Source organism: Delphinus delphis, chromosome 8, assembly GCF_949987515.2.
Source record: "Delphinus delphis chromosome 8, mDelDel1.2, whole genome shotgun sequence".
Taxonomy (NCBI): Eukaryota; Metazoa; Chordata; class Mammalia; order Artiodactyla; family Delphinidae; genus Delphinus; species Delphinus delphis.
Genome location: NC_082690.1, coordinates 107,214,007 through 107,283,891, shown reverse-complemented (window position 1 = coordinate 107,283,891; position 69,885 = coordinate 107,214,007). Strand labels below are relative to the sequence as shown.

Here is a 69,885-nt window from a genome sequence, read left to right as displayed (position 1 = left end):
CGTGGCCCCCGCGTAGAGACACGTAACGAGACACTGCCAGACAGGCCATCCCCGCCGTGGCTTCCAGGGAGGAGCCCTGCTCTTCCCTCCCGCGTCCTCCAGGTCTTGGCCAGGACCCCAAAGGCCATTCTGGAGCCTCACCCAGGGGTTGCAGGGGAGGGGTGCACCGGCCGGGGGTCGCGTGAGCAGCGTGTGTGCAATCACGTGTGTGGTCACATGTGCGTGAGGGGCTCTTTTCCCCTCCTCCTGTCACTAACTGGTCTGAGGCCGGGGAGGGGCCGCGTTGCAGATCCACTAGTGAGCTCAGAGTGAAATGCAACCCTGGAGCCCATCCTGACCCACGGCGGACATCGTGGAAGAAAAGCATGCGGTCCTCCCCGCGTGGGCGCTCACGTCAGGCAGAGCGTAAGGCACTGCCTAGAAACCAGGGGTCGCACGTGGGGGGCCAGTCCTAAACCCAACTCCAGGGCTCTGTCAAGGCACGCCACGCTGTAACAGGCCCCCCCGCCCTGCCCCACCTGTAGCTGGTGGATGACCCTCGCCAGAGCCCGGTGCTCCAGCCATCACTCACGGTTCTCGGTTCCCTTCGCCCAAGACACACACCACTGCTTGGGTCCCCAGGCAGCAGGGCCCTTCAGGTTCCCCCACTGATGTTTACTCTCAGGTTTCATCATCTCAACTAATGAAGTCATTCTTCATACTCCTGCTGGGCAGGCGTTGGATTCAAACATCTCAGTCCATTAATCAGCAGTATTGCACTACGGTCAGGTCCTGAGAGCAGGCTGAGAGCCACCACTTTCCCGGTTATCTTTCGGTGCGGGCGTAAGTTACGTGCACAGCTCCCACTACTCCTCCGAGGAACGCTGATGGGCCAGTCTCAGTAGAGAGAAGCACGCCGACACTACCGTCTTTTAATGGGGCACCCATCATTAGTGGCATTCAAAGGGCACTCCAGCTGAACAGATTCCTTACAAATTCCCCGTTTCTGGTGGACGTACGTACACACGTACCTATGAGTATTACGTGCTTTGAAGTCTCAAGGAAATGTTTAAAACTGGCTCTGTCACGTAATAGTACCGGTCTTTAGCTGCTAGGTTATGTAGAGATACAACAATTAAGATGCTTCATCACTGTGTTTCATATTTTACAGAACACTTGGACATGGTGAGTAATCTTTCTAACAGCTGCTAGAGAGCATGTATAATGATACCCATTTTTCAGAAGGGGAAATGGAGACTCAGAGAGGCCAGGTGGCTTGTCCATGTGCACAGCCAGCAGAAGGCAGAGCCAGGACCAGGCCAAGGTCTTCTGACTGGCACCTCCCACCGCCAGCGATGTCTGAAGTATGGAAGATGCAGAAGGGCACCAATGCTAGGGCTGCTCTGGCCAGTGGGGCAGCCCGCACAGCACCACGCTCCCCGGAGCACTCCCACCCGCGAGTCCAGGGGCCTCTCTGAACGGCATCGGATTGTAGGCCTCCCCAGCTCCTCTCCTGGCTGGGTGAGCTCCTTGGGGCTCACAGGAGAGGGCGTCTCCGAGTTGCAGGTGTCTCTAGGGATTCCCTGGGTGGGAGGGGCCTGAGAGCAGGGGTCAGCGGGCAGAATCCTGTCGGACTTCTCGAGAGCAGCTGCAAGACCGATTCTGTCCGACCCAAGCCCAGCTGCCCAGAACAGCCACCTCCCGTGTCTTCTATTATTTATACCCCAGTCCATCACGGTACAAGCACTAGGTGACATCTGTCATGCACTCACCAAATGCCGGGCATCACGCGGCCCAGGCACCGGAGGCAGGGCCTGAACCTGCTCCCATGGTGCAGATGAGTGAACCGGGGGTCAGAGGTGAAGCCCTTGGCCATGGGCACTCAGCTGGAAGGCACGAAAGCACTCCGACCTCCGGAGCTGCCTCAGGGCTCGACTCCGCCCCTCTCGCTGGAGCCAGGGATTGGCCTGGAAGAAAGGCGCCACTACCTAACCGAGCTCACCGGGACAGGGCTATTCTCAGGCTTACCTGGTGACTGATAATCTGCAAGGGTGGTCACCGGGCGGCCTCCAGCACTGGTGACCTCCCCGAGGCGGTGTCCCCTCCCCTTCCCTACTCACTGCTAAGGGCTACACTGAGTTGGACCAGGAACAGGTCGGCCTGAGGCCCAAGGACGAGAAGGAAGGTCGGTCACTGACTCCAGCACTAAGCTGGACGCTCGCCTGCCTACTCCGGCTTCTCCGATCTCACGGCCGCACCGGGCAAAGCCCAGTGGACGTGAGCTGCAGCCAGGAGGTGGACTGACCAGGGTAAGAAGGGGGCAGGTCCTCAGCAGAGCCCCCCGGGTGGGTGACCGAGCACCGGGCACCAGGTCTTTCTCACGAGCAGGCAGCACTCAACTGCACTTTCCTACACACACATACAGACACACACAGACACACACACTCACACACTCCCTGGGACAGGCCTCCGCTTCGCTGGGTCGTGCCTTCACTGAGAGGCCTGGGATTCAGCCATTCATGCAGCAGACAAAGCCCAGGACACCCCCAGCCAGGGCTCACCTGCCTGGGTGTCTCACTGCTACTTTTAAATGCATCTACAAATTAAGAGCTGTGAATTTGGCCCTGGGCAAAATGAGGCAGAAACTGGATGAAGGAAATTCCTAGTGAGGGAAAAGAAATGAGTTTTTCTAGGGAAAACTGAAAACCGGCCGCGCTCTGAAATGACAGACAGGCGGCAGTGCAGACACCCCATTTCCACAGAAAGAAGTTTGATCGCCCAAGAAAGGGACAGTTCTTTGAGCTGCTCCACAATCGTTTGTCCGCTAAGAGGGCAGAAACCTCAGGTGAACCTGCCCCTTTGGTAAGTTACTTTTGCCCTCGGGTCCTTTCTGAACTCTGAGGTGCGGTGACCCTGGGCAGGGTCGGGGAAGAGAGGACACTGGACGACTAGGCCCTCGCTTACTGGGGTACATCTGACTTAACCTGAGCCGTGCATGGGTTTCTGCTGCCATCACGTGTCCCCCGAAATCAGGGACGACGCGGGCTCTGCCGACATCTTGATTACAGACACGCTGGCGAAAAGACGACGATCACGTCATTTTCTTTACGGCCCAGCGTTTGCGGCCTCCCCCCAGGCCTGATCTGGAAACACCTCCTAAGAACTAGGCCTCTGGGGTGATCGGCTGCTTGTCCTACCCAGCTCCGCCCCAAGCTACCCCACGGGCTGGAGGCCCGGCACCGGCGCCTGGCGTCCTGCAGGCCCGGACCTTCCCTGCAAAGCTCAGAGCTCGAGAGGATGACCGTGAACGGCCGGAGAGGCGCCAGGGCACGGCCGACACCCACAACGAGCACGGCCTTGCCCTGCAGCGGGCGGCCCGCCGTGCGGAGCCCTTTGGAAACCTAGACACACGAGCAGCGTCCGCCTCGTTTCAGAGCACCTGGTGTTTTCCATGAAGTCACAGAGCTGGGAAGCCAAACGAGCCACAGCCCAGCCCCGTGGCCTCTTGAGGGGTTCTTGGTAGGAGCCCAGGGTCAGACCTGAGGGAGGACAGTAACAAAAGGGGTGCACAGTCACGGAGGCCTGGGCCCCGGGAAGCTGGGCGCAGACTTAGTCATGAACCGTTCACTGGACCAGGGGTTACTGGTTACCTCAGTGTGCCAGGCACCGGGCCGGGCCCCAGGATTCCTCACTGAACAAGAAAACATTCAAGGTCTCTCCTCCTCTGAAGGGCTCCATTCTCAAGGGGGAATGGATAAGAAACAGTAAACAAGGCGAGCCCGAAGGGTGCGGGCGCTGCAAAGGGACGAAGATGTCCCAACGAGTCAGCGACCATGGGCAGGACGGAGGTGACCCTCCCCAAGGAGTGGCATCTGAACCACCTGAAGGAGTAAAAGGAGCCAGCTGGGCGGAAACGCAGGAGCAGAGCATCCCGGGCACCAGGACCAGCGGACCAGCAAGCACGAAGCCCAGGCACTGGCAAGCGCTCTCCACGCTGAAGGAACCGGCCAGACCAGAGGCAGCGCTGACGGCGGAAGGGTCCCGGAGGGCTCCCGCGTGCCGAGGGGAAGGGCTGGGGTGCGTCCGAGTGGTTGAGCAAAGGCTTGGTGTGAACTTTCATTCCATGAAGGTGACCCAGCAGCTATGCAGTCAGGTGGGTCACAGTGACACAGGGAAGCCCACGAGCCGGCCCATGTGGGGTCCCGGGGGCCTCTGCTCCAGAGACAGCGGGTAGATGATGGCACCTGACACAAAACAAAGGGGCTTGACCTAGGAAGCCCAGGCATCTGTTCTTTGTCAGCACTCCCAGGGGAGCAGAAGGTCAGGTGGGTTTGGCTTTCATTCTCCGGCTGTTGGGAGGAGTATCAGAGCAGTGAGTGGATGCCTGCGGGGGACCCACTGGCCTCCGTCCAGGGCGCACGGCATCGGCTCAAGCCCCCAGGAGCCCCTCCGATCGCCTCGCTCTTTTCGGTTCATCCAGAATGGCCTTCACTTCCCGGAGGCAGCGACGGCGCTCCAGGTCCCCTGGGGGTTCAGGCTGCTTGCAGGGGAGCGCTGGCTGCTTCTCAGGTGATGCCCTCCGGCCTCCGGCTGCCCTGGCCTGGCCTGGCCAGTGGCACCAGCTCCTCACTGGCTCTCCACAGTATTATCCTGAGAGCCTCTCGGTTTTAAAATAAATCTATCTGAGTTGTTAAAAAATGACCTCTGCCCAGCCGGTCCCAGAGCAAAGACTTTTCAAAACTGACTCGATAATAGAAGCTGCTTAATGACACTTTGATCACGTCAGCGCCGTCACGGAGGCTTTACCATTTCACGGCAGCAACTGAAACGTTCAGGCAGTGTCAGTGACTGAAATCGTGGATAAGGCGGTGGACACTAGGGAGGGTGGTCGTGAAGCTCGCTGTCGCGTGTCTCCTCGTACACGGGTTCGTGAAGGGGCTCTTCTGGTCAGGCTGCGGCACTTTATCCTTCAAGTCTGTTTCTCACGCTCTCATTTCCCACTCTGGACGCCAGGACCACTCAGCCGAAGTGTATCGGGGATGGATACCTCCCGCTGAAAACTGGGTGCCTTCCCACCTGCTCAGATGTGTCGAAAGGGCTGCTGAAGCCGAGGCAGCCCCCTGCCCCCGCCCAGTTCCAGCCCCATCTGCTTGGCCGAGTCACGTCACTTCCTGATCTGGGAAACCAGCTTCCCACATCCATCCGCCGTTCCTGCAGGCCAGGCCCGGGACCGCAGACACACAGGGGCTCGCGGTGCTCAGAGCCGGGAACCAGGGCCAGGCTCAGGCCTTGTGCAGATCTGTTAACGCCTCGGGCCACTCTCCCTGTCTTTGGAACGACCGACCTTTGGAGGCGCTATAAAGGTAGAAACCAAGAAGAGAGCGGTCTGGAAATAAGTGCTATTTTAGACGCAAGACAGGGGCTCCTCAAGAAGACCCTACGGCCACTGGGAGGCAGAGGCCCGGCGGGCGTGCTGGAGGGAGGCTCGGGCGGGAAGGGTCCAGAACCCCAGCGCCGGCCCCCTGAGCGCCTCCGGCCCACAGCCAGCCACTGTTCGACGGCCGAACTGCATTTGTAAACACGATGCAAAGGCGACTTGAGTCCTCACTTCCCCGACGCCGGTCAACTCGGGCTGACGATAAAATAACAGTGCATCTCGGGGTGTCAGTTAACCCTCCATTTTTGTTTTAATCCTCATGTTCCCGTATGGATTGGATTTAAGAGGCAGGATAGAGAGTAACAGTCCAAGAGAGGGCGTGTGTGTGCGTGTGTGTGTGTCTGTGTTCTAAATCGGGGCAACAGATTCCTGCGTGTTCCACCCGGGAACCCGGTGGTTGCTTAGCAACATAACGATCTCCGCAACCAGGAGATCCAGTGAATGATATCCGCCTGATTAACTGAGAGTCAATCAAACCGCTGAGAAGGAGGGCAGGGAGGACCGGCCCCGGGCAGGCCTCCACTCAGCTCCTCAAACACGCTGGTTCTTTTCCACGGCGACGTTCCGCAGGGCCGTGGGTGGCCCCAAGTATGGGGCCAGATCTGACAACCCCCTTTATTAGCTGCCAGGCTCTCCTCTCTCGGTGTAGACTTGACGCAAAGCACGGCCTCCCCCCACCAGGAACGCTGATTTGTCCTTCCTGAGCTGCAGAAGACAAAGGCAGCCCGGGAAGCCGAGTCTGGGTGTCAGCAATGGACTGGCTCTCAGGGGCTCCAAGCAGAGGCTAACGTCGTTCTCCTTCTTAACACCTTCCTGGACGTTTCTCTCTATATTCACACCATCCCCAGCCAAGGCAGGCACAGGTGTGAGCTTCCCATCCTAAACGCTAAAGTGATGCCCCTCTTGACGTTCTCTTCCGGGCAGCTCTGTGCACTGCCCACTCTACTCCGTGGCCAGAAAAGGAGCAGCGCGGGCAGACTCCCAGCCAGCATCTGTGCCATTGCTTTAATTTCATCCATCGAAAAAAGCTGCTTTTTTTTAACTGTAATTAATTTTGCAGTGTTGTCTCAACCCATTCCATTTTGTCATTTGCATTTGCTCCCATGATGGGTGGTAACAGAAGAGGGTCGTGCTGAACAGAAGTAAGTGCTGTGTGCAGAAACCTCTTCTCTCTGGTGTGTTCTCCTGTCCCTCGTTCTCGCTGCCCACCCATCTGTTTGCTTCTGACGACACACACAGCTGCCTGCAGAGCCTTCCTTTAAAAACAACATCCCAACTACCTGGGACTCGCTGGGGTGTTCCCACAGGAGGGTGGTGCTGACACCCACCCTCTGGCTCAGAGCGGCCCCGTTAAAGGCTGCCTGGGTTTAAAGCAGCTGCTGTCACTCTGGGGGATTAACTTGCCTCTGCTGCACAAAGCCGGTGAACAAGGTCACTTCCCAACTGTCCCGCCCCAGTCGACCCAGTCAGGGTCACAGGCCCGGCGCCACGCAAAGTCACCTTAGAGCAAGTGCCGCGTGCTCCTGTGAGATGCTGGCCCGCTTCACAAAACCCCTCCCCTGAAGGTCCTAATTAAACAACGCAAATCCCCTCTGGGTGGGGCTGCTCTACCATCTCAGCTTAGCTGTGGTATCAGAGTGGTTCAAATGAGCCTTCCCCAGACAGGTGTGCCCACAGCCGTGGGGCCTCCGGAGTGGGAACCGGGGAGCATCTTTCAGCCCTACTTGAGCACCGGAGTTTGCAGGTTTCTTAAATGCCCGCCGTGCGCACGGCCCACCTCTCTCTCCAGGACCGAGGTCTGGGGGCCAGAGGGGTGGCTCCCCGCTCCCTGCGGGTGACGCCCTGGACCGTTTCTTGATTTTGAGTAGCGAGCCTGGCAGTAGTGGAGGAGGCATCCTCAGGGTCTCGCCTGGGGCTGCCTTTACCTGCTGGTGCCCAGTGCACCAGTACAACCAGTAACCAAGGCCCCTGGAAATTCTCAACAGGGGCCCCCTACGTGTAACAGACCCGGGCCTGGAGCCCCTGGCCCTCCAGGAAGCCGTATCTGAACGCCCTGTGCGGGTGCGGGCCCAGCCGCGTACACCCCCTGCCCCTGGAAATGCTCCTCCTCGGGACGAGATCGAAGCCTGAGTCGGCACAGGTCCCCCCCCACCCCCGACCTGCTGCTGCTTCCTCACACGGAGATGCCGTACTCGACGTAGCACTGAGTGGGGAAGTGTCACGAGGCTGAGAGGCACCCGGTTACCAACTGGCAGTTTCACGCAAATACACACCCGCGGCAGAGAAAGCAAAGAGCAGCAGGAGGCCAGTCCAGAGCGCGGACAGACTGGGCCCCGCGGCTGCGGCTCATTCCCGCCCGCTAATAAAGCCCCTCTCCCGACCCCGACCCTTTCACGCTGACACGGCGGCGTCCATGAGCGCCCCCAGGGAGCCGCAGGGCTTCCCCCTTCCTGAAACAGGGCCAGCCTGCGAGGTGCCCCTCCCTGCACTTGTCCTTCTAAGCCAAAAACCCTCAGGCCTGGCAGGCAGTTAAGAGGGAGGGTCTCTCCTCAAGGGTGCCCCCCCTCTGCTTGCTGAAATTGAGGCAAAAGATGCCACATCCTCAGGCGGTACTGGTGTGGCACAGACACGCCCCGGCCAGGGAGCAGGACTTGGTTCGGGCCCGTCTCCAGGTCTCCCTGCCCCCCCCACCCCCAACCTGCCAGGCTCCGGTGAGTGGCCGCCCCGTGTGCTCTGGTGCCTTCCGCTCGTGTCCCCCCGCCCCGCCCCCGGCATGGCAAAGCGTTTGCTCACTGCCAGCGCACCTGCAGTCGGACGCTCTGCTGTGGTTTGGGTGTCTCCCGCCCCCTCCTCGGGACGTTGTGAGCGGACCTGTGATGGTTTTCTCTGTTGCTGCCGTTTCAGAGGCCCAGAGGTCATGAGCACTGTCTCAGGTACGCGGAGCACGACGGTCACCTTCACGGTTCGCCCTGGGACCTCCCAGCCCATCACCCTGCAGAGCCGGCCCCCAGACTATGAGAGCAGGACCTCAGGACCAAGACGTGCCCCCAGCCCCGTGGTCTCGCCCACAGAGCTGAACAAAGAGATCCTGCCTGCGCCCCTGTCCGCTGCCGCTGCGGCTCCCTCTCCCACCCTCTCGGATGTCTTCGGCCTCCCGAGCCAGCCCCCTCCCGGGGACCTGTTTGGCTTGAACCCAGCGGGACGCAGCAGGTCGCCATCCCCCTCCATACTGCAACAGCCAATCTCCAATAAGCCTTTTACAACTAAACCTGTCCACCTGTGGACTAAACCAGACGTGGCGGACTGGCTGGAAAGCCTCAACCTGGGTGAGCATAAAGAGGCCTTCATGGACAACGAGATCGACGGCAGCCACCTGCCAAACCTCCAGAAGGAAGACCTCATAGATCTGGGCGTGACGCGAGTCGGGCACCGGATGAACATCGAAAGGGCTTTGAAACAGCTGCTGGACAGATAAGGGTGGCTGCTTCTCACCTTTACAGACCCCTTGTTATAAATAGAGATGGGCTTGCACTGACGTGTGTGACGGTGAGCGCCAAGCCCGCCCCGCGGGCTGGTCTCCTGCTACCCAGAGAAATGCTGTGTCCCTGGCGTGGCTGAGCAGAGGCCTTCAACACCCCCCCGCCCCGGGCTCTCTGTGTGGGCTCCCTGGGCTGTTTCTGTCAAAGAGGGGACCAGGGGAGGGAGGGCTTCTAATCTAAGGTGGAAAGATGCGCGGCTTGCCTCCTGCACGCAGGTGACCTGACCTCACGAGGCCCAGGAGATGCCCACCGCCGCCCGCGCGCCCCTTGCTCCTGCAGGCAGACACCACTGCACTCTAGACACATACCTCCCGCGGCCTCCTCTGCCGTCCGGCAGCTCCGCCCGGGCCCGGGCGCGAGGCCTTCCTCAGCCTGCGGCCCCTCAAGGGCACTCAAGCCCACGTGCTCCTTTCTTTCCCGGACTTGGCTCGCAGCGAGACGCCCGCGGATGTGCGTAGCCGGTGCCCCTTTGGAAGGCAGAGAAGCTTCCTTCCCGTGGATCCTTCACCCTGTCTCCTCCGACATGCACCCGGGGTTCTCTGGCCACGAGGTTCTTGGCAGTGGTGGGTGGTCCGAATGGGATCGTGCCCAGCTTTGCTTAGCTTTCTTTCTTTCTTTCTGCAAATCTGTTAGCATAATTCCAAAGTGGCCAAACAGATGTCACATGGAGTTAGTCAAAGCACAAAGTCACGATTCCAAGGAGGAGGGAGACCTGGCCGTGGGAAGCAGCCAGCGTGCAGCTGCTGTGCCCAGAGTGTCCGCAAGAGGGGAGCAGCTCCCCAGGAGCGGGGGAAGGGGCTTCTCTGCCTTTGGGCATTTTTTAAAATCGAAAGCGTGTTGAATTCTACGAAGATCAGAGCAGGCGAGCAACCACTTTGACACGCAGGATAACAGGGCTCACGGTGGGCATGTGCCGTGGCCACCCCCAGTTCTGAGCCCGGCCGAGGGGAAGCATCGCGGCTGAGACAGCCCCTTTGTCCCCCCCCCGAGGCCAAGGAAGAGGGTACTTAGGGGCTTCTCCCCTTTTCCTCTGAGCGTCCAGGAATCCCACCAGCTTGTCTTAACAGTACAGCAGGTTTTCTGAAAACCCAGCGGGCATGGCGCATAGACAGAACCCGGGGTGAGGGTGCAATGCAGATGAAGGAAGGAGGGCAGAGCAAAGAGGTCTCGTGGGCTGCCAGTCAGGCCTCTGGCAAGGCTTTCTTGGGCCCTGCCGCATTCTTTCCCCTGGAGCCCCTCCCCTGTAACAGTACCTCTAATTTCCAAGGGAGGTCGCCACCGGCACGCGAGCCACAGGACACCCAGTCAGGGGTCAGCATGCTCTCCCACGTATGGAAGAAGCTCGAATGTCAGGTTTTTGGCTTTTATTATGATTTCAGAACTAGCCTAGCCCATCTCTAATTATACAAACATGATTTTTTTCCTTTTTCCTTTATGCTCACAGTCAAGTGTCTGATGAGGCCTGGAACAGCTCTAGAATGAATGCGTAAAATTAGCGATCTAAAATCTCTTTCTTTACTGCAAGTTTCAATAGTTGTACAGATAGTTTATAAGCACAATATTTTAAGAAAAAAAAGTGGCTGGTCTACTAGGCAGCCTTTGTGCCACTTCAGTGCTAGAAAGTTAAAGAAAAAAAAACTTTTGTGATTTAATAATACTATTTCTGTGGAATAATTATAAAAGTATGACCTTTTTAAATCAACCTTATTTGGATGCATCTGAACCAGCAGAGCTGTGTTATATTTTCTATCTTTGCTAGAACTTCGTCATCGAAGGACAATTATTTCTTCAAAAGTGGTTGTGTTTCACAATGCAGCAGTTTCTCCAAACACAAACACACTCACCACACACCCCGTCTTTCCAGCCACGTGCCCCTGAATTGGAAAGTGAGTTTTGGACCTTCTGTTCCAAAACCTTCTGCAGGTCCATCTTTGTATCTGAATGATCCATTCCAACTTGAAATCAATTGAGTATTAAGGCGCTTTACTTCCGTGTACTTTCAATTTTTCCATCATGAGATGAACAAATCTTACCCTAGAGAAATTTCAAGCCAAGATACTACAGGTGGCCTGCTGAGAATGCCCGATAGTTCAGAAAATGTAAAATGGTGGTTTGGCCATTATCTGTCTTCCATTTGGTGATACTGCAAAACCCACTAAGTACACCACCTCACCGTGGCTCTTCTCTCCTTTGCCTACTGTTGGTATTACCTCTCTGCTCGGTGCCAGGCAAAATGCTAGACAGACAGGACGAGAGTAAAGGAGGCCGCGGGTAGACGGTAACCAACGGCAACTTGGGGGCGTTGGGGTTACTGAACTTCGGTAACCAGGAGGTGAGAGCTGGCTGCTACTCCCTTCCTTAAAGAGACTTCAAGTCACGTGCAACTGACCGGAAGCAAGCAGACTTGAGAGACAAAAGAGCTGGTGACATTGGTTGTTTCACACTGTCTTACTGTAGAGAAGTAACAGGCCCCATCAGAACCTGCCCTGACCGACAAAATATACACATTATTGCCAAGATGAATCAGTCTCTAGCTCCATTCGCCAGGTCTGCTACAGAAAGCAATAGTTCCTCATTTAAGCCACCGCCCACTGTTCTCCCCCTTGGGACACGTCAGGACCAGGCCCTACCCTGTGCCCCTCTTTAATGGTGAAACAGATGTTAAACTGCTCATATAAAGATCATGTTAATACTATTCCAGGTTTTAAAAAGATCCACTTTTGTTATATACTGTAATTTAAATAAATTGCATTTACATGCCTAGTTTCTGTAATATTGTGTATACAAAACCAAAATTGCTCAAGATGTAAATTATGTATACGTGCCAAGATACCTTCTCCAGGGTGTCTGTGCACATTTTAAGTAAATCCATATAATATAAAACTGACTCAATGTGACTGTTGATTTGCTGAACTTTACATACCACAAAGTGAATTATTTGTGGTACTTTAGTTAATAAAACGGTGATTTTTTTTTTTTCCCCTGAGTTACTGAACAAGCAAGCATTACCCAGGGTGATCTGGCAATGACTTTTTGCGTGTGGGCCACAAATATTGATTTTTTTCCCATTAACAATTTTTTTGTTTGTTTTTTTTAGAAGCTAATCCTTTTCACACTACAGTTTGTGTAACGTGTTCGCATTATCTGTGTTTCTGTTACTTTTGTGCTTTTATTCTTTTTAGACCTTATTAAAAACAAAAAGGAAAAACGAGCTCCTGTAATTTGCACTTTCTCCCAATCCTTAAATCTCTTGTATGGCAACCAAAATTACTGTTAAAAAAAAAATAAATATACTATTGCACTAAGGTTGTGGTTCTGATTGCAAAACAGTGAAAACTTTCTGAATCAAACAAAAAGTTGCCAAGCTTACAATCCAGCCACTTGACCTCTGTGAAGCTGACCAGACGGTAGCTTTCCTCAAAGAGTGAAGATGCTCCTTTCGGTGAGCTAATCTGCCTCGGTTCCACTTCCTTAAAGCTTTCTCGGTGTATGGGTGGAAACGAGTATTCTTTCAGAACTGGGAAGTGTCACGGCGGGCGGACATCTGCGAATGCTGGCGCTCCTGTCTGTTTGGGACGGAAGCAGAGGGGCCCGGAGGGCGAGCCCGATACAAGCCTTCCCCCCAAGGGCACAAGCGGCGGCGGTCTTCCTGCCGTGGGGTCTGCACAACCAGCCAGGCAGCCCCACCGGCTGACACAGAGCCACAACGTTTCGGTGAACGAGGCAAGAGAATGCGTCTTCTGGCCAAGAACTGAGCCCGGAAGACACGGGCTATCCCTTCTGCTGGAGGGAAGCGTATTTTCGACTTCAATACTGAACCTCTTCCGCCTCACAGCAGTGAAAAGTCACTGTCTTTAGTTCCTGAACAGTTCCTTCTGTTCTGGCACATTCTCTTCTTGAACGGCAGCCACTCTGTTTCTATGTTCCTGAAAACATCTCAGCCTCGTACCTTTTGTAGTTTACCCTCCCTGAAGTCCCCCTGCTCCACCATCCAATGGTTCTTCCCAGACCCTAGCCACCACCCCCATCTTCACTGTCCAGTGGTTTCTTCCAGACCACTTCTTCCTGATGAATGTATCTGTTCGTCTTGTTAAGAAAAAAACAGACATTGGAAGACTTTTTCTTTTATCTGTACTTTATTTGATGCATTTTAATAACCAGTGAACTGGAATGTCTTCTGTATTTGTAGATATCCACGTACACACGCAAGTAGGTGACAGTTCCACAGTGGCTGGGTGACCACAGCGGCTGCATGCATACGGGCCTGCCCGTGCTTTGTGGGGAGGCGGGTAGCTTCCAGGCTTGTTTCTCAGACTTCAGCAGATCTGATCACTTCAATTTATAATCCACGCTGTATCAGTGGTTTGTTTCTTTATTGTTCCTGTAACGTGTCTCTACATTTCACAGTCTTTCCCGTGTTATGTTTAAAATCACAACAGTCGCTGTCCGTTGCTTCTACTCTGGAACTCTGTGTCTATAGCAATTCTGAAACTTTAATATAAGCCTTCAAATAAATACAGAAACAAAAAAAAAGGAAAAAAAGTAAAGTGTGTGCCTTGGGTGTTTTGAACCTGATCTGCATAAAACCATATTGTACTCAAATGCTGTATATTTAACGAAAGGGTAAATATACCTTCACTGTATTAATGTAGCTGATAAAATAGTTACAGTGCCTTGGTTTCTGAACTGAGAAGCCCATATCAATGCACAACGAAAAGTAAAGAACAATTCGAGAAATGAAATGTTGAGAAGACCTAGACATGATTCTGGAGCCTTCCTCATCATAAGACTGTGGGATATACACAGTCATTTAAGTTAAAAAATAAAAAGAAAATTGAAATAAGATTGTGTTATCAATTAATTTTCCATTGAAAGTGCTCTCTAGGGCTTCCCTGGTGGCGCAGCGGTTGAGAGTCCGCCTGCCGATGCAGGGGACACGGGTTCGTGCCCCAGTCCGGGAGGATCCCACGTGCCGCGGAGCGGCTGGGCCCGTGAGCCATGGCCACTGAGCCTGCGCGTCCGGAGCCTGTGCTCCTCAACGGGAGAGGCCGCAACAGTGAGAGGCCCACGTACCGCAAAAAAAAAAAAGTGCTCTCTACTATATCACTTACGGTATTCTCATTTAGTTGAAATACAAAACATGGTTGAGAACTTCCAGGGAAAAGAAAATGACATTTTTACCAAGAGTCCTGGGCTTTCAGACCTACTTCCCCAAGTGTTGTGTCGCCCCCGAGTGGTACTTGTTGGTAATGCTTATCCAATCAGCAGTACCGATGGGATCCATCAGATGGGATCCATCATCTTCCACGTTTTGTGAAAAATAAAATGTTTGTTTTTGGTGATCAAGGCCACTCATCACAAAAGAATTACTTCCATTTTTCGTAAGCTATAGGCGTGGCAACACAAGTCTGTTTGTTTTTTTAAAAGAAAGACAATGTGAGAAGTACATCAGTCTAGTTCTCAAGGCCATCGTCTGCATTCGCTCAAAGTTAAAACGTTACGCTGCCCTGCACAGCCTTTGTCACTGTGCAAGCTGGGTGTGAGATGTAGGAAGAACGGCGGCCCTGCCTGGGGCTAGATTAATCACAGCAACAGTGAGGCCCGAGGGGCGGTGCCGCCCATCTTCCAGGGCCCCTCGGCAAGCCAGCCGGACCCTTCCGGAGGCAGGGCAGACGCCACATGTTGTGTCCACGGCACGCCTCTGGGTTCTTCCGCCAGGGGCCTGTGCCTCTTCACCTCCCAAGACTATCAGTGGTGCTGCTGTTCACCGGGCCAAAGGCAACCAGATACCCAGGCTTTTTCATTTCAGTCAACAAACGTAGCCACCATGGGAGAATCTGAACGGGGTGGCTGGGGAGACACGGCCCGGTTTCCCAGGGGGCGCTACTGCACATGCTGTTGCGGCCTCTGATGGAGGCACGTCCCAGCCCAAGAGCCAAAGGGGTGAGACACCGACCACGGCCGCGGGGCAAGACGGACAGGCAGGCCAGCCCTGGGCCCTGCGTGAGATGGCGCCCCGGGAAACAGCCGGGTGAGCAGGACTGAGGTCAGAGACATCTGATCACTCGCCTGCACCTGGTGGCCGGCACACCTGTTCTGACGCTCCCACACCTCAAGCCATCCTGCCACTGCCCACTCAGTCTTCCTTGCCAAGGAACTTAAACGGAATTAGATGTGTTCTTCAAACCCCAGAACACAGAGAGCAGGAAGGGAACACAGCCCTTAAAGCTCCAGGGACGAGACCACAGCACAAGGCAGAAATCCATTATTTCTGTGCACAGTCCCGAGAGGGAGTACAGGCTGGAAACAATAGTAAATCTCTCCGTGCCAGGCACCATTCAGAGCACTGCACCCCGAGCGTCTAACAGAGCTGTGAGGCAGGAACGAACAGCCCCATTTTACAGATAAAGAGACAAAGTCTTGCCAAGGTCCACAGCGAGCGCAGGACCAGGACGTGCTGTAGAGCTTCCACAGCTACGCCCACTTGTAGGGAAGAACCCCAAGGAGCGCTGTTTGTGTCAGGATCCACCACTGGTGACAAGGACACATCACTCTGCCCCCCTCCAAGTGCATTTGCGAAGAGCCAGGGGTCCAGGAGGCTGGGCAAGCTGGGGGCTCCTCCCAGCTGAAACCCCTCAAGGTTGTGAGAAAGGGAGATTTAATTCAGAGGCAACCGGGATGCCTCACTTCCCTTGGCTAGAATCAGGGAAGCCTGGACCTCAGGATCCCAGGTTTTTACAGAGCAAAGACATGATATTTGTAAAATGACCCCCAGCTCTGAGCCACGTGACACGTGGCATCTGCTTTTATTCCCATCAGAATTCCAACTCAAAGCTGATTATCTCCTTTACCGACGAGGAAACAGAGGCCCAGAGAGAGCAGACGCCACCTCCTGCGGGGTACGGCAGCTGGAGACCGTGAGTCCTACCGAGGGAGCGGCCCCGGCCCATCCTCCCATTAGATTCTTCCTGCCCCGGCCCTGAGCTACCCCCATTCCTCCCAGTGCGTTCTCCTGTGGCCTAAGTCAGCCCAAGCCCGCCTCTATTGCCTGCAGCTGCAGCTTCCTGGCTGACACAGCACCTGACCCCGATGCCAGTGTGTTTTCTCCCATACCCAGCAGCCTCCTTTTGCAGTGAGAACTGGGGCAGCCCCTTCCTCTCCCTTCACAACCCCCCTCAGTGGCAGAGACAAAGGCCAATTGAAAAGGAGTCACCGGGCTGCACAATGGGTTTGAAAATGAGTCTACCAGGCCCACACAGCTTTGAAGCTTCATAAAGCCAAAAGCAGGGAGCCGCGGCTTCCTGCCTTGGCCTTGGAGCCTGCCATCTGGGCAAGCTAAAAATAAAGGCTCCTTTTTCAAGCAAGAGTTTATAAATGTGACCACAAAGGCCCTGATGAAGACATCAAGGCCCTGGAGAAAACCACATGGCCTGAAACGTTTAGCACCCCACAGGCTCGCCAGGAAAGCCCAGCTCTCCCTCTCCCACACAGGCACCAGTGACCAGCTTGTTTCTGGCAGCAACCAGGAGGACGAAGTGGAGAGTGTGGGGGCTCTTTATGGGGGCAGTGAAGGAGACCATAAAAGGAGAAGACTGGGTATAACACAAAGTACAGCAGTGGCAACACAGAAACAGAAACGGCCACGCCGCTCCCAGCCCCGCCATCCAGCCGCGCGCCCCCAGCGTCCCAGTGACCTGGGCCCGCCCGCCTCTCCAAGCCTTTCCTCCTTGCTCACCTTTTGCTCCAGCTGCATTCCCACCTTTAGGCCTCCTCCGTGCCTGAACCTGGAACGTTCTTCCCCCTCTCTGCGTGGCCTGAACCACCGGACTGCGAGTAGAATCGCCCCAACCACGCGCTCACATCTCCCCATTTTCTCTTTTCACGGCGCTCATTACTACCTCAGATTGGCTTATTAATTTGCTTACTGATTATCTGCCCCCCACAAACACACACACACACTTCTGGAAGATAAGCCCCACGAAGACAGGAGCTCTGCCTACCTCATGCCCTGCTGTCTCCCTGCAAAGGCAATGTCTGCACAGGCCTTCTTCCAGAGGCCCCTAGTTGCCGCTCAAGCCTCGGGCCCACCGCAGCCATCCTGCAGCCACTCTGGCTCCGGAAGCTTCCATCTGGTCCTCAGAGACCTGGTAAAGACAGAGACTTCCCTAGTGCCTCCACTCCTCCCGAGCGCTGCCTGCCCCTGTACTGACTCTTCTTGACCCCTGGGCCGGAAAGTTACTGCGAATCCTCCCCCTGGCCCACCCATGTTTCTGCAGCCTGCGTCCTAACCGTCTGCGGCCCCGCCACCCCGTGAAACCAGGCAGCTCCTCTATCTAGAGCTAATATGCCCCCCAGGTCCTGCCCCAGTAGCGGCTGCTGGGGCAGAAATCAGAGCCGTTCCCAGGTGGAGGGGGTGGCAGCTCCTCCCCAGGGAGGCGGCGGGTCACCAGGTGGGGAGAGACACTTCCCAAATCCCTCACCAGCGGCTAAGCAGACGGCGCTGGGCCGGTACCCGGGCTCAATCTCCTCCTGCCCTCTCCCTCTCCCGCCACGGGCCTGCCACACGGGATGGGCCGCACCAGGCAGGTAGAAAGCACCAGCACCATGGGGGAACTCGTATGGCTGGGGGGACGGAATCCCCCAGGGCCAGGGCTGGGAGCACAGTGATTCTCCCAGAACCGGGGGTGTGGCTAACTTACCTCAATTCCCAGCTTCTGGAGGAAGGCGCCCGTTCTGCCGTCCGCTGGCGGAGAACTGCTCCGCGGACCACAAAGGCGCCCGGGGTTGCGGGGCCTGCGCCCTCCCTGGGGGGCCCCAGGTAGCCCCGGGAGCCGCTGCCAGGCTCCGGGTGGAAATGGGCCGGAAAACGGAGTGCAGAGAGGTCACAGGGGCCGGCCGGGCATCGAGGGGCCTCGCGCGCCATCTCGACGGCCTCCTCCACCCCGCCCGCCCTGGGCACGGCCTATGTCGGAACCGCCTCCAGCCCAGGACGCCTGTGCCACCCCAGCCGCCGTCCCCAGGGCCTGCACCGGTGCCCCAGGACCCCAGCGGCCGCAGCGGAGCCAGTGGGCCCAGCAGGCCCGTAGCCTGGCCTCGAGGTCCTGCGCTCCTGCCTTGAGCGGACGCTTGAGCAGAGTGCAGAGAACGCTGGGCGGGCCACGTGCCCCCTGTTAACCAATCACGACTGGCAAAAAAAGGACCGCAGGGCACGTGCCCCCGTGAGCCAATCACGACTGGCCAAAAAGGACAGCGGGGCACGTGCCCCATGGGGACCAATCATGAACGGCAAAGTGTGAATCCATGATTAGCCCACCTGAAGTAGGCCGGGCAGCTTCTGACCAATCCGGAGGCCAGGAGGCGGGCCATGGACGAGGCGGCCCCGCCCACCCGGAACCTCGGCTCTGGAGACTCGGGCGTCTTGGCCTTCCTAGCCACAGCGGGGCCTGGGAGCTACAGGTGCTCTCCAGGAGCCAGCCCTGGGGGAAGCGGGGAGAGCCGCTGCGGAGGAAACCGAGAGCTCCACCCTGGCTCCCTTTCCTCGGCGAGGCCCATGTTCCCCCGCCCCCACCTGTCCCCACGCCCACTCTCAGCTGCCAGGCCAGGGAGACTCCACTGTCGCGGGGCTCAGACAGCCGTGCGACCCCCGCTTTTCCATTAGGAGGAGCACACTGTTGAAGGTCATTGTCTTGATAGATTTGTCGTTTTGAGTTTCAGGGCCTCACAACCACAGTGGGTGTATATGGAGAAAGAATTACTGCAGTCCTGCCGCCAGACTTTCAGCACCTAGGCGAACATATCGCCTTCCCTCTCTTCAACACCCATCCCCTCACCTTTCTCCAATCACGATGCGATTGCACTATATTGCTTTCCCTTCCCCCAAGGCTTGTTACAGGGTTGCAGTGCCCCCAGCTCTTCGTGGTAATGGCGGTGAGATATTCTTCCCTGAAGAATAAACTTGCCCGCAACCCTCCAGCTGTGCAGCGTCGGGGTACAGCTGAAGAGCCACAGCGTCCTATTTGGCTGTGTGGCACTGAGTGCATGCCCCCGCCCCCCACTCTCCCAGGGGCGGTGGCCCTGCAGTTTGCCGAGCCTGCATGGGGACACCTCTGAGGGCAGCCCATCCGGCCACACCGAACACCCCGAGGCCGCCTCCATCCTCCTGAGCAGAGGGGCCGGTGGTTTTGCCCTGGGTGACCCCCCCCAACCATGGTTTACTCTCCAGGGTGGGACCTCCTCATCTGGGAACGGCCGCCCGGTTCCCACCTGTACCAACCACCAATGAACCAAGCAACCTCTGGGCTTCTTAGTGTTTCCATCTGAAATATGGGCTGACAATCCCTGTGGCCCCAGGACCTTTGTGGGGGCAGATGAGGTCCTGCATGGGAAATTCTTTGGCAATGCAAAAGGGAATACACACACACAGGCTAAACTATTTATTTAACCAGGAGGTAAATATACATGTGGTACAAAACTCAAATCAGGAAAAGGCATGTCTCCCTGCCCCACTGGGCTCCCCAGACCCGGGGCCCCACCCCAAAGCCTATTAAAGATCCCTTGTGATTCTTTCCTGGCCGGGTGCATACCTCTGCAAGCATGTGCGTATGAATCATTTAAAAAACCCAAATATACCTCATTCTACACACTGCTGGGTACTAGTCTTACTCTTTTTAAAATTATTATGAAATATATTGGACACGCCAAAAGGATGGGGAAAAAGGAGCACCCAGGTCCCCACCCAAATGAAGACAACAAACACCACAGGTAGCTGTGGTGTTTGGTGTCCAAGCCCCTTGCACCCTCCCTCCAGAGTCTTCCTCCTTTCCTCCCACCCGGAGGTAACCACTGCCCTGAGCTTGGCGTTTATCATTTCTATGGATGTGTTTATATGTTTATTGCTTGTGTGTGTCCATAAACAATGTGTAGTATTATCGTGCACATTCGAAAGCCTTATGTAATTGGTCTCTACTTCATGCATGATAAACCCACAATCCTTATAAAGAAAGAGAATGGTGCCCGGCACTCATTCACCACGCAGTTGTGTCCGCTGCCATCGTCAGCGATAGTACCCTGATTACTGGCATTCATGAACTCTGCAGCTGTTCCAATACGACTTTTGAGATTCATCTGAGATGACAGATGCATCTCTAAATCATTTGTGTTCACAGTTGAGTAGTATTTTATTATATGCATATATCAAAATTTATTTATCCATTCATTTGTTGATCCATCTTATAGAGTATTTCCTTTTTTTTGGCTATAAAAACAATACTTTTGGGGCTTCCCTGGTAGTGCAGTGGTTAAGAATCCGCCTGCCAATGCAGGGGACACAGGTTCAAGCCCTGGTCTGGGAAGATCCCACATTCCGCAGGGCAACTAAGCCCGTGAGCCACAACTACTGAGCCTGCGCTCTACAGCCCGCGAGCCACAACTACTGAGCCCACGTGCCACATCTATTGAAGCCTGCGCACCTAAAGCCCGTGCTCCGCAACAAGAGAAGCCACTGCAATGAGAAGCCCGCGCACCGCAACAAAGAGTAGCCCCTGCTTGCCGCAACAAGAGAAAGCCTGCATGCAGCAACGAAGACCCAGTGCAGCCAAAAATAAAATTAAATTAAAAATTAAGAAAAAAATCTTCATCACCCCAAAAGGAAATCCCATGCCCATTAGCAGTCACTCCCCACTCCTCGTCGTCCCCCAGCCCCCGGCAACCACTAGTCTGCTTTCTGTCTATGGATTTATTGAGGCTGTCTTTTATCTCTACGTCACCAATTCTTATGCAAAAAAGCAAGAATATATAGTCAGTCAGCCCTCCATATTTATGGGTTCTGTATCCTCAGATTCAACCAACCACAGATTGAAAGTATGTGTGGGAAAAAAAATTCCAGAAAGTTCCAAAATGCAAAGCTTGAATTTTCCATGCACCCAGCAACTATGTACATAGTACTGACATTGTATTAGGTATTATATGTAATCTACAGAGATTTAAAGTATATGGGAGAATGTGCATGGATTATTTGCAAATACTACGCCACTTTACATAAGGGACTGGAGCATCCACAGATTTTGGTGTCCGTGGGGGTCCCCGAAGCACCCTCCCCCGTCCCCGGGATACTGCGGGACAACTATAGTGGGAAACAAATCACTGCTTTGCTCAGAGAAGGCAACCAAGCTGTACGGAGTTATTGGCACCATCTAGTGGTCAGTTTGAGGAAATGTCTTGCTAAACCTCCTCCCCTTCTCTATTCTATCCCCGCCCCTTACAGGATCCTGCCCAAGCTTGCCCTTTCCAGCTCCTTCCAACAGTCATTAATCTCCTTTAGGCAAAATCTCCACCAAATACCACACAACCTCTTCCCCCACCCAGAAATGAGGACTAGACAAACAAGTGATGCCAGTATCTCTCTTTGCCAGTGGGCAGATTTTCACAAACGCGGCCACCCTCTCCTTGAGGCAATGTCCCCTTACGGACCCAAGCCCTACTCACGTCCGCTGTTCCAGCAGCACACCTTGCTGGACCTAGAGCCTCATCTCCTGCGCCATGCGCCTGGCAACGCCCCTAGGCTCTAGGTGCAGGCACTGACGAATCGATGACCTCGTGGTAACCTGGGTGTCAGGGCTAGCTTTCTGTGCTGTGTGCCTGCTCCCTCTTCTGTTTCACCCCTAAACATGTTCTTTACCTTCTTACAAGCTGGACTCTGCATTAACAAGATGCTTGTTAAAATTTATCTAACACTCTTGGTGTTTTATGGCAAGAGGGTTTTCATAATGTCTAGTCCCAAATATTTCCAGCATTGAAAGTCCTTGTTTGAATTTCCCATGAGCTTGTAGAGAATCATTTGTGTATTTTTAAGAAAGGAAGCAAACAAAGGAGAAAAAGAAGAAAAAAGGGAGCCATTCACTGGAAGTAAATTAAACACAAGCAACAACAAAAAATGTTTTCACTTACTAGATTGTCAGAGGTTTAAAATTTTTACAATACTCACATTCGGCAAAAATACGAAGAAACATGCTCTCTAGCGTAAGCTACAGCAAACCTATTTACAGGGAAATTTCCTACTCATTAACCCAGTGAATCAATCGGGAATTGTGTTTGCACTTACAACGGATACTGAAAATAACAATGGTGTAAATAGAATAAAAGTTTTATCACACACACACACACACACACACACACACACCCCCACACACACCCACACACACACACCCACACACACACCCACACCCACACACACACACACCCACACACCCACACACACACACACCCCCCCCCCCCGACCACCTGAGCTGTGAGTTGAGTTTTACTCAGGTTCTTACTGAACGGAACCTGAACTGGAGACCACCTCTGATACCTCTGACGATCTGCTCTGAGAGGAAGTGGGAGGGGCCCATCTGTATATGGCCGGCTAGGACCATGCACGGCCAAGCATACACCTCAACAGAAGGTCACTGTTGGGACTTCCCTGGCGGTCCAGTGGTTAGGACCCAGCATTTTCACTGCCAGGGGTCCAGGTTCGATCCCTGGTCGGGAAACTAATATCCCTCAAGCCACGTGGTGCAGCCAAAAAACATTTTTTAAATAAAAATTAAAAAACAAAAGGTCATGGCTACTCACGAGCAACAGGTATGCATCTCATTTAACGATGTGTGTGTGTGTGTGTGTGTGTGTTTTCTGTGTATGGGAAGATGCAAGAATCTGGGTTCATTACAATTCTTCTGAGGTCTCTATCTACCTAAGGGGCCTGTCTTTCCGAAGTACAGACAGCTTCGTGCTGTCCTTCGTCCTCAATCCCTCTCAGGGTGCACTGTCCGTCAGCAGCTGCAGTGACTAATGATTTAGTCCTTGTAGAACTGGATGGTGGGCATCATTCTTTATTTTAGTTTATTCCTCTGCCTCATTAAAAAAAAAAGTACTGAAGCGGCAAGACTAGTGTGGCCACTCCATGACGCCATCGTGAACCCAAGCTCTGCTTCTGCTCCGCCATCCTCAGAGCGGACCTTCAAAATGCCTCATAGTCCAAAACAGCTGGCAGAGGCCAGCCATCACACCCATATTCCAGACGACAGAAAGGAGATACAGGGGAATGGGGACTGGCTGTGAATGAGCACGGGATCAGGGCCTCACCTACGAGGGACACTGGCCAAGGGGAACGACTCTGGTTTGAAGCCACTTCTCAACACTCACACCACAGCAGCTTGGGTCACTCGTTCAATCACTACATCAGCTGCGGATCATCGATCCAGCACCTTCTGGGAACCTGGTATCAGCCTCGTGGGGGAGGAGAGGGAAAACAGGGACCCTGCTCTTCAAAAACAGCCTAAGGACGGGAGATTAGCTCCCCGTGGCTGCTGTCACGAATGACCCCGAACCTACTGGCCCAGAACAACAGAAGTCCATCACCCTACAGCTCCGTAGGTCAGCATCCAGCAGGCGTCTCTCTGGGCTAAGATCAAGGTGAGGGCGGGGCTCGTGGCTGCAGGAGGCTCCCAGGATGAACCCGTTCCCTCGCCTTTTCCGGCTTCTAGAGGCGTCCCCAGTCCTTGGCTCGTGGCCCCTCCCTCCACCTCCCAAGTCAGCACCGGCGGGTCGAGTCCTTTTACAGGCCATCGCTCTGATCCCCCTTCTGTCTCCCTCCTCCACTCTTAAGGACCCTTGGGATTACATGGCACCCATCGGATAACCCCAAACCAAGGCCAGCTGATTAGAGACCTTACTTGCCCTTTGCCATGTAGTGTGACACAGTCACAGGCTCCCGGGACTGGCACGTGGACATCTTTGGGAGGTCACTATTCTGTCCACCTGAGGGTTATCAGGCCTACAGAAAATGTTCACACGCATCTCCTCACACAGCCCACTCAGGAGGTGGTGTTTCCATTTCTTTGTTTTTTTTCTTTACGTTATTTATTTATTTTTCGCCGCGTTAGGTCTTTGTTGCTGCACACGGGCCTTTCTTTAGTCGCGGTGAGCGGGGGCTACACTTTGTTGCGGTGCGCGGGCTTCTCATTGCGGTGGCTTCTGTTGGAGCACGGGCTCTAGGCCTGCAGGCTTCAGTAGTTGTGGCACGCAGGCTCAGTAGTTGTGGCACGCGGGCTTAGCTGCTCCGCGGCATGTGGGATCTTCCCAGACCAGGGCTCAAACCCGTGTCCCCTGCATTGGCAGGCGGATTCTTAACCACTGTGCCACCAGGGAAGCCCGGTGTTTCCGTTTCTAATAGGAGGTTTAATCAACAGAGAAAATACTGACATTTAATCTAGAGACGGCAGATGTTAGTGGGAAATCTCTACAGCTCACAAATGACAACTGAACTGTTTCAGATGGTTCTGAACATCACTGAAGAAGCAATATTATAACTCTGATTGTGGGCAGGAAAAAGGAAGCTTCTCAGCCAACCTATTTCTATTTGCTACGTTCCCTTCCATTTGTCATTTTCACAATCACAGATGCAGAGTTTGTCTTCCCAGGGTAGAACAGACAGGTCAGAAGAAATATCCAAAGGGATATTGGGAGAAAAAAAAAAAAAACACAACAGAATTTAAAACCTGGGTCTGAGAGGATAAGATTAGGGTCTCCTAATGTTTCAGGAAAAACAAATTCCTAAAACATATTGTTATGTCTTACTGGTAAGATGCATACACTCTACCCATCAGATCCTGAAGGTGTATCCTGGCAAAACACTCCAAATTCAAGCATGGAGAATGAGCCCTGAAGACCCTGTCTGGGAGGAAAGAAGACATTGTTTTTAATCCCTTTTTCAGATGAAGAAATCAGAGCGTAAAGTCAAGCAGGTGCACGCCCCACGCGGCACGTCCAGGGCGCAGAGCATCAGAACAGGCCTTCCTTTCCCGAGAGGCCCCACCTGCCCGCCAGGCTCTGCGGTCAGCAGGACACACACAGACACGTCACACGGACACGGCCAAGAGGTGGTCACAGGCGGAGACAGGCTGGGCAGACGCTGGGCCAGCGGGGCCTTCCTGCCCCTGCCTTTGTCACGTTCTGCCCTCACCCCATCGTGGGGAAACCTCCCTGCCCCGTTTCTTCAGGAACAGCGTCCCCCGCAGGCGGCTGCAGGCAGGGCGGCCCGACTCCCAGCACTGGGGCCTCCCATCCGACCCCACACATTGCCGTGGGGGGAGGGGCCTCTCAGGCTTGGGTTCCGCGAGCAAAGCTGGCCCAGGGGGCAATGGTGCTACCTCCAGGCTTGAAGGGGCTCAATGGGGCAACTCAGCACCACGAGAAGGTTCCACAGGGGGGTCTGGTGGGAAGGAAATGAGCCCAGGAACTCAGGCTCCCAGCTCCCAGGTGACCCAGGTCAGCTCCCACCAGACCTGGGGAGTCAGGAACACGATGGGGGGCAGCCAGGGCCGACTTCCAAATTCCTGAATTTTCAGAGAGCGCCACTGTAACAGTCCTCCAGCCTTAGCTTGAAAACAAAAGGTCACCACCTCACCTGCCTGAGGGTCTAGGCAGCCCACCAGGCCAAGGTCCTCAAGAGGGGGCTGGGGAGAGCACATCTTCCAGAAGCTTCGAAGCTCTCGTCCGCCAGACGAGCCGCCTGCAAGGGGAGCCCTGCCTACTGCCCTGGAAACCGGGGAGCCGGGTTAGCACACAGCACACCCCAGCCCTCACCGTCGGAGGCTCCAAAGCAGGAACCTGCACAACTGGGAGCGGACCACCACTGAGCGGGGCGGCCTGGACGGGTCAGTCCTGACGCTTCGCTGCTGCCGCCCACGACCTCCGGGGCTTCTCGGCTGACCTGGAGGCTGCAACCCCTCTCCCCCCACCACCCAAGCCTGCCCTTCCTCCGCTCAGCACCACTGTCTCCTGGACACGGACTGCTGCGCCCCAGAGGAAGATGATACCTTTGGCTACACTGCAATCACCTGGCGATGCCTTCTGGAAACCGTAGCTCAAGTGAGTCTTAAACAGCATTTCCCGTCTCGCTTGGGGTCCTTGCGCAAATCTCGAGAGTTAAAACACTTCATCTCCTAAAAAATACCTTTTAAGGAGCATGCTTCTTCAAAAGGGAAGCTGGTTGGCCCAGAGCTGAGAAATACAAGGCTTTACCTCGCCGGGTGGTGACAGCAAGGCCGTCCCCCACTGTAGAATGAAGTGAATCAGCAGCAAGTGGATCAAAAAAAGTTTATTTTGAATGTTTAATTTAAAAAAATCATACCTATGAGGTGTGCTACAGAAATTCAGATACAAGAATTGCATATAAAACCCGACCTAATCGTGGTAAAGCAAATGCACTTCAGGAAAGAAAACGTGTACCTCTTGGTCACTGGCATCCCAACACCAGAGACATTTCCACGTGGTCCCCCGGGAGGACACTGCCGCGGCCACGTGCGGGAGCCGGGTGGGCCTCGCGGTCCCTCCTGGGGGAAGGGCTCCCCGCAGCAGCCACGGCAGCGTCTCGGGCCACAGCACTCCCTCTTGTTCTCAGCCAAGTCAATCCATCAGATTTTGCTGTCACTTAACATGATATTTTGGCAAAAAGAGCACGGCCTCCTTGATGGGAAGCATTTCTGCGGTTCACCATGGGGAAGGGACCTGCCTTCCCCCAGCAGCGGCTGTCTCCCCACAGGGCGGACACAGGCCAGCTGCCCGGGGCTGGGGACAGCGGGACGACAGTCTTTAAGGGACTGGTGACACTGAAGCGGGGGCGGGAGCAGGGGCCCAGCAGCCCTCCTGGAGGCCAGGCGTCGGGGGGAGGCAAGAGAACGAGGACAAGAGGAGGGAGCCGCGGAGAAAGGGGGGGTCTTTGCTGAAACCCAGCAAAGACTGTGGGATTTCACAGCGCAAGGGGCTTTTCCGACCGAGCCGACAGCTCCCGTACTTTCTAGCGACTGCCCCACAATTCTAACTTCCTATCAGGCCCTCCCTCTTCCTCCAAAACCCTGGGCAGGGACTCCTGCCCCCACCTCGTTGGAGTGGAGGGCGAGAGGCGGGCAGGGACAACACGCACTCAGGACCAAAGGTCCCCGAAGTGGCTCCAGGCAACAGTTGATTTGGCAAAAAAAAAAAAAAAAAAAAAAACTTAAATGCATAAAAACAATCACCGAGTCCTCCAAGGAGCATGATTACAATATATTAGCAAGTTCTGTGGCGTAAACATTTTCAAAAGCATCAGCAAAGTATTAAATATAAAAGCAGTGCACACTCCCCTCGGCACCCTGAAGAAAACACCAGAAGGCGGGCGTGGCCACAGACGGCGAGGGCGTGGCCAGCTACCTACTGCCGCAGCTCCACGTAGTTGGCGGGGAAGAGCCCATACCTGCCCTTGCACAGCCCGCGCCACCAGCCATCGTCAATCATCTCGATGTTGGTGATGATGTCGTCGGGGTCGAAGGAGATCTCATCATCGCCCGCTAGGGAGGAGGGCACAGAGAGAGGGCAGTGGTCACACTCGGCGTTCCCTGCTCAGCCACCAGAGGAAAAGCCTCCAGCAGTCCCTCGAGCTGGCGGTCTCCCACTGAGGCTCCATGGGGGTGCAGGGTTCTGGGGGTGCAGGGTCCTGGGGGTGGAGGGTTCACTGTCTCCCCTACTCTGTGAAGGGGGCTTTGCACGCACAGGGGCGCACACAAGAGACAGGGCAGAGCCCTTCGAACAAAACCCTAACCCAGAGCAGATGAAGTGTGGCTGAGGGAGATACAGGAATTCCTTGGACTGTATCTGCAACTTTTCTATAACCTTGAAATTGTTCCAAAATAAATTCTTTTTAAAAATCGTAAATAACGCTCTGAGAGTCAGACTTTGAAGAGACGAACGACTGGAAGCCCCGCCACCACCATTTCCAGCCCTCGGGGCGGTGTCTCACCAGCCTGGTAGTCGTAGAGGGCGATGGCTGTGATTCCAAGATCGTTCTCATATTCACCGTAGGTACCCTCCTCTAGAATAAACCAGAACAGGGTCTGAGAGGGAAGCAGAGCTCACTCTCACTCCCGTCAGACGCCCCTTCCTCAGGTCCGGGTGGAGGAGCCCGTCAGGAGAGGACGCTGCAGGGGTGCCGAGCGTGGATCGGGAGGGTGCGCCGTGGGCCGTCGGGCTCCTGCTCCCAAGGGGAGGAACCGGCTCCGAGGAGCGAATCCACGTGTAACGATCTCGATAGAGGCACTGGCAGTTCTCAGGGTGTCATTTTTTACATTTTAAAGATTGAGCACTACTTTTAGGAAAGGTCATATCATGAACAAATGAATGCAAGCAGCAGACGGCTGATCACACCTCGCGCTGTGCTCAGGGAAGGTGAGAGCCCTGCCCTGGTGTAGATTCTGATACTGATTCTCATGTCACTCCAAGTGGGAGGACGGGCTTGTGTTAAATCTGTCCAAACACATTAAAGGAAGCCTCATCTCTAGAAATCAAAGACCACTTTGAGTGTTCATCCATCCATAAGATGTTCAGAGCGCGCAGAAATCTCCCTCTTCAGAGACCTCAACGTACTCTGGCTTCCTGGAAGACCTCACGAGCTTCTACTCTGATACAACAGCAGCAAGAGCCCCTTCCTCCAAGCCCACCCCTCTCAGCGCCCTCAGCACAAGCAAGGATCTCCTGGAACCCCCCGGGAGGCCAGGCCAAGCCCCCTGGGGTCTGGGGCCCACAGCAGGACAGGAGCCCCGCAAGCATGGCAGAGGTGGGGCAGGTCGGCCAGCAGGGGAACAGAAGCAGAGGGGGTGGAATGCAGGAGACCCGTGTACCTGCTTGGTAGTGGCCCGGGGCCTCCGTGCTTTCGTAGACGGCCTCCGGGTCATAGGCCTCCCGGTACTCGGTGGCCTCCGTGCTGTACACCGGCTCAGGCTCACCGGTGTGGCTCGGCTCGGCCTGGAACGGAGCCGCGGCCTGCGGAGAGTCGAGGAGACAGTTCCCGTGGCCCGTGCCGGGTCACGGCCACACGGCCAAGAGAGACACGCGGACCACTCTCGGCCCCGGCTGAGACGAGACAGACACAGGGACGGGGAGGCGTCACCTGCTCACACCCCGCGGATGCCTGGGCCCTAATGGGTCCCGCAGTGCCGAGGGCCAGGCTCCCCTTCACAAGCCCGTCCTCACACCCCCGATACCCTGAGTCCTGCCGTCACCAAAGACCTGCCAGCTGCGAGAGCCCCACTTTCCTGGGGCAGGTCTGGCCCGTTTCCTCTTTGGGTCCCAGCCCTCCCGGGCCTCTGCCGGCAGCTCCACGGCATCACCCCATCCCACTGGCTAGGGCAGCTGAGCCTGCGGGTGGCGGGTTCCATCCTCACCGAACCCTCCGTGGAGGTGAGGCAAGGAAGTGACCAACAAGTCCCATGCAAGAGGACATCAAGAGCGCTCTGCTGACAGCCACCTGCGCCACGACCCCAGTTCCCAAACATCCACCACCGACAGCGGCTTCAACCAGCGTTTCCGACCAGGGTCCACCTGAGGGCACCCTCGCGGGTCAGAAAAGGAAGGTGCCCACGGAGAGCCCCAGGAGAGCCGGTGGTCAGGCCTCGGCTTCCCACAGAGGGTGACAGAGGGGTGCGGCAGGCCGGAAGCGCTCCTCCAGAGGCCACAGGGCAGGGCTCCACCTGGGCCGGGCACCGGGCGCCACTCCAGGGCTAAACAAGGGGGTGATGGACTCCTACTGGCAATTGCCCCTGGACGTGAAGGGAACAGACCGGAGGGTGAGGGGCCAGACGGTGCTGCAGGGTCACGCGGAGCCGCTCAGTGGTCAGGGGGTCACCCCGAGCAGGTCACTGCACACAGCCGCCAGCAACGCCCTAACCTCCTATCTTCCCGCAGCAGCCCCCCCACCCGTCACGTGGTTGGGCAGGGCTCCCTGCCCCACCCAGGACAACGTGTCATTCCAGCCTTCTTAAGGGACCAACCGCTAGTGACGGGCCCAGCAGTGGGCCCCGACGGGCGGATGCACAGGGGCCCCCTTTGCACGGGATTACAGATTCTAAGACCGCACCCGCCATACCTGCCACACCCGCCAGGCAGAGGGGTGAGCCTACGGACCACCCTGAGGCCCAGGCCCGCCCACGGTGCTCCCGCACCCTCAGCCCCTTTAGGCCCCAGCCGAGTTGAGCCAGTTTCAGTCCCTGTGACTCAGTGAGTTCTAAGTGGTGACGTCCAGGTGAAAGGGACAGCGGGACAGAGGGGACTCGGGCTGGGCCGGGTGTGGGTGTGGACGGCAGGGGCCGAGCTGCTCTGGAAGGGGGGCCCGCAGAGCCTGTGGAGACCCGGCCGTGGGCAGGGGGGCAGGTGGCTCAGTGACACAGGGGTCAAAGGAGCAGGTCCTGGGGACTGAAGACTGAGGAGGAAGGGCCAAGGACAGAGCCTCCGGAGAACACGGTGCTCGAGAGAGACCAAGGGAGGAGGGCCGCGGGGCGGCGGCCAGGCGGGGACGAGGGTCCTGGAAGGGGGTGTGGTCCGGGTCGAGGGCAGCAGGGAGTGGGTGAGGGAAAGACCCGGGCACCGGCTGACCCTTGGAGGCTGACTCAGGAGAGCACAGCGGGGCCGGCGGGCGGGTGAGAAGGCCGGTGGGTAAGCCGAGGCAGCGAGTGCCCCCCCCCGCCCCCCCGCGCTCAGGAGGGCTGCCCTCGGGGCACCAAGCAGCACAGGGCGGGACCCCATCCACGGGGTGCTGAGCTGGGAAGGGCGTCTCCAGGGCGTCAGAGACTCATGGGCAAAGCGGATAAAAGCACCAACCTCGCAGACAGGGCTTGAAGGCAGCCTCTCCTGGGCCGGCTGGGGCGTGGGCGACGCGGGGGGCGTGGGCTTCTGGGCCCGGGCTTGCTCCTGGAATGCAGAGACAGCAGCAGTCAGCACGTCGGCAGGCCTCCCCGCGACTGCTGCTGCTGCCGGAGGAAGGAGCGGCAACACGGAGCAGAGGCAGGGCGCAGAGACGTCAAGGGAGCGTCTGCTCTGCAGGCAAGGTCATGCGGTCAAGTCTGCTCTCAAGACACGGCCCTGGTGGCCCACGCAGTCCTGCCCCCAGGGCTGACGGAACCAGCCAGAGGCGGCAGTGCCCCCCGCACACCTGATCCACACGCCGTCACCTGGGCTCCAAGCTGATGCTGTAACGGATTGAGACCTCCGGGGACCTTCTAACGGAGTGAAGGGATTTTGCACGTAGGACGGACGTGAATCTTGGGGAGGCCAGAGGATGGACAGCGGTGGACAGATGCTGACATCCCAACCCCCAAAGTCCTGTGAATGTGTGCCCTTACAGGGCAAGAGGCTGCAGACGTGACCATGGTAAGGATCCGAGACAGGAGGTGACCCTGGATTACCCGGGTGGGCCCAGTGTCATCACAGGTCCTTACAAGCGGTCCTTACAAGCGGGAGACAGACAGTCAAAGCAGAGCTTGGAAGGGGCCACAAGCCAAGGCGGGGGTGGGGGGGAGGGGAGGGGTGCTCTAGAAGCTGAAAAAGGCAAGGACGCGATTCCCCTCTGCAGCCTCCAGAAGGAAGCAGCACCGTCACCCTCCCAGGCCTTCCGGCCTCCAGCCTGTGAGGCGGTAACCGTGCGCTGTCCTAAGCCACGGCACGTGGCCCCGGGAAACCGGTGCTGACGCCTGTGAGGTGGACCTTCTCCACACCACCGATCAGGAACCTGACGGCCCGGGGAGGGAAGTTGCTCGCCCAGGGACAGGACGGGGGCAGCAGACGCAGGAGCCGCACCGTCCCCACCCACTCCCCGCCTGCTCTGCCAGGCTGCCTGACAGCCGGCGGCGGCACTGCCCACTGGAAACCACCCCCTCCGGAGACCACGCGGCTCTGGACCCCAGTGTGGCTTTGCCTGACCCGCACCAGCAGGACGGTCACGAGTCCTCACGGCGCCGGCAGCTCGCCCACGAGTTAAATCCCTGAGGCAGCGTGATTCCCCGAAGGGGCCAGGCCTAGGCCGGGCCTGCCGCCCACCACGCAGTGGCACGAGGACCCGTGACGGCCCCCCTCCACCCCGCCACACCCCAATCTGGCGGGGAACAGAGATGTTCCTTCTCGGGGGCACACTCGCTCCCGAGAATGTGCGGGTCGAGCATCCGTGGCCGCCCCACCCGCCACAGGGAGCGCTCGGACGCGTGCGGGCCGCGTCCTGCCCCAGGAGAGCGCCTCACAACCCAGAGGGCTCTGGTGCGAGCGGTACCGTGCCCATCGATGGGAGCCACTCGGGGGACAGGCGGGCAGGGAGAGGCTGGCAGGGGCTGGACACAGCGAGGGACAACACGGCGGAAGGGACGGCGAGAGAACCTCAAAGGCAGAGGGACTGGACAACAGTGACCGAGAGCCTCCTTCTTCTCAAGCCCTCCAGCCCTTCTGCAGCTTTCAGACTGCAGGGGTCCAATTCCGAACCATAAAACGAGGAAGGCGTTACGTGAAAACGAGACCAAGTTATCGGAAAAAATGCCTCCTAGTGTGCACGTGTGTGTCTGCAACAAAGAAAAACTTACAAGCGCCTAACTAAAAACTTAAAGGAGAGACAGCTTTAAAGTTTCTGACAATTAAGGAACGGTATGTGGTAATTATACACGTTTGCTATCATCCCAACTTCACCACGTGTGATAAGAACGTGTTATCAGGGCTTATTTAATTCCCGGCTCCAGCGCCCAGCGTTCCCTGCCCGTTGCATGTTAACTGCCTCAACCGCCCACTCACCCTTGACGGGCTCTTCAGAGCCCTAACCACTGATTTGAGGAGGAAACGTCCTTAGGTTTAAATAGAGCTTTACAATCTACAAAACGACACACGCGTTATTTCAGATTCGACTTCCTAGCCACCCGAGTCATGGCGCCCCCACACCCGTTTCACGGGCAAGAACGTGGGCCGCGGGACAGTGCGCTGATCCGCGTCAGGCCGCCCGGCTGGTAGGTGGCGGAGGGGGACCCGGGCCATCAGACGTCAGTCCAGCTACAGAGTTTTAGGAAGGAGCGAGTCCACACTCTCCGGCTCACCCCTCACAGCTCGCACCTTCTCCAGCGCAAAGACAGTTTGTAAAGTATCACAGAAACACCTGCCGACCCGAGCTCCAGAAGCAAGGGCTACAGAGCCGGCAGACGGCCTCCTTCACGGGGATTCCTTCTGTGTCCTCAACCTGCCACCCGAGGGGACAGCGCGTTCCCGAGGGTGACGGGTGGGAACAGACTGAGGGGGAGATGTGTGGACGGGGGCTGGGCCAAGGGCACGGGGGCCGCCAGCCTGACGGGGGAGGACAGGCCCGCAGTCGCCCAGCACTGGAGCAGCACGGCTGGAGCCGGGGCACATCGACCGTCTCGTGTCTGGTGGCAAGAGACTGGATCGTCTGTGTGGCTGAAGGCTAAGTTCCCGAGAGCACAGCCTTCGGCGCGAGTTCAGAACGCTTTCTACTGACCACTTTCTGCAGCAGATGCAGGAACGAGCCAGACACACGGCCCCGCGCACGCAAGGGGGGCCCGGGCGCCGCCCGCACTCACGTCCAGCTGCCTGCGCGCCGCCTGCTGTTCCCGCTGCTGCCTCGCCATCCTCTGCGCCCGCTCCGCCTCCGCCTGCCGCCTGTCCTCGTGCTCCTTTTCCCTCGCCAGGTTTTCAAAATTCGCTCTGATGTCACTGGTTTTGCTGCTCACTGCAGAGAAAGGAGAGATTTACTCAGGGCACCACCATCTCCCCCGGACCGGGCCCGCGCCAGGGCGGCCTGTCCCTTGGGAAGCAGGCACCCCAGCCGAGGGCGACGCGCCCCCTCGGCTGCCGGCTCAGTCCCCCACCAGGAACGGCCTTCACCGTTGCGTGTGCTGTACCCACAGCGGGAAGACGGCATAGCCCTGCATCTGCAATGCTCTTACATTCCGAACACCACTGTTTTCTTTACCACCAGACACTCACAAGGAAAGAAAATCCCCCTAAGGATGCCCTTGATGAAACAGTAGAAAGTACTGATTGTGAGTAGATCTCAACCCTTTTAACATTTTGTGTGACAAAATGGGAGGGCGGAGCCCACTGCGACTGCCCCTGTGGACGTGCCTGGGGCCTCCAGGGAAAACACGTGCAACTATCTGAGATGCAGGCCGAACTGATTTTTTCCTGGAACATCATTTTCCCGGAATGGACAAACTACGGTTACACCGTTTGGGTACGTGCCAGACCCTTTCTCCGAAAGGAACGAGCTGAGCCTATCCTGTTAAAAAACAACTACAGTATTTGTTGTCAGTAGGAAAACTCAAGCTTTCAAGCAAAATCAGAATTTTGGAAAATCCGTGTCCACTGCCGTGAGTATGACAATTTCCCGGTTTTACTCAGAGACTCCGCGACGAGGTTGATACCGTCACCGAATGTGACCTGGGGGACGCTGTATAATGAAAGGTGCCAGGGTGTGGAAGATCAGCGTGACTCAGTGATCGATACTCTCCAATGACCCTGACGTGATGTCACAAAGTCTTGCTGCGCAAGAGAGACCAACCTTTAAGAAAACCACTGGACAGCTGCCTGCTGGACTGGGGTACAGAGAATACGACCGGAAACGGCCAGTAGAATACTCTTCCCTTTTCCCACTGCTTATCTGGGAGTCCAGATTTTCTTCACCACCCTAACGTGTCACGAGAGACTGAAGGAGTGAGAAGCAGCTAAGAGAGCTCAGCTAGCCAACACTGAGGAGATTCCACAGAAACATAACACAACGCTACCCTGGAACCTAGCCAATATCGTATAATAACTGTAAACGGAGAATAATCTCTAAAACTTCTGAATCACTAGGTTGTACATCTGAAACTAATATTGTAAATCAACTAACTATACCTTAATGCAAAGAAATGCTACTCTTCTGCACTTTCTGGTTTTGAAAATGTAGTTATTTTTTTCATAAAAAGTATTATGTTAGTAAGTGATAGTTTCACTGCTTTTAAATGTTTAAGTGAATTAATAAAATGGTAAATTCTTCTCGCCTCTATTTTAATTCTAACACAGTAAAGATCAGAAAACATAACCCATGTAAACAAAAGTTCTTTGGGGCCTCAGCAATTTCTGCCAGTATCCTGAGACCAGAGTGTGTGGACTGTTGGCCCACAGGGCGTCCACAGGAAATAAATGGTCGTCTCCACTTGCTGCGTTTAACTGACCACTTCTATCACGTGTAATAATTCCCCCAACTAAACGATGTCCTCCCAGGCTGGCCCATGTTTAACGGCTCCCCAGCAGACACCAGGACCGCAGGAGGCCCACGCACGCAGCAGGCACCGGAAGGGCGGGTTGCGAGCAGCCCGGTCCTCGCCCGTGAGTGAGGAAGGAGAGGGCTGCCTGAACTCATGCAGACGCGGTGACGTGCTGCTCAGACATGCCACGGCCGGGGCAGCGGCAGGTTCCGCAGGAACCTCCCAGGGCCCTTGAGGACGTGCAGTTAACCTAGCTCTGCTTTGGGAAGCACCCCCCAAAACAGATCCCCGCCGCCAGAGAGCTGCAACGCCCGTGTCTGAAAGGTGCCTCTGAACCTCTGCAGGAATGAACAGCTTCAAACGGGTAATCAACTGCTGTCCCCAAAATACACAGATCAACCACGGTCTCCGTCAATGCTTCATCTGCTCCTGCCGACGCTCCTCTCCCCCTTTAGCACTGTCCTGGGGACACCACACAGCGTGGAATTTCTCCCGGGAAAAAACACGGTGCTGCCAGGGGGTCTGCTAGGACTTACCTGCTTCGACAGGGACAGTCTTCTGGTAAGTGGGGGCCACCGTGGCAACGTCCTCAAAGGTGGAAGCGTTCTACCAAGACAGGAAAGGGGAGATCAGGAACGTATTTTTCTTTCTTCCTTTCCTCTCCCTGCACAAAGGCCTGCCCCAGGTCTTCCAAAAGAACCAACCAGAGAGCCCAAAGATTTCATATCCACCTGTTCTGCACATTAACAGAGGAGTGAAAAGTGTGTTGATAACACGTTGGCTGGTGACCATACGGGTCACAGTCAGAGAAGAAACACACCTATGGGGAGTGGGGGGTGAATGGGCAGGGCCAGGATGTTTAGGGCAGTGAAACTACTGTGTAGGAATCGACAGTGGTAGATACGAGTCACTACACGCCTGTGCAAACCGGCAGAATGCACCATCCCAGGAGAGAACCCTAAAGCCGACCTCAGCACTGGGTGCCTACGACGTAGGCTCAATGCAGGTTCACAGATCGTTAACAAATGGACCACTGGGTGGGGGAGGGGAGGTAGGGAGTATACGGGAAATCTCTGCACCTTCCTCTCAAATTTGAGCAAATTGCTCAAAAAAGCAGAAAAACCAAAAACCCTACCACATGCCTCCACTTCACAACCATAAACCAAGCACGTGTTCCTCCCAAGCTCTCGCCACGGATAGAATTTGCAGGGGAGCCCAGAAGCCTCTGCTGCGCTGGGAGAGGACCCTGGGACGTACAAAGGCCCCCCGATCGTCCACCTCTCCCAGTAAGCGCGACTCTAGTTTGGTTCTGTAGGGACCCAACTCTGTGAGACTAAAAGGACAGCGACAACCGGCCACGTAAAGGCTGACACGGCGCGGACTGACAGCTCAGGGCAGCACCGGCTGCTGGGCACAAACGCTTCCCAGGGAAACACGCCAGGGGCTCAGGACGGTCACTGCCTTCTTGACACAGGAACCGTGAGAAAGGATGCGTGGAAGGAAGCCTGTGACCGGCTGACCCTGAGGCCGGCCGCGAGCAGCAGCTTTGGGAGGTGCGCACGGCCCGCACCAAGTTCAGGTGCAGGCAGCTCCACGAGGGCGGCAGTGATCCATGGGCTCTGGTCGGCACGCCTGGGGGCCGGCCCCGACCCTCCCACCAAAGCCCCCTTCTCCTGCCTCCTCCAACTCCGAGGTAGCTGCTCGGCTGCCCAGACCACCCCCCTCCTCTGCTCCCCAAACCTCCCCATCTCTTTCCAGAACAACCTCTAAGGCCCCGCCCCCACCGGCTCTCCCACAAGGCTCCTGCCTGCCCTGCGGCCTCGGCGGGGAAGGGGTCAGCGCCCCCCCAGCTTCCGGGCCGTGGCTCCCGCACACCCGCTGCCCGTCCCGTCCGACCAACTCTCCAGCACGATGCTCAGAGCCACCTCTCTGCCTTCGCCCACAGGCTTCTGGCAAACACCACGACCCCAAGCCTCTAGTTTCCAGCTGCGGGGTCCCCACCACACTGCACCCCCATCACCAAGACCCGCCCACCGACTACAGCCTTCCCCTCTCCTGCTGGCCACCCTCCTCCACCTAGACCCAGCTCCCCGCTCCCCACCGTCCAGCCTGACCAACTCAAGGTCTCGGCCTCTCCTGGGGCTCACCTGCCGGAAACCTCACACCTGCTTCCACCACCCACGGGGACTACGTCAGACCTGAGTCCCTGCGCCGCCTATCCCTAGGGATGATCTCATGCTGCCGCCAAGGCTGAGACCTGGGCAGGTGCCTCACCCTTCTAGGCACCGGGCTTCCCAAGCGCACAGCACAGACCACTAGCTGGCCGCAGGGGCACCCCGCGCACCCCCGCCACGCCCCAGGGTCTCCCTGCACCTCCCTGTCTATGGCCTGGGCTCCTCCCACCTTAAAACAGAACCATCCCCTCGGCTGACCAGTGCCCAGTTCTCCCCGATCATGGCCCAAACGTGGTTGGCACGGCTCCCTCCCTCCCACAGCCCAGACCCCTGCCAGATGCCAAGTGCCACCACCTGGCTCGCCCAGACAGGATGTCCCCAGCAGCGCCTCGGGGCAGAGACGGCCCCTCCCCCCCTCACAACTCTCCACCCTCAGACCAGCACCAGTGGACCCTGTGGGCTCCCCGCACCTCACCAGGTGCCCTGCCCAGTCTCCTCAGACCAGCCTGCCCACTGCCATCCCACAGGCGTGGCCCATGGCCCCCTCGCCGCTCTGCAGGCTTCCCAACTCCACCTCCGTCTGCAGGCACCCCCCCTACCCCCTCCATCCGAACTACCTGCGCCGCCTGGCAGCCCAACCAGACGTGCCCACGGGGAACTCATCCCACCCAGCCCTGCCCCTCCCCCAAGTTCCTGAGCTCAGCAGACAGCCCCACCATCCACCCGGGAGGCCCTCCCCCTCACCCCTTAAGCGCAGGGGCTTCAGCACCCACGCTGCCTCAAGGAAGCATCTCTCTCCCTCCACCGCCATCCCCAGGCCGAGCCAGAGCACCCCGATCAAGGCGCTGAAGCCGCCTCCTAACCGGGGCCACAGCCTTGCGGCTTCCCGCGCGATCCACTCTCCACCCCGGGGCAGGGAGGCTGCTTGGTGCACGTCCTATTCACGTCATTTGCCTGTCAAACCCTTGCAGGGCCGCTCAGAACCCATCTGACGAAACACAAAACCTCACTGGGGGTCCGCAGGGCTCCCTGAAGTGGGTCGTGACCAGCCACTCACCACCTGCCCCCCTGCAGCGGGCCCCGTCTGGCTTCTCTCAGACCTCCTGTATCTGCCACAACACTGACCGCAGGCCCGCCAGGTCCTCCGTGTCCCCGTCCCCACGTCCACACACACACTGGCCTCGTCCTCCCTGGCGAGCTCCCACCATCCGCAGCGCCGAGCTCAGACTCGCACGCCCTCAGGACACTCCCGGCCCCGCGGCCAGAGCCCTGTGCCCTGCCGCTCGCTCCCAGGGCCCACACGCGGTCACGTGATGGGGTCCCCCGAGGGGTCAGCTGGGAGCCTGATGGAAGGGGAACTCCACAGGGACCGGCCCTGGCGCCCAGACTACCGACCGGGCAGGGCAGCCTCAACCTCGGTCCAGCTGAACCGACGGGAGACAGACCACGCCCAGTCCCCAGCGAGGACCGCTCCACGCGGCTCGTGGGTCTGCTCCTCTGACGCGGTTGGAATTTAGACCAGAAACCCAACCACCTGACGCGCTGAGACTCTGAAACCAAGCAGGAGGGACCAGCTGGACTAGGGCACCACAGGGAGAGCAGAGCGTGGAGCCGCGTGGCCGTGTCACCCTGCCTCTGGGGACCCCCTGCGGCGACGCGCACCTTCCGGATCCGCCTTCCCCAAGACGGCAGGCCCCGCGACGCGGCCAGCGTGACCAAAGAGCTCGGTTTCCAGATGGGTTCACTGCCAAGTACGGTCACAGCCACGTGTCTGGGAGGCGTTCGCGACGGCGGCCCAGTGCTGCGCCTGCCTGGCCAGGGACCCCACCCCTCCCCATACGTGACAGGGACAGCAACTGCCTCACAGCGTGGCCTCGAGGGGTCGAGGAGAGGACACCCGTGACACAGGAGACGAAGCCCGGCACGTGTGCCAGCTAATGGCACCGCCACGGTGATGACACACGCCTGCCTGAAACGTTCACACTTCTGCAAACACGCGCCAGGCGCCCACCAGAGACCAGAGACCACCCAGGGAACAGCCATCTGCCCGCCCAGAGCGTCAGACGCCCGATCCTCTCAGCAGAAAACCCCGAGCCCTGGACGTGAAGCACTCACCTTATCCATCCGGTCCTTCTGCACCCCGTACTTCCCACCGAAGCCTCTGGAGTAGTCTGCAACGTGACACGGCATTTAGTCTCGGGCTGAGGTCCGCCAGCTGCCGGCAGCAGGCGCATGCAAACAGGTCCAGAAACAGCCCGAGAAAATGCACCCAGAGCGACAGAACGAGAACGTGGAACGATGAGCCTCTGCTTGCGAGTTGGGCTTCTACCCGTGGTGCTCGGCAGCAGGCAGGTGAGAGGCAGGAAAGAGGTGTGGCATGCTCCCCGCGTGCTCCCGGGGGACAGGGGTGCGGGTGGCAGGCAGGGCGCCACCTCCTAGCACAGTCTCTGCTCTGCGCTCCTGCTCTACTGAGTGCTAAAAAGAGGCTCAAGTGCAGAGATTCTCTCGTTTTACTTATTTTTTTTCTCTTGCTTTTTTAAAAGAGAAAAAGTTTCCCGGAACTTCTACCAGCCAAATACTTATGTTGCAGCAACACAGATCTACGTGACAGTCACACTGCCGTGCAGTATCAACGCCACGCCCACGCGGTCTGCCGGGTCAGCCCGAGGTGATTCTCTCCCTGAACGCTGGGGCTGAGCGCCTAAACTCAGCCCCGTAAAATGAGGACACGACTCTTTGCCAACTGTGTGTCCCGGTTCTAATGATCAAGCCTGAATTTTGACAGACATTAGATAACTGCTCTGAGCAAAAGCACGTTTGCCATCTGGACTCCCAATATATGCACCCAGAAACCTCCTGTCGAGTTCCAGCTTTGCGTACGTACTGTCTGGTTCTGTGTGAAGGAGTCACACAGAGATGGTGTCATCAAAAAAACTAGCAAAAACCAAAAAAACACCACCACAAATGAGACACAGAAACCACGTGGACACGCCTGCCCCACGCCCCTGGTCCAAGGCCAGTGATCGGGCTGAACCAGACACGTTTCTCCCGGTCTCGGAGGCAAGGAGGCGGCCTACGCGACACTCACAGGAGTCCCGGCAACAGCAAGCACTGCTGCGGAAGGCCGCCGGGAGACCAGAGACAGCCCACCCCAGGAGCGAGGCGCGTCACGGGGTTAGAGTGACTTGCACCTCGCGCCACCTTTGACCAGACACACACCCCAGCGGTTACGGGAGAGAAAAAAGTCAACAGGGAAGAAAGGGTGCGAGTGAATTCCGCTCCGGCACAGCACTGGGCTGGAAGTGCCCAGGGGCCCCTGCAGGTGACAGCGGGTGACTCGGAGGCCGAGCCCTGAAGTCTGTGCTAGAGGTGGCGGCACCGGGCGGGGCTGGGGGGAGCCGGGGAGCAACTGTGCCTTGCTGGGACTCGTGCTTGGCCAGTCTCTCCTTGTAATCAAAGCCCACAGCACAGGGGTCCTGCCTCTCGGACTGAACACCAAATCTGCCTCCGAAACCAGTCTTATAATCTGAAAATCCACAGGTGACAGTGGAGAAAACCACCAAAAGGAAACACAAGTTTGGTTAGACTCAAACACGTCGCCTGGAGGAAACAAGGGCTGCGCCGAGCTCGGGGACGACAGAGCCAGCTCCCAGTCTCACCAATAGTCACAAAGGGCTCAAAAGGTTAAAGGACAGACAACGTCTGAACACGCGGCCCAGGCCCGAAAGCAGGTTAGCAACTGTATTTGAGCCGATTCGGAAAGGCCGCTCCGTGCTCCGGGACTCTCTGCAGGGCCCCGCCCACGCTGCAGACAAGAGCACGCGTCTCTGCTCACTTGAAGAAAGAGACACGTTACACACACGGCCCACCCCACAGCCACGCGGCAGCCCCGCTCCCCACCGCGCTGGCTGCAAGCCCAGGGCCCCGGCGGCCATGCTCCCAGGGACGGGGCGCCTCTCGGGCTGGGACCACCGCGCCGCCCCTGTGGCCGCCCGGAGCGGCAGGCAGCAGCCCCTCAGGAACCCTGCTGCAGCGGCTGGGGCTTCAGGGCCCAGGCGAGCACAGGTGCCCTGCCCCGCCCAACCGCAGCCCCCCCAAGGGGGAAGGGGGAATCACTACGGGCGGAGGGGTCCTTCCAAAGCCGTGGGGACAGAGGACGCCTCCCCCACTGAAGACAGGACAGCACCGCGACACAAGTACCGTGAGGCCAGGCACACGTGGACCTGTAAACAGAAATGAACTTCTCGAAGGGCCTCGCGGGCGAGCAGCCAGCATGAACGTACCTTTTTGGGATTCGTGCAGATGCAGCTTCTCCTGGTGATCCCAGCCAAGGGCACACTTGTCCTGTCTGTCTGTCTGCACACCGAACTTCCCTCCAAAGCCTTTCACGTAGTCTGCGTAGACAATAAAAGGCCATAATCGAGTATTAATGGGCAGCCTGCGTAACAGGGAGAAAGCAGGTTTTCCGTGAAGTTCAACATACACAATTCACTAAACCATCCTTTCTCTTCCTGACCTTTGGTGAAATTTCAGATGACATTAAGAGGACTGCCTCGTAGTGTGTCAGGAAAATAACCTCATCTACCATCTCCGCACCATGGGTTAACACTGACGGGACCCCCTACAGGAACCCGCGAAGCATGCAGTGTCACAGCACTGATGCGCCATTGGGTCTCACCACTTACACAGACGTGCGACACGTGGCCCCTGCTACAAGCCACGCCACTGCAGTGTTCAAGCTAAAAGAGGTCTAAGGACTGGATTTCTTAGTTAACGGCTCTGTTTTTGGATTTTCTGTTTTACAGTTCAATGTTTAACAGAAAGAGACATCCACCCTAAGTGTTCCCGGTTACGTTCTGTGTTTCCATTTCTGTTCTGGTTATCACCTATCACGTTAATAGCTGCTAGCTGGACAATAAGGTAAAGCTGAAGCCACCTTTCTGGGACTCGTGCTTCTCGGTTTTGCCTTGATACTCAAAGCCGACCGCGCTCTTATCCACCTTGTCCTTGTCGATACCATACTTGCCACCAAAACCTTTGGAGTAATCTGAAAACAAGAAGAGTACTGTTCATAAAGCAGTCACAAGATCAGCGAGCACGCTGTGGATTTCAGCAGTCTTTAAGGAAGTATTTTGATCACTCAATTTAAAAAAACAAACCTAAAGTCTCCGAGGCTCACTGTAAGATCACTTACGTAGGAAACATTTAAGAGTATTATTTGTATATAATGATGGAACTATGAAGTGCAGCAAATAGAGCAGACGAACAACTGCAGCGCCTCTCCTTCACCCCAAAAGACAGCATGAGGTAACAGGTGACATCAAGTTTCTGAACTCAGGATGAGCCACGGGGGAAGCTCTTGGAGGGTCACCCTACCTCTGAACCAAAGCCAGCAGAGCTGTGCCGGGGACACCGCCAAAGGAACAGGATAAACACGGACTACCTTCCAGAAATGTCAGTTCAACTCAAAGCTAAGTTATTATTACACTAAATCGCTATCTTTACACTAAGGCATGACTCCATCACGGACACATTAACGGAGTAGAACGCGCACAGAGATCAAATCCCTTCCCAGCACGCCTAGGGCTGCTCCCGGCACTTCGGCCTCTGCTCCCCGACTGCCCAAAGGCGTATTTATTCTTCTTCAAGGGCATCTCGGGGAGAAAATCTGGTAAAAATGAACAGGATCCAACAGCAGGTGCTGACTGGCAGCAGGCATACAGTGCAAAGGAGTACAGGTGTATGCCTAGCAGAGAGAGAAGGCAGAGTTTAAAGGAACCCCACGCAGCAGGCCCAGCAGCCTCAGGGCAGGCAGGCCCTGCCAGGTGTAAGGGAAGCACCGCCCTCATCAAACAGGAGCCCCTCAGGCCCAACGGCCATCCCCCTGGGGAAATGCCAAGCCAGTGGGGTTTCTGGTGATGGCTTTCATTTTTGTTTCTTAAAAAAATCTGGGGTTTTAAAAAGTACGTGAGCTCTCAGTTTGTACGCTGGCCAATGTTCAAATCATTTAAATGTGCAGGCCAAACAAAGCAAACGATGCAGAACCACCAACAGATCAGGAGCTCTGCAGCGGGGGCTGAATCTTTAAGTCAAGCTCCATAAACACACACCTCAGAGGGCAGAGGGCCGTAACTGGTCACTTACATCACAGTGAAGGGAAAGTCAGGATGGCTTCTAAGGACAATCTAGAAGGCTCTATCAAAATTTTAAATTCAACGTCTTTTGGCCCAGCAACTCCATTGCTAGGAATTTATTCTTTTAAATAATCACTTATGTATATAACAGAATATTCACTGCAATTTTTTTTTTTTAATGAATTTACTTATTTTATTTTCGGGTCTTGGGGTTTACTTCAGGTTGGGTCTTTGTTGCTGCGCGCGGGCTTTCTCTAGTTGCGGCGAGCGGGGTCTACTCTTGGTTGCGGTGCGCGGGCTTCTCCTTGCAGTGGCTTCTCTTGTTGCAGAGCACGGGCTCGAGGCGTGTGGGCTCAGTAGTTGTGCCTCGTGGGCTCTAGAGCGCAGGCTCAGTAGCTGTAGCGCGCAGGTTTAGCTGCTCCGTGGCATGTGGGATCTTCCCGGACCAGGGCTCGAACCCGTGTCCCCTGCACTGGCAGGCAGGTTCTTAACCACTCCACCAGGGAAGTCCCTGTAGGCAATTTTTAACATCAAAACTTGGAAATAACCTAAATTCCACATTCCAGAGAGGAACAGTTAACCTGACCACGGAACAGAGGACTCAGCAGTCATCAAAATTACGACAAACCGTGACTTCCTTGGTGGTCCAGTGGTAAAGAACCTGCCTTACAACACAGGGGACGTGGGTTCAATCCCTGGTCAGTGAGCTAAGATCCCACATGCCGGGGGTCAACTAAGCTCACGTGCCTCAACTAGAGAGTCCTTGTGCTGCAAACTTCAGAGCCCACGTGCCCTGGAGCCTGCGCGCCACATCTAGAGAAGAGAAAACCCAAACGCCACAACTGGAGAGAAGCCCACGCACCACAACGAAGAGCTCACGTGCCACAACTAAGACCTGACGCAGCCAAAAATAAACAAAATGGATAAATAAATAAATCTTTAAAGAAAAAGAAATAAGACAAACCACCTACACCGTCCAGAAAGTAACAGGGACATCCAAACACTTGAAGTTAGAAAAATTATATAAATATAACATAAACCGATTTGCATCAGGGAGAAGTCCCCTGGGTGTGTGTCAGTGAATGCATGAGAAACAACGGGGCCCGGGGTGCCTGACGGTCAGCAGGGCGCCGCTGCGGCCCACCTCTCTGCGACTCGTGCTTCTCCGTCTTGCTCTGATAGTCGAAGCCCACGGCGCTCTTGTCCACGCGGTCAGACTGCACGCCGTACTTGCCACCGAAACCGCTCGAGTAGTCTGGGGAGACAGGGCAGCGGTCAGGAAAGTGTGTCAGGCCAAGTGCCACCTTGGTCAGACGAAGCAAGACTCACCAGGAGGTCAAGCACGCATCTTAAAATGTACAACAAGCTACCCGCTGCCACACACGGGTGACGCTGGACGCGTCTATGCGCCTCTGCAGTCTGGTCCCCTTCGACTACTGAAGGGCAGAGGTGAGCTGCAGGCCCACTTTGGGAAGTAACCGTTCAAATAAAGGTCAGTGTATAAAGACAGCTAGGCAGCTGCATGGGTCTTTCTAGAAAAGACACGACCCCTCCAACACATCGAGCCAGGTGGGCTGGGTGGACCGGCGGGGCCTAGAGCACTCCCAGGCCGAGCTACTTCCCTCGGTCATCGGATGACCCACAAGAGGCAGAAGTAAACAAGCTTGCAAAAAACACCTCAAGGTGGCTTCCCTGGTGGTGCAGTGGTTGAGAGTCCGCCTGCCGATGCAGGGGACACGGGTTCATGCCCCAGTCCAGGAAGATCCCACGTGCCGCGGAGCAGCTGGGCCCATGAGCCACAGCCGCTGAGCCTGCGCGTCCGGAGGCTGTGCTCCGCAACGGGGGAGGCCACAATAGTGAGAGGCCCGCGTACCGCAAAAAAAAAAAAACCTCAAAGGACTTCCCTGGCGGTCCAGTGTTTAAGACTCCACGCGTCCACTGCAGGGGGCACAGGTTTGATCCCTGGTCAGGGAACGAGGATCCCATAGGCTTTCATTTACAGAAAGGCTTTACCAGGGAGCACTACCTCATAAAGATTAGCCTACGCCACGTCAAAAGACGCACGTACACGCTGAAAACGTCAGTAATTTAACGGCTCTGTTTCCATCCTCCGGGGAGAGTTAGTTTTGCCAACCAAGTTAGAGAGGGAACTGTTCGGGGGCAACGCTGCACGGATGAGGGGAAGCAGCTTCTGCTGCCACACGGGAGGTGGCACAGGGACACGAGATGCCAGCACTTCATGGGCTGCGTGGCAGGGACCCCACTGTCACACCACACCCGGAAGACCAGACACCTGAAGGCGACAGCAGCGAACTGCCCGTGGCGACACCCCTGCCCCCAGGAAGAGGCCTCGAGTGACAACGTGCTCCTGCCCTTCAAAAGCAGGCAGGGCTGCCTTCCCATCACCGGGGTCTTTCACATCTCACCTTTCTGCGAGGCGTGTTTCTCAGTTTTCCCCTGGTACTCAAAGCCCACAGCAGACTGCAGTCACAGAGAAAAGGGAAATGCAGTTTTAAATGCCTGGATCCACGATGCATAGGACACTTTAAAAAACATGAACCGTGTTATCTTTTGATCTTTGATTTCCCAAAGCCCTGCTGTTTTGAATTCGTAACCCATAAAATGCTCACAGAAGCGGGGGCGGGGGGGGGGGGCGCTGCCCAGGCCAAGCTGCAAGCATAGCGGCCTGTCCCTCCCTGCCTCCCCCCGGTGGCCGACCCCCCCACAGGACACCGACCTGGGCCGACTCCCATCAGCCCGCTTCTCAGATGGGCTCCCCAAGAGCCACACGAACGCAGGAACAAGGCCCGGCGCTGAGGTGGGCACCACGCACGCAGCCCGGGGGAAGGGCGAACGTGGGACCGTGGCCACACACAGCCAGGCCTAACCCCCAAGCCCAGGCTCGCAACGCTACGACATAAAACAAAGGGGCTGACGGCCCTGAGCCAGGGACTCGAGAACAGCGGGGCAGCATCCGGACGCTCAGCACAGCGCGGGAGGCGGGAGGCACTCTGCCAGTCCGCTCTGAACACCCTTGGGGGAGCCCTGTCACAGTGACATCCAGGCAGGGACAGTGGGTGTAAACAGTCCCCGCTGGCATCCTTGGACGAATCTAAGGCTGTCCCGGGGTCATCCGATGAGTAGATACCAACATGGGGGTTTCTACAGCAATCAGTAAAAAAAACCCTTACACTTGACTGTTCTTCTGTTTGTCTGTTTGGCCACACGGCCTGTGGGATCCTAGTTCCCCGACCAGGGATCGAACCCGGGCCCCTGGCAGTGAGAGTACGGAGTCCTAACCACTGCACCGCCCGGGGAAGTCCCTGTTCTCGCCTCTTAAAGGGCCAATCATCTCAAAGCAACTGGAAAGGCGGGCCCTGTGAGCCCTGTGGTCAGGACACCCACCCTGCAGTCCCACGGAGTCAAGAGGCCCGGAGCACACACACCTGGCGGTGGGCTCTGACCTACGAGGACTGGCTCCTCGCCCTCCCCGGGCGCCAGCTGCCCAGGATGCTTCACTCACCTGGTCAACTCTGTCCACCTGGACGCCAAACTTGCCTCCAAACCCCCGGACGGAGTCGACCTGCGAGCAGTGCTTGGAAAGCTTCGACTGGTACTCGTGGCCGACAGCTGACTGGAACAGGTTGCGAAAATGAAAGCGTCAGACACCCGCCGGTATCACCACAGTGCCCACCCCCATGCGGGGTCTAAGGGGGCAGCCCGCACCTGTGGTCAGCGTGGGTGACCCTAATTGAAACCACTCAACGTGGAAGTCAGCCTGGGGGAAGGTGCCTCCCGGGGGGCATCGCAAGCCATGGCCACTGGTCAGGTGTTCCCCGAACTCTCTCCGTTACCGGCCTCCCCGGAGACTGCCCAAGAAGCCCGGCCACAAGGGGGGGCTTCTCACATGACTGGGCATGAAGAGCCAGGAGGCCAGGCCCCATCCGGAAACCGCAGAGCCAGCAGCCTGCAACATGACTCCTGAGACCCAGTTCCGGGAAGACCGCTGGCAACCATCACCCTACTCAAACAGGACATTTTCACACCACAGGACCCAGGAATCAGGACACAACATGCATTTTGCTAACAAATGCAGACACAGACAGGTGCGCTGGAGTCACGCCTCGCGTTCAGAGTCACGAGCCACTGTGCGCCCAGCCTGTCCGGGAGCGGAGGGGGCCCGTCAGCACATCACCAGCCCCACGGACGGGCAGGAAGGGAGTTTGGTGACACCCTCTCAAGGTCACGTGCCGAACAAGCGGTCCACCCCAGGGCTCCCGCGGCGTCTCCCACAGTGCGGTCAGCAAGCCACGGCCCAGGGCCCACGCCCGGCACTGAGGCTCTTGGGAGCACACCACCTCCACGCACTTGCAGAACGGCTACGGCTGCCTCTGTGTCTCGACAACGCAGCTAGTTTGGGAGCTGCCTGAGGCCCCATGGCGGCCGCGAGGCTGAAAACACTCCCCGAATTCTGAGTGGCCCCCGTCCTACTCCAGCCTCCCAGGCCCCTGACCCTCAGTGCTCGGCACCAGGGTCCCAGGCTCCCTCAGCAGGATGGACAGTGGTCACGGACCCCTTGACGGACATCGAGGACACAGGACGCGTGCCTGCCACGTGACCCAGCGCGGGGCGAGAAGGCACACCCAAACCCCGGTTAACTATGACTCCAGTGAGCCACCCCGCCTCGGGCCCTCCTGCAGTGAGGGACCCGCTAGCGCACTGTGGACCCCCTTCCTGTTCATCTACAACTTCAGCAGCTGGGTTTGGGATCCAACCACTGCGGAGTCACCGCCACAACTGAGAACTCTGCAGGCCACTCGGAGCGTGCATTCTTTCCACAGCCCAGGGAGCCAAGTAGGTTCTACTTTAAAGTTTGGAGCTGTTACTTTCTCTCCTTTCCGGGTTGGTTCCGATGCCTGTAGCTAACAGCAGATCCACGGCACAGCAGCCTCGGAAAACCTCTGCGGCAGAGACCACCCACCCGCAGCTTCTGGGTCTCACCCAGAGAACGTCAGCAGAGTAACACGGAGGCAGCAGCACGCAGAGAGGATTCCCCAACTTGATTCTTCATCACAAAGAAGTTCTAAGGACACTGCTCTGAAAATATGGCCAGTGACAGCTTATTAATTTTTCCAACTTTTTGATCAAAACAGATTTATCCCTCAAATTGCCCTTGACCTTACGTTGACAAGACAGTATTTATTATCGAACAGTCAGCACCGGGCAGAGCGCTGCCAAAAGCAGGAATGTACACTGGTCCCGACATGTGCCTGGCGAGGAACAAAACCTGCATCATGGACCACGGCCCCCGTGAGCCCCGAAAGAGGCGTGGGAGATGCTCAGACCACAGCGCACATGGGATCCCGGTGGCTGCTGCGCCTTCCCAGTCCACAATCCTCTCACAAGTAGGTGCCTGCCCAAGATGTGTTTTTTTCTGGAAGTCTCTATCACACAGTCTCAACACGCAGATCTCAGGGCTCTTTTTCAACGTCTGGAAAGGACAAGTTACAAACAGCTTCAGGGTCACTTGTTCCGGTTTGGAACCTTAGTGATTTCTGATGACAGGTTGGTCCAGTGGCGCTCCCGTGAGCTGCAGGGGAGGAAGCACCCACCGACCGCGGCGCCCCCCGCTGGGTCCACCTGAGGGGAACCGCCGGCTGGAGTGAGAGCTCGGTTCCCTGAGCCGCCCGGGTGCCGTCAACACGTGGCTCCAGGCGCTCACACACCGTCCGCTGAGCGCCTTCACGGTGCCAGGCCCAGCACGAGGCGAGCACAGCTGTCCAGGCCTCGACAGGAAGGACAGCACAACGCAGGAGTGACGCTGACAGAGGGCAGCACAAAGCACGGGGAGAGGCAGCCGCGGGCCGACAGGAAGCCTGCAGGAGCCGAGGGGCCTGGGCCGCGGGTGCCGGGGGGATGAGGCTCAGCCCGCACAGGGCAGTCCGGCAGCAGCCCCGACAACTGTCTCACTGTCCTCATCCAGGGCTTCCTGGTGCATCTGCAACGTTCTCCCCAACAGGTTTTTCCGACCCAGAGCTGGGGACCCAGATTATACTGAACGTCTCTTTGCTTTCACTCCCCGTAACCCTGAGAGCCTGGACTCTGTTAGGTGGGAAAGGCTTCTACCTACATGATGCTTTTTCATTGCCCGAAAAACATGGGGATTTTGCCCATCTGTGCTCCTAAAAGCCACCACACTTTCTAGGATCCAAAGATGGTTTCTGCTCCCCACGCCCCTGTGTGCTGTCCAGACGTCTCTGGGAGTGACGGGGTCACCGGGGGCGTCCCTGTCTCTCTCCTGCAGCCTGCCCTTCATAGACTCCGTCTCCAGGCTCATTTCAGACCTGGCCTGGGGTGCCCACAGGTCCCATGTATCCACTCTGTGGTGACACAGCCCAGATGGCATACTGTGACACAGCCGCGTCATTCCAGGCCCAGCTCAGATGCCGAGTCCGATCCAGGCACAAGGGGGACAGGGGTGGAATTACAGCCCAGAATCCAACCCAGTTGATACCTCTGCACAGAATAAAGGCAGACATCTCGCATTACCAGCCTGGGAAAAACCTACCTCTCTGGGGACGTCTAAAGACTGCAGACCTGCTTCACTGCAAACGCGCTACGGTCTACCATCCTCTCTGCAGGGCGGACACCAGCCCGCCAGCTGATCCAGTCCCTTCTCTAGTGCCAGCAAAGGCCGCTGCACTGCTAACAGCTCCAGTCTCCACCTACCTGGACTTGCCCGCCCCCAGCCTGCTGGGCAGTGGCGTGACGCCGGGGGCCAGGGTCCTCTCTGAAGTTCACTAAATGTGGGAAGGACGACAGCACGCCTGGCGGCTGAATTTCCACCCTTGACGTGAACCAAGGCCCGCAGACTCGGCTCCGGTCTGCAGATGGGTGGCATTCAGGCCGCAGGCTGAACCGCCGTCAGGCCGCTTCCAGGCCTCCATCCTGGTCACAGAGCGGCCTCTGGCAGAAACTGATCTCCCGCTCCGGGCCTCCCGACACACCACCCACTCCCCAGCAACTCAGCATCTTAAAAGACCTTCCAAAAACGGGAGCCCTTCGCGGGTAAGGTCAATGGAGAGAGGATTACTTCTGGCAAATCCGTCCTCAACAAGTAGACTCCCAACTTTTCATCTACGGGGGAGGCTCCTGAGTGACCACTCTGCCGACCATGGTGAGGTCAGGCACGCCGGGACCCACCGCGACGTGGCCAGGCACTTACTCTGTCCATTCTGTCCTGCTCCACACCAAACTTCCCTCCGTAGCCGTGCGAGGCTCTGGGTCCCGTTTCAAGCTCCTTCTCCTTGAGGGTCTGGTGTTCTTGAAACACATTCTCCCTCAGCTTGTGTATGCTTGGGGGGAAGAGAACAAACAGGAAGAAACCGGTCAGACAGACGTGCGTCCTTGTTTTCCAGTGGGACAGACGAGGACAGGATGTGTCATCTCGGCAGCTCTGCAAGGTTTCACTACTCCCCAGTCCCTGTCTCCCTTGTGCTCGCTTTACTGTTCCACCAGCTGGTCCCCCAACTTCGGCAGTTCTCAGATGCAAGTTAACAGAAAAAAGAAACTAATCTGAATTCACACAGTGAGTCATCCCAACGCCCCCCCCCCCCCAACACACACACAGAGCTGTGCTGAAACGTGGACTTTCTCCCATAAGGGGAAAGGCTCCTCAGGGTTTATCAGACACCTGACTTGGGAGAGCTAGTTCTGTAAACGTCCCCAGAGGCAGAGGGGAAAAGCAGAGTCAACAGCCCCACACCCCAGGCAGCCCTAGGACAGAAGCCCAGACACACAAAACACTTAGACGGTTGCTCTTTCCTTGGAGCACTCCAGCTTTTCATTCAAAGGTGAAGTGAGGGGTTTGCAGAATTTACAATGTGAGCGCCACTTTTACTTTAAACACTGGGAACAGTGGGACAGATCACAAGATGTGGCCAAAACCGGGCAGGCCAGGAAGCGTCTGCAGCTGTCTCCGTCGGGAGACCCACAGCAACACGACGGCCACCTGATCCGGTTCCTCTCTGCCCAAGGGACAACATGTCCACACCTCAACATCTGGACAACAATCCCAGAAGTTCGGCTACAAAACCAACCAGGCCTGGCCACCTCCCGACCCCCTGACGAGCACAGGAGGAAGACCAGCCTCCCAAGAACACGGAAGGACCAACAGCCGTCCTGTCCCTGTGTGCTCTCTGAGCTCTACCCACCCAGAGGCTGCCTGATGAGAGAGCTCCTTTCTCCTCCAACCTGCCCTCCCCAACATGTTCTGATGCCACAGGGAACAGAAGAGATGAGGCCCAGATGGCATCAAGCCAGAAGGCAGTCTAACCCCACAGCGGGCGCCCCGAGTCAGCCCCTGGCACCACCTCCTCCGGCCGGTCCCAGGCCCTTCTTCAGGGGCTTGTGGGGAGAGGGTGGGCTCAGCGACTCAGGGAGGGAGGAACACTGGTGTCTAAAACACCTGAGCTGCAGACTTCACCTCCTTTTCGGGACGATCTACTGAGTCTCTCTCAAGAACAGCTTCATTTTACTGCAAAGATCCCAGGGCCAAGCAAGACCAGCTCTCTGCCAGTGACCAAAGCGGGTCAGCAGTCCGTGAGGACACCTTCACAACCAGGGCATGGGAGCACACACTCTGAAGCTGGCACAGACTGAGCACATTCTAAAAGGTCCCTTTATCTACACCTCCCGACAGGAAAACAAGCTGCCCCAGAGGTGGCCAGTTGCGACAGTGCCGAGTCAGACAATGACACGCTTCAAGCAGCTCTCCTATTTGAGGCTTTTAAGAGAACACAATGCTGAGAATTCAGCTCGTGGCATCCAACTGATCACGATAAAATAATAAAAGTATAACAAAAAAATTAAAGAAGGGTGTTTATGGTCTAAGGTATTCAAAGACATCCACACTTTAGAAACCTCCCATCAGCAGAGAGAAGAGCTTAGATAACTGTGTTCCTCGATGAAAACCACAATATTGAAAAACAGACTCTAGAATTGGAAGCACGGAAGTCATTTGCGATGGGAATTTTTAAGTTACCGAGCACGTCCGTATACATACACGTACACAAACACGCAGATGTACACATCAGGTCTTACATTCACCTACTGTATAAATATCGAGTCACAGCATGCAGCGACAAAGACCCACTGCAGCCAAAACATACACACACACATACATACATACAAAGAACAATGCTGCAAAAAATAAAAAACAAAATAAAATAAAAAATCGAGTCACAAAACAAAACAAAAGCAATTCCACCATATGAAGCCATGACCTTATCTCTTATCCCTGCCTTATCTTCATCTTTCAGAACATCACTGTCACACAAATACCGAGAAAGTCTCTTACTTGATGTGCTCCTGGTGCCCAGACCCCTGGACGGTTTTGGCCCCCCATCGCTGCTCTTTTTCACTTACGTCATTCTGAAAAGAAAAATAAATGACGAGTGCACCCCACAGCCTGGATTGTAAGACAACCACCCACCCGCCCACCCAAACCCAAACCCTGGGGAAATCCACTCCGGGAGACGTGAAAGGCAGGCAGACTGGTGACTTGTACCACGAAATCCGGGTCGGTTTCCCAGTCGTCGGCTCCCGCGTCGTCCTGGGTGATGGACACGGTGTGGCCGGCCGAGGCTTTCCACATCTGGAAAAGCAGCCCCGCAGTTACAGAGGCCCGGGAGAACCCTGCGCAGAGGCCGACGCAGACACCTTTGCCTGGGACCCCAAAACCCTAGAGGGCACAGGGCAGGCTGGGGGGCTATAAGCTCAAATAGTCACTCATAATCCCTGAGTGACACCCGCAGGAACAGAAGAAACGCAACATTTTTTAGCTCTAACACTGCTGTCAACCGGCATCAGAAACAAATAAGAAATGCTCCTGGCTTCAACTCAAGTGAGGAAATTTTCTGGAAAATAAAGAAGTCACGTGTGCACTTACTTCACTCATTGGGAATATCTTCCTCTCCCACTAAGTCTCATGACAACGATACTGTCCAACACTGGGAACGCACCGAATGTCACCAATGGTAAATTTTGTTGTATTTTACCACAATTTTTTTGAAAAGCACCCATCTTAACTTCAAAGTGGAAATTTGGAAATTACTGGAAACCTAATAATGATTTTCTTAACTCAGACTCTGACAAGTCAAATATTTCAAGCGTTGCTTTGCCATCTACTTGGGAAAATAGCACATAAATGCCAACCTGTCCTCTACTAGGCAGCTCTGAAGACTGGCCACCCTGCTTCCTCAGCAGAGTCCTGAAATTCTGTATGTTTTATCTAGTGGACAGAACCATGATGCAGCTTCACAACTGAACCACATCGTTCTTTTCTTAACTGCAAAGGCAAAATCTAGCTTTTAAGGGTTTCAAAAGAAAACTATGTATGAGAAGAATGGATTCATTCTCCCCAAAAGTACTTATAAAATTTCACATAGGCCAGGAAGCAACTGAAAGCTTATTTTCATCTCATCAACCAGAGCCCCATCCCAGCGTCTGAACTGAGGACGAGCAAGTCTCGCTCTGTGGGGTCACCGTGCTTCTGTGTGAACCCAGACTGGACGAGAGCCCTTCACAAGCCTGAGACTCCCCTGTCCAGGTCCACCACCCCCGCCAGCTCCGCTGGGTCACAAGTCCAAGGCGGTGGCAGGGGCGAATCAGGGTGCAGGGCTCTCAGATTTCCAGATGCAACTCCCGCCATGTCACCTGGGCAGGGAATCATGTGCCACCAGGTGGGACAGGACCAGCAATGTCCCTTCATGGCCACTTCAAACCTTGTTCCCCTCTGACCAGGTACGGCAAAGCATGGCAACAATTTCCCAGACGTGGACTTCCCTGGTGGCTCAGTGGTTAAGAATCCGCCTGCCAATGCAGGGGACACGGGTTCGAGCCCTGGTCCAGGAATATCCCACATGCCACGGAGCAACTGAGCCTGTGCGCCGCAACTACTGAGCCTGCGCTCTATAGCCCACGAGCCACAACTACTGAGCCCACGTGCTGCAACTACAGAAAGCCTGCACGCAGGAATAAAGACCCAACACAGCCAAAGATAAATTAAAAAATAAATAAATAAGTAAATAAAAGACCAGTTTCTTTTGAGATTAAAGTAAAACATAGAACTTAACCAAGAAATAGTTTCTTTAAAAAAAAAAAAAAAAGAATTTCCCAGACGTCAACTGCTTTTGACACAATTTTCGAGAGCCGACGGACTAGGTTCAGCACAACCAATGCGCCCATTCACAGATGGGGAAACAGCTGCCTGAAGCTAAACGGTTTGCCCTCAGCCTCTGACTCCCCAAGCCAAGTGTGCCCCGTGACACCACACTGTCCTGGAGAAGGGGCTGCCCACCTGCAGGACTCTAGCTGCCTAGAGTTCCAACCATTGAGGAGACGGTCACACAAAAGTCGGGGGTCTCCAGCGAGGCTCACTTCCCCCCGAAGGCAAAGGTGAAAGCCGATGTCCCAGCCTGAGACTTTTCCAGACTCATGGGGCTAACGCTAGCAGAGCCCACTCTTCACCCATCTTTCTGGAAGCCGGCTTCACTCGTGCGCAGGTGAGCACTTCCAGGCTCTCCCTAACATCGTGCCCGCTGCCTCCCCCGCCCAACATGGGACAGGAAGAAGGCGCCAGGTGGCTGCTCAGACAGGACAGAGATGCTCCAGGTCCTGCACTCCAGAGTTCTGCAGAATCCCCTCCACTTCCTAGACCACAGGCAACACTGGAAATTGACTTTATTTTTCAAAGAAGGAAATTTCCTCCCAGACAGTTATCATCCCAATCTCTGCAAACCCAGCAAAAGAACACCCCTCGTGTTCCCTGTCAAAGGGGTTTTACCTTGCCCACCCACGGGAGAGCACAGGAGAATGTTCACAGTGCACAAACCTTTCTTTTCCAAGTAAAGATGAAAGGTGCTCACAAAACTCTGTTTAAAACACGGGAATCCAACGAGGAATTTCCAGGCATTTGTGAATTATTCTGTCTGTAAAAAGATTAAGAGTAAAAAGCTCAGAAGGATATGTGCTGACGGGCACCCAGGGCAAATCTTTACGTGTGGAGGTCCTTTTAGAATACCTCTGAAATCCTCGCAAACATAACGAGGTTTTGCAGAGCAATCTGAAAGGAGGGTGGGAAGAGTTACATTTTACTAACCAAAAAACTCAACCGATTTTCAGCCACAGTGAGAAACTACAGAAAATAAAAAAGTTCCAAAAGATTTATAACTGTTTGAAGTTTCTTCTTAATGCAACCAGAAACTATTGCCTCAATTGCTAACATACATTTCCTGTTCGCTAGAATCCTGACTGCTTTCCATTTCTGGGCCATCCTAATTTATGACTCTACTAAAAATCATAAAATTCTATTACCCTGGGTTTTTAAGAAAAAATAACATAAGAGAAGCACTCCCTGAAGGAAGGGATCATGATGTGGCTGGGATGAAACCCAGGGTGGCGACGGCTATTGGAATGTGAAGGGGGCGACTCGGGGAGCAAAGGAGAAGCAGGCTGCATCTCTGATGAACGGGTATGGTTACTGCACAGGACCAAGACTCCAATTCCCCAAGCCACCAGCTCAGCACCTCTTGATTGGACACTGCACTCCCAGACATTACAGATGAATACAATCCCCTTGTTCTCCAGGAACAAACCAGTCACAGGCAAACACCATTTGTATCGGCACACGGCTTGCCATGCTTTAGGAACTAGAGGGGTGATGCTCTGCTGGCCCTCCTCACACTCAATTTCCCCTTTGGAAACCCTAACTTCTGCAGGTTGCTTACTTAGTACATTCTGGGTATCGCAGTTATCAGCCAGCATCTATAAAAGTCTACCCAAGGGCAGCTAGTGATAGGCTCAAATCTACAATAATTTATTACCCGCTCAACGCTTTAAGTTTTTGAAAAATTAAAAGCCTGGGATTTTTTGGATCCAGAGGTAATGCCTCTGGACCCCTACCTCACACCATACACAAAAACTAACTGAAAAATGGATCAAAGACCTAAATGTCTGAACTAAAACTATTAAACTCTTAGGGAAAAAAAAAAAAACATAAGCATAGATTTTTATAAGCTTGAATTTGGCAATAATGCTTAGATATGACACCAAAAGCACAAGTGAAAAGAGAAAAAAATAAATTGGACAAAGTTTTAAACTTAGTGCTTCAAAGGACACCTACCAAGAAAGTGAAAATAATTCACAGAGAGACACATATATTTTCAAATCATAGAGAATATATAAAGAACTCTTACAATTCAATAATAAAAAGGACAATTAATCGTATTTTTAAATGGGAAAAGGACCTGCACAGACATTTCTCCAAAGATACAGAAATGGATGATAAGCTCAAGAAAAGACAGTATCATTAACCATCAAGGATATGCAAATCAAAACCAATGAGATACCACTCCACACATTCTAGAATGGCTACTATCCAAAAAACAAACAATAATAAGTTTGCTAAGGGTGTGGAGAAATCAGAACCCTCTTATGTTGCTGGTGGGAAAGTAAAATGAAAAAGTCTGGCAGTTCCTCAAAAGGTTAAACACAGAGGTACCGTATGTCCCAGCAATTCCACTCCTAGGTATATACCCAGAGAAATGAAAACTTCCACAGAAAACTTGTAAAGGAATGTTCATAGAACATTACTCCTAACAGCCCCAGAGTGAAAATAACCTAAATGTCCATGTTATGTAATAGATACATAGCAGGTAGTCTATGCATACAATGGAATAGTATTTGGCAATAAAAAGAGTGAAGTACTGACACACGCTACAACATGCATTACTCTTGAAAACATTATGCTAAGTGAAAGAGGCCAGACACAAAAGACCAGATATTATACAGTCCCATTTATATGAATGGCCAGATCTGGCAAATCTACAGAGACCAAAAGTAGATTGGTGGTCGCTTAGTGCTGGGGGGCTGGGGGACAGGGACAGGGTTTCTTTGTGAGGCGATGAAACCACCCACGCACAATTAGCTTTCCATTAACCTCACCCTCTCCAGGGCAGCAGGAAGCCAAAGGGAACAGAAAGGTATCTGAGCAGCCAAAACAGACATCACAAGGCCCACTCTCTGCACCACAACTGCTCAGAGGACTCCCCTCCCACCTGGCCTCCTCCAAGGTGACTCAAAGCACCGCCTGCCCAGTGAAAGAGGAGAAACCTGATGGACAACGCGCCACCCCAGGACATAGGCCACTGCAACACAAGGCAGTTCCCGGGGCTCACCACCATTCTCTCCCTCAATCATGTGCCTCCCCAGCCCCTACTGAGTGCCACGGACCAAAGATCTGCATCACCAATGCCATTCATACAATTTAAGTGTTTTATAGATACGTCTCGCAAAATGTTTCAACTAAAAGTCACAGGTAGTGCGGGCAAACTGCCAGTTGGAGGGGGGGAGGGGCAGAGCATCAAAGACAACCCTGCATCCTCCGCTCTTCATTCTTGTGTCCGGAGGGGCCTTTAGGACCCTTCCTTGCTCCTTGGGCTCCAGGAGTACCTTCCATCCAGGAGAAGAGCAGGCCCACCTGCGGCACCGGCGTGGTGACTCACCCCGCCGTCAGGCCCGGCCCAGCGCCGGCCTGCGGGGCCGCCAGGCCGAATCACGCGGTCGGGCCCCGGCGGCTTAAGCCCCGACCAAGCTCCGCGGGACCAAGTCACCGCGGAGCCCCAGCGGGGAGCGCTCGCCAGGGACGCCTCCGGAGCTGCGTCCAGCGGGAAGAGGATTCCTCGCCCCGGAGCCCGACGCGGCCAGATCCCAGGGGGAGGAAGCCCTGTCCCCCTCCACCCGAGACCCTCCGGCAGGGCCATCCAGCTCGCGTCGGAATACTCCCCAAGAGCCCCTTCCAGCTCATTTCCAGCACCCCCAGAGGAGGGGCTGTTCCCAACCCACAGCCTCTCAACTCTGCAGCTGCGCCGGTCGCTGCATTTCCACTGACCTGATTGCAACACCTCCCGCTAGGTGCGGGCCCGGGAGCGGGGTGGGAACTGCCCCGCCCGGCCGCCCGGAGACCCCAGCCCCTCCGCCCCTGACCCCCCCCCGGGTCCCGGACCCCTTCTTGTAGGGCTCCTCTCCTACCCTAGTCCCCCTCTCAGCCCTCCGCCCCGGCCCCTCCCTCTCGGCTCTCTGCCCCCGTCTCCTAACCCTCCAGGAGGTCCTGGATCCCCTCCCCGTAGGCCCCCTCTCCTCCTAGTTTCCCTCGGCCCTCCGCCCCCTTCCCCTAAATCCTCGGGGCCTGACCTCTCCCCCTAAGCCCTCTCTCTGCCCCTTCCCCCGACCTCGCGGGTCCTGCGTCCCCTCCTGGAGGGCCCCTCCCCTCCCCTAGACCCCCTCGGCCCTCTGGCCCCTTCCTCCTAGGAACCCGGGCACCCTCTCCTCATACCCCGGACCCCTCCGCCTCTGGTCCCTCTCCTCCCCCTTCCTGCCCGCAGCCCCGGGCCCCTCCCCCTCCATCGCCCCCGACCGCTCAGAACCGCGTGCCCTTCCCCCTCAGGCCCCGACCCCTTCCTCTTCCCCCAACCCGCCCCCTTTCCTCTGACCTCAGCCTCTCCCTCCGGCCCAGGCCCTCCCTCAGCCCCCAGCCAGCCCATCCCCTTCTCTCCGACCACAGCCCCCTGCCCCGGGAAGCCTCACCCGCGCTCCCCCCGCGCCCGAAACCGCGAGCGGAAATGCGGCGAGACCGCCGCGGCCGCCGCTTCCTTCCCGTTTCAGGACCCGGCGGCGCCCCGGGACCGCAACTGAGGAACCGGCCCTCCCCACCTGGCGGAAGGCGCGCTCGCTCACCACCACTGCGGTCGCTCCGGTCCAGCCCGGCTCCGCCCTGCCTCCGCCGCGCCGCCACCTCCCGCCGCTCCCGCTTCTCCTGCCGCTCCTAGGCGCCCCTCTCCACTTCCGGTTCCGCGTGCGGGGGCGGGGCCGCATCCGGGTCCCCGAGGCCCCGCCCCCTCTGGCACGCCCCGCCCCCGCCCGGTCAGAGGCCTACGGCCTTGCTGAGACAGCGGGGTGGGAACCGTGGTCAAACCCCGGCTGACTGGCCCGCGGTCCCTGCAGCCTCCCTCGTCCACGTGGCGCCGGAAGCGCCCACCGCTGGCGCAGGCGCGAGCTCCGCCCAGGTGCCAGCCTGCGAAGCATGCTTAAAAGTTAGATGACTGTACAGAGTACATTTAGGCCCACCATGCGCGGGCCAGACTGTGCTCAGATGGACACAATCCAAGGTGCTCATACTGAATTCATAGCACAGCCCGAGGGAGCAAAGGGAAAATGAGCCGGGAGAGGGGACAATGCCGAGTGCGCTGAGCCCTGAGGACACAGGAGGTAACTGTGACGGCCAGTCACCTAGGAGGAATAGCGCCCTCCTCATCCATCCGTCTGGCCATCCATTACCCATACGTACGTCATCCATCCATCCATCTTCTCCACCCATGTTCCATCCATCATCCATCCACCCACCCATCCATCCGCCTGTCCATCCAGAGAAGGCCCGATATGTGTCAGGAATAGAGGTCAGCAGAATAAACGTGGTCCTTGCCCTCAGGGACCTTTCAGCCTAGAAGAGGGGTCAGGCATTAATCGAATAGGTATATACTTAGGAAACAAGGTATATGCTATAGAAGAAGTCAAAGGTCATGACATTATATTGGGGAGAAGACGGGACCCGAGCTCATCCAGGAGATTGGAGGTTTCTGTGAGCGATTAACATTTGTGCTAAGATCTGAAGGCCAAACAGAAGTAAACAAGGTAAGAAGGGAAAAATTTTCCAGGTAAGGAAAGAGCCTGTGTGAAGGTCCTGAGTCAGGAAAGGTCTTGCCACATGGGAACTGAAGGAAGTTCAGTGCAGCAGAAGTGTGGTGATGAAGCAGGGTAGTGGGGCAAGATGGGGCCAGGTCATGTAGAGATTGGGAGGGCAGAGCAAGGACCTTAGTCTTTATTCTAGAAGAAACAGGAAGTCCTTGGAGGAGATTAAGCAGAGGGGAGACATCATACAGTTTGAACTGTAATGAAATCCCTCTGGCTGCTGGGTGGAGAGTGGGTGGGAAGATGGCCAGGGAGGATCCTAATATCCTGCTTGCTACCACCAGTTCAGGCAGACTGTTGGTAGCAAGTAAGATGGAGAGAAGTGAGTAGGTACAAGATACACTTAGGAAGCTAAATTGTCAGGTTTGAGGATGGACTGGGGGTACGGGGTGGGGAAGGAGATGTCAGGGGTCAAAGGATAATTTTTTAAAGATAAAATCATGATTTTCAAACACATGTAAAATGAACACATGTCAAAGATCTTATTTCACTTAATAATAAATGAAGCAACAATGTGTCACAACTTGTTCAGAGGAGAAGTCAAAGGCATGCTGAAATGAATTTGCAAACACCGGTCTATCCATAGGGCAACGTCAGTTGTATTTCATTGGACACAGGTAATTTGCCTTTCTGTGGGTGCAAATTATTTGCATCTGTTTTCTCCAGGTTAACTTCTACCTCCACAGAGGTACGGAATAATCTAGGCAAAAACAACAAAGGCACACATCCTGTAGAATCGTGTTTATCAGAGGCTCCAGCATTCTGTTAAAAGAATACCTAAGAATCATTTTTGCCCGTTCTAAAGTCTGGAATTTTTCCTTCCAAAAGGATGACTCCTAGTATCTGAGTAGGTGCTCAGACAGGGCAGATGGGCAGGGTGGGGAATGAGGGTTGGGGGAGAAGATACACCAAGATTGCGATGGAAGAGTGAGGATACGTTTGTGGACTTGGTACCTTTGAGGGGCCTGTTGCATGTCAAAACGAGGTCCACGAAGTGATGCTGGAGAGATGGCTTTTGAGCAGGAGCTTTAAGACTAAGCAGGATAAGGACGTAAAAAGGTAGGAAAGGCCATCCCGGGAAGAGGGAGGGATTGCAGCAAAGGCACAGAGGTGGCAAAGAACGGGGTCCGCATAGAAAACCTTGAGGTCAGATGGATAGAATCGAAGTGCTTTCGCTTCCATCATTACCACGGACAGTGCAGTGCTGTGTGCAGTCAGGCATCAAGCTAATTGCTTGGTGGACTAAGGGAAGGCTCCCTTTGGATATAGGATTTTAGGCTCTGGACGCAGAGGATCTGACAATAGATCCCAACTCCAAGGCCTACTAGCTTTGTGACCGTGGGCAGTCACTCTGTCTTTCTGAGCCCCGGTCTCCCCATTTGTGCAGCTAGCTGTTGTCTCCTGGAGATTGTAATATGCAGGTCCCACGTTGCTTGGTTAGCCCAGGGCCCGGCATACAGTTAGTGCCCAGTAAGTGTTGGCCCTGTTGACTGAAAAAGGATGCACAATGTGAGAGTTGTGAGTTAAGTTTTATTTGGGGCAAAGTGAGGACTACAGTCTGAGAGACAGCCTTTCAGATGGCTCTGAGGAACTGCTCCAAAGAGGTGGAGTTGGGGGGGTCAGTAGACATGATTTTAGTGAAGGGAGGGGCACATGCAGTCAAACACACATTTTCACAGAGGCTAGCTGCTAGTCACGAGGTGCAGATGTCCCTGTTAATAATTTTAGTGCTTTTCTAGGTATGAGAAGACGCAAGAAATTGGACTCAGAAAATCTTCTGCTGAAAATATCTAACTATCTGAAGACCTGTTCTGCCAGTTTTTCCCAGAGTACAGAGCACTTCATTCCTGATCTCCACCCTGACCTCCTTTCAGGGTAGGTTGAAAGTCAGTGACTGCAGTGGCTCATGACTGCATCCTTGTAGAGGCAGAGGGAAACATCCCACCTGGAAGTAGGGGAACTAACATTTGGGGACAGCCTGGCCTTGTCAGACACCACTGTGAGATTTTTAAAGTATAAGTGTGATACTGTGATTTATAAGAAATATGGGGACTTCCCTGGCAGTCCAATGGTTAGGATTCTGGGCTTTCACTGCTGTGGCCCGGGTTCAATCCCTGGTTGGGGAACTGAGATTCCCGCGAGCCACGCAGCGCGGCCAAAATAAAAATTTTTTAAAAAGAAGTATGTATTTGGTCATTCAGATGACCAACTGTATATTTCTCATATATAGTTGATGTTCATTCACAGTTCCTGTTTTACAGCTCCCCAAACCCTTGGAATTTCCTAACTGTTAAGAGCATAAATGCGTCTCGTTATATGAATGAGCTGACTTTTGGAAAGCACCTAAGGATGGGAGCTGGTTGCCAGGAGAACCAACTAAGTGACTAGAGGGTTGGAAATTTCAGTCCCACCCTTGAGCTCTGGGGAGGGGAGAAGTGAAGAACGGCGGGTTGAATTAATCGCCAAGGGCCAAGAGTTCATCAATCGTGCATGTGTGATGAGTCCTCCACAGAGACCCAAAAGGACGGGTTCTGGGAGCTCCCGAGTTGGTGAACGTGTGCAGATCTGGGGAGAGCGCTGCCTGGAAAGCATGGAAGCTCTGAATCCTTTCTCACACCTTGCCCTGTGCACCTCTTCCATCTGGCTGTTCCTGAGTTCATAACCTTTTAAAATAAATCTGTGACCTAGCAAGTAACAAGGTTCTCTGAGTTCTGTGAGCCACTCTAGCAAATTCATCGATCCCAAGGCGGGTTGGGAACCTCTGACTTATAGCCAGCGGCTTAGAAGCACAGGTGACAACCTGCACTTGGGGCTGGTGTCTGAAGTCCAAGGAGGAGGTCGTGGAAACCTCCAGTCTGCAGCCGGTGAGTCAGAAGCGCAGGTAGCAACCTAGACTTGCAGTTGACGTCTGACGTGGGCGTGCGGGAGTTGTGCGACTGGATCTGTAACCTTCAGGCTCTGACGCCACCTCGGAGCAGGTAGCATGAGAACTGAGCTGAATTCTCAGGCGCCCTGCGGGTGTCTGAGAATTGTTTGTTGGTGGGGGGTGGGGGGGGACTACCCCGACATTAGAAGTGGAGTCTCAGAACACCAATAGGATATTTCCTTTTCCCCTCAAAACAGCTTTATGCGTTGAAATTATTTTTTAAGAGTAGTTTTTATTGAGCTATAATTACATAAAATACAGCACAGCCACTTACAGCATACAATTCAGTGGTTTTTAGTATTGTCAGGAGGTGGCACTGTTACCCTCCAGGGCTCTTGGCCCCCTTAATCAATAGAAATGGATCAGAAGCCAGACAAGAAATTCAGGCAGGGCTGTACTGGGGCCCCTGCTGCAGCAGGAGGGTGCGAGAACAAGTAAGAGGTTCCCTCGCTCACTTCCCGAGGGGGGCAGCTGGTTCCCTCTATGGGGGGCGGGTAGGGGTGTGTCCTGGGGTCGGGCTAGAGCGGTGACTTAGGAGGTTTGCCCAGCCCTTTTTTTTTTTTTTTTTTTTTGCAGTACGCGGGCCTTTCACTGCTGTGGCCTCTCCCGTTGCGGGGCACAAGCTCACGGGCCCAGCCGCTCCGCGGCATGTGGGATCTTCCCGGACCGGGGCACGAACCCGTGTCCCCTGCATCGGCAGGCGGACTCTCAACCACTGCGCCACCAGGGAAGCCCCGCCCAGCCCTTTGGTCATGGTGTGTGCAGGGGTCATGCGCAGTACCCTGCTTCTGCTCCGGGCTCTTCAGAAGTGGCAGTTGGGTTTTGGGGCTTTTTGTATCTTGTTGTCCGTAATTGCCCCAACTGTACATGCACGCAGTTATTTTTAGTCCCTTAAAGTTTCTTTGTATTTTGTTGCTCAAGGAGATGTTTGTCCAGATGTAAGCACTGCAGCAAAGGGTCCCAGGTCCCAGGTCCCAGCCTGTCTCAGTGCAACCGTCACCACAACCGACCTTTAGAACATTTTCATCCCCCCCAGAGGAGACCCTGCTTGTTAGTGATCAATTTCTATCCACCCCACCCCACCCCAAGCAACCACTCATCCGCTTTCTCTCGATGAGCTGGAATTATTTTTTTAATATTTATTATATTACATAATTATATAATACATATGCCACATTCAATGAGCTGGAATTACTGCTTCCATTGTCCAGATTAGAATAACCAAAGCTCACAGGAGACTGGTCAGCAGGAAGGTGGCATGAGCTTTGTGACACACAAAGACCACTCTGGCTGCTACGGGGAGGACAGACCGCACGGCATGTGGGTTCTTAGTTCCCTGCCCAGGGATCGAACCCGTGCCCCCTGCAGTGGAAGCACGGAGTCTTAATCACTGGACCACCAGGGAAGTCCCATTGTATGCATTCTAAATATAACGTTAAGGATCCTTAACATTACGGTGTTAGCCCTTACGACGCCTTGCTGCTTCTGGTCTTGCAGTCTTGGAACTTGAGACTGCACTGCTGTGAAGAACTCCTGGAGTGTGAGAGACGCCACATGAAGGAGAACCCAGGCCTCCCAGCCAAAAGCCAGCACCAGCTTCCAGGTACCTGACTGAGACCATCTCGGACTTCCCAGCCCCACAAGAGCTGTCAGGTGACTGCCATCGCGTAAGTGGTTCCAGGAAAGACCAGCGGAAGAACCACCCAGATTGCCAGTCCACCGGATCAAGAGAAACAAGAAATCATTGTTTTTACCACTAAGTTTTGGGGTGGATTTTTACAAAGCAACAGATAAGATAGCAGATGGAGATCTTTCAGGGAATTGTGAAATCGATTTTCTGGGGGAGGAAAACAGTATAAAAAGTATATAAGACGGCAGAATAGAATATATGAGTTCATTTCATACAGAATCGTTGCAATTATCTATTGCTGTGTAATAAGGCACTCCAAAAGTTCATGGTGAAAAAGCCACCACCATTTTATGCTGAAACTTCATATGCTGGACCAGGAGTTTGGCAAGTGCAGGGGATGTGGTTCATCTTTGTTTTCAATGGAGCCTCGGCTGTGATAGATCAAATTTGGGGCTGTGGCTGGATGAACTGATTAGGGCCGTACGTCTGGGGCCTTGACTCTGTCTGCTGGGTGCGTTCCTCGTTTCTTCTCCCCATCATGTCTTCAGGAACAGGAACGTCCAACTTGGCTTCTTCACTTCCAATAGGCTGGCAGGAGCCACGAGGATCTCGCTCTGCACAGCTCTCCATGGGGCCAGCTTGGGCTTCCTTACAGCATGGTGGGCCTGGGTAGCTGGACTTCTTACTCGGTGGCTGGTTTCTGCAAGGCTTCTGCTGACCTCGTTTCACAGGTCCGTGAACATCACACCTGCTACATTCTGTTGGTCAACCAGGTAAGTCGCTGAGGCCAGCCCAGGCTTAAGGAGGTCGGGAGGGGGGATTAAGACCCCACCTCTCAATGAGAGGAGCAGCAAAGAATCTGCAGCCTGGGGGGTATTTTGTCACATACTGTATTTCTAAGATGTCATTGCTTGTAAGACACATCCTGACTTCACGGGTAAAAAGATGTGAAAAAACGGTCATAATAAAATTGATGAAATGTAGAGCTGTGGTGTAAAATGTTTTCCACTGTGGCTTGCTTAGAAGTTCAAAACTAGGCTAAATTACCTTCCAAAGTGAGAGCCAAGAAGCAATTTCCAGACATCTAGTCCAGACTAAGACAGTTTGTCACATGGAGGATGTCCCTAAAATAACTATTAAAATTTTTGTTATGCTAAAAAAATTCACACGAATGCAAAAACAGATTAATATAATAAACCTTCATGAAACCGTTACCCATCTTTTTTTTCTTTTTTAACATCTTTATTGGAGCGTAATTGCTTTAAAATGTTGTGTTAGTTTCTGCTGTATATCAAAGTGAATCAGCTACATGTATAGACATCCCCCATATTCCTTCCCTCTTGTGTCTCCCTCCCACCCTCCCTATCCCACCCCTCTAGGTGGTCACAAAGCACCGAGTTGATCTCCCTGTGCTATGCAGCTGCTTCCCACTAGCTATCTATTTTACCTTTGGTAGTGTATATATGTAAATGCTACTCTCTCACTTCGTCCCAGCTTACCCTTCCCCCTCCCCATGTCCTCAAGTCCATTCTCTATGTCTGCATCTTTATTCCTGTCCTGCCCCTAGGTTCATCAGAACCTTTTTTTTTTGTAGATTTCATATATATACATGGAATACATATATACGGTAGTTGCTTTTCTCTTTCGGACTTACTACACCCTGTATGATAGACTCTAGGTCCATCCACCTCATTACAAATAACTCAATTTTGTTTCTTTGTATAGCTGTGTAATGTTCCATTGTATGTATGTGCCACATCTTCTTTATCCATTCATCTGTCGATGGACACTTCCATCACCCATCTTTTACAGTTATCTCCCCACAGGGTCAATTTTTTTTGATCCATATCCTGACTTACCCCTGCCCCAGGATTATTTTAAAGCAAATGCCAGACACTGTATTATTTCATCTGTAAATACTGGGGAATACTGTCTTTCCACATGCCTTTTTTGTTGTAATCACAGTAATCCGCTTGGCTTGGCAATAGATAATATTTACAGCCTTATTAATGGAAACAGTGGACGTGGATTCAACCAACTTTGATTTAACTGTGTTGGGAGAGGAAAGGGCAGGGCAGAGGAATGCTAAAATTCCCATCTACCATAAAGAGTTGCCAATCTGCAAAGTCTAAAATTGGTGAATCAAGGGCTTCCCTGATGGCGCAGTGGTTAAGAATCCGCCTGCCGGTGCAGGGAACATGGATTCGAGCCCTGGCCCGGGAAGATCCCACATGCCGCGGAGCAACTAAGCCCGTGTGCCACAACTACTGAGCCCGAGAGCCACAACTACTGAAGCCCACACGCCTAGAGCCCGTGCTCCGCAACAAGAGAAGCCACCACAACTAGAGAAAGCCCGCACGCGGCAACAGAGACCCAACGCTGCCAAAAATAAAAACAAATACATTTATAAATAAATAAATAAAATTGGTGAATCAAGGGGCCACATTAAGCACAAATTACTTAGGAGTAAGGAAGCAACTAGAGGAAACAGTTAACCCAGCTGCACATGGACCACAGAAGGGGAAGTCAGAGAGTGGGGCCGCTGGGGTCTCACTTAAGTGATATACACGTTATTGCTTTGATTAAAATAAAACATTAAAAAGAAAGTAAGGTGGGGACTTCCCTGGTGGTTCAGTGGTTAAGACTCCACGCTCCCAATGCAGGGGCCCCGGGTTCGATCCCTGGTCCGGGAACTAGATCCCACATGCATGCCACAACTGAGTTTGCATGCCACAGCTAAGGAGCCTGCCTGCTGCAACTAAGGAGCCTGCCTGCCACAACTAAGACCCGATGCAACCAAATAAATAAATATTGAATTTAAAAAATTAAGATGTTGGAGAATTGATGACTAAAATCTCTTCGGCCCTATAGGTAGTGTAATACTACAAGTCCTCAGTTACGTTTTCTTTTTTTTTTTTTATAAATTTATTTATTTCATTTATTTTATTTTTGGCTGCATTGGGTCTTTGTTGCTGCGCGCGGCTTTCTCTAGTCGCAGCGAGCTGGGGCTACTGTTCGTTGCAGTGCATGGGCTTCTCATTGCGGTGGCTTCTCTTTGTTGCGGAGTATGGGCCCTAGGTGCGCAGGCTTCAGTAGTTGTGGCGTGCAAGCTCAGTACTTGTGGCGCACGGGCTTAGCTGCTCCGCGGCACGTGGGACCTTCCCGGACCAGGGCTCAAACCCATGTCCTCTGCATTGGCAGGCGGATTCTTAACCACTGTGCCACCAGGTAAGTCCCCAAATCACTTTTTAATAGAGCAGAGCCTGTCGGTCTACCTTTGCAGCTAGGGACACTCGACACACTCCAGTTGGAAGAATACTTCTCCTACCAGTCAAACCTGTTTGCACACCATGGGGCATTTTGATTATTTTAAAATATTTTCCATGTTCTACCTGGCCAGTCTCTGCCAGCACCTGCCAGGTCACTGTGAGCCGTCTGATGGTCCTTCCCCCCACGTCCCAGCCCAGCCCCCTGCTCTCTGCTCACAGCGCCCTTCATGGGATGTCGAGGGTCCAGTCCCCACTAGAAGGCAGTCCCTGGGCAGGGCCAGTTCTAGCCATCCTGGTATCTCCAGGGCAGCAGGGTCTTCTCCAGAGTGCCTGATGGTGGTGGTCCCACAAAGATACGTCTGTGCACATCTCTGGAACTGGTGAATGTGACTTTATTTGGCAAAGTGATCTTTGTAGATGTAATTAAGGATCTTGAGATGAGATCGCCTTGGATTACCTGGGTGGGCCAATGAGAGGTGTTCTTATAAAGAGACAGAAGATGAGACACTCAGAGAGGCCACGTGAAGACAGAGCAGACTGGAAGGATGCAGCCACGGCCACGGAAGCCAGCAACCACCGAACACTGGAAGAGAGAATGGACCCTCCCCTCGAGCCTCCGCAAGGACCTGGCCCACCTCCTCTCCCACTGCACCTGCACGCTGGGCATAGGGCTGCACACAGTGCTGGTCTCAGACAGCAGTACTTGAAAAGGTGCCCCGCTGAGTCCAGGACATGAAACAGCAATGGCACCGGCTACCCATTCTCACCAAGGGATTAAGCCAAGGAAATGTAAGAAACAAAAGGATCTGCGATATTTAGAAATGTATTGAGGACTTCCTTGGTGGCACAGCGGTTAAGAATCCGCCTGCCAGTGCAGGGGACACGGGTTCGAGCCCTGGTCCAGGAAGATCCCACATGCCACGGAGCAACTAAGCCCGTGGGCCACAACTACTGAGCCTGCGCTACAGAGCCTGTGAGCCACGACTACTGAGCCCTCGTGCCACAACTACGGAAGCCCACGCGCCTAGAGCCCGTGCTCCGCAACAAGAGAAGCCACCGCAATGAGAAGCCCGCGCACCGCAACGAAGAGTAGCCCCCACTCGCCGCAACTAGAGAAAGCCTGCACACAGCAACGAAGATCCAATGCAGCCAAAAATAAAAGTAAACAAATTTATAGAAATGTACCGAATGACACGTGGGTAGTTACAACAGCAACTGTGGTAGCACTTGGATATGCACCTACTCATCTATCTGGCAAGAACACAGGAAAGACGGACTCTTCCGGATACCCCGGAAACCCATCTTGGGTGAGGAGAGGACTTAGCTCGTAAAAGGCAAAGAACAAAAACTAAAACCACAGTGACCTCAAAAACGCGTGACAGGAAACTTAGATCCTTAAGGGTAGGATGTGTAGCCTAACAAAGAGTTTCTAATGGTGGGAAGAGTCAAGACCCCCTTTAACGTGACCATACCTGGACTGCAGACTGACTTCCCTCCCATCCCCGTGATGGGCAAAGCCCTGGGCACTGGCTGTGAAGGGAGCAGACCTGAGAAGCATGGCTAACGAGTGTTCTAAGAGAAGCAAAACTACAGAAACGTCTTCTTACTGCTTTCTTTGGGTATTTCTCCGTCGACACTTGTTTTTAAGGCCTAAGTGGAATCAATGAGACAAGTTGTCATAAAACACCTGCAGCTTATGAATCAGGCATGACTCCGTTTCCAGAATCTTTCAGATACGCAAGGCTCGCTTGGCTTTGTTCAGGCAGAAATGGAGTGTGAGATGAGAAAAGCACTCTGTGGTTTTCAATCTCACGCTTAAGTTAACCCTGAGAACTAGGAAATGCAGAAAATAAGGCCGCTCCTAAGTTAAACTGGAAGACGAGCAAAGCACAGGTTCTAAAGAGGGAAACACT

At 54.9% G+C, this 69,885-nt stretch overlaps 2 protein-coding genes and 1 long non-coding RNA gene across 11 annotated transcripts in view; 2 read left to right on the top strand and 1 right to left on the bottom strand.

Annotated features, from left to right (window-relative positions):
• SHANK2 (SH3 and multiple ankyrin repeat domains 2) overlaps positions 1-13,773 on the top strand; it is a 546,027-nt gene extending 532,254 nt beyond the window's left edge. For all 6 annotated transcript variants that reach the window (XM_060019467.1, XM_060019468.2, XM_060019471.1 and 3 more), the window contains one exon: positions 8,321-13,773. In XM_060019467.1, coding sequence (XP_059875450.1) covers positions 8,321-8,891 — 571 coding nt within the window. In that variant the 3' untranslated portion in view covers positions 8,892-13,773. The remainder of the gene's footprint in view (positions 1-8,320) is intronic.
• Positions 13,774-26,074: 12,301 nt separating this feature from the next.
• Positions 26,075-59,247, bottom strand: CTTN (cortactin). Of its 4 annotated transcripts, none has more exons than XM_060019463.1 (18): positions 59,137-59,247; positions 55,235-55,331; positions 52,910-52,996; positions 52,700-52,773; positions 50,567-50,696; positions 46,865-46,975; positions 45,768-45,822; positions 44,486-44,596; positions 42,144-42,254; positions 41,491-41,601; positions 40,623-40,733; positions 39,323-39,378; positions 35,570-35,639; positions 33,366-33,514; positions 30,622-30,711; positions 28,647-28,788; positions 27,770-27,841; positions 26,075-27,320 (listed from the first exon to the last, which is right to left on the bottom strand). In XM_060019463.1, exons 3-18 carry the CDS (start codon positions 52,994-52,996, stop codon positions 27,184-27,186), a joined length of 1,617 nt encoding a protein of 538 aa, XP_059875446.1. In that variant the 5' UTR covers positions 55,235-55,331; positions 59,137-59,247; the 3' UTR covers positions 26,075-27,183. The 4 variants fall into 4 exon arrangements, with proteins under 4 accessions (XP_059875446.1, XP_059875448.1, XP_059875444.1 ...); XM_060019465.1 differs by having other exon boundaries at positions 59,113-59,203; XM_060019461.1 differs by lacking the exon at positions 55,235-55,331 and having other exon boundaries at positions 59,137-59,204.
• Positions 59,248-59,314: 67 nt separating this feature from the next.
• On the top strand, positions 59,315-62,833 carry LOC132430157 (uncharacterized). The gene is made up of 3 exons (XR_009520443.1): positions 59,315-59,667; positions 61,887-62,022; positions 62,409-62,833. It is a non-coding gene; the product is annotated as an uncharacterized lncRNA (long non-coding RNA).
• Positions 62,834-69,885: the final 7,052 nt, after the last annotated feature.

Bases quoted from the DNA above. Each gene is read 5' to 3' on its own strand.
- CTTN (XM_060019463.1), bottom strand. From the start codon at position 52,996: ATGTGGAAAGCCTCGGCCGGCCACACCGTGTCCATCACCCAGGACGAC. The intron at 40,734-41,490 runs GTACGTTCATGC...GTGGATTTTCAG, and splicing joins TCTGCACGAATCCCAAAAAG to ATTATAAGACTGGTTTCGGA. The intron at 27,842-28,646 runs GTACACGGGTCT...GGTTTATTCTAG, and splicing joins CCCGGGCCACTACCAAGCAG to AGGAGGGTACCTACGGTGAA.